The 72,089-nt window shown below is 41.9% G+C and overlaps 2 protein-coding genes across 5 annotated transcripts; one reads left to right on the forward strand and one right to left on the reverse strand.

Moving 5' to 3' along the window:
- The first annotated feature begins 239 nt into the window (after positions 1-239).
- LOC139380717 (OX-2 membrane glycoprotein-like) lies at positions 240-29,835 on the forward strand. Of its 4 annotated transcripts, none has more exons than XM_071123670.1 (8): positions 240-312; positions 2,168-2,222; positions 2,355-2,430; positions 2,623-2,943; positions 4,735-5,064; positions 15,609-15,893; positions 20,079-20,183; positions 28,364-29,835. In XM_071123670.1, the coding sequence occupies exons 3-8, from the start codon at positions 2,358-2,360 to the stop codon at positions 28,372-28,374; spliced, it is 1,125 nt and encodes a 374-aa protein (XP_070979771.1). In that variant the 5' UTR covers positions 240-312; positions 2,168-2,222; positions 2,355-2,357; the 3' UTR covers positions 28,375-29,835. The 4 variants fall into 4 exon arrangements, with proteins under 4 accessions (XP_070979771.1, XP_070979773.1, XP_070979772.1 ...); XM_071123672.1 differs by having other exon boundaries at positions 246-312; positions 2,352-2,430; XM_071123671.1 differs by lacking the exon at positions 240-312 and adding an exon at positions 563-747 and having other exon boundaries at positions 2,352-2,430.
- Positions 29,836-64,518: 34,683 nt separating this feature from the next.
- Positions 64,519-69,086, reverse strand: LOC139380229 (B- and T-lymphocyte attenuator-like). Its single transcript, XM_071122764.1, has 6 exons — positions 68,888-69,086; positions 66,983-67,309; positions 66,839-66,880; positions 66,599-66,730; positions 66,212-66,249; positions 64,519-66,053 (listed from the first exon to the last, which is right to left on the reverse strand). Exons 1-6 carry the CDS (start codon positions 68,964-68,966, stop codon positions 65,736-65,738), a joined length of 936 nt encoding a protein of 311 aa, XP_070978865.1. The 5' UTR covers positions 68,967-69,086; the 3' UTR covers positions 64,519-65,735.
- Between the last annotated feature and the right edge of the window lie 3,003 nt (positions 69,087-72,089).

Raw genomic sequence — 72,089 nt, forward strand, 5'->3', positions numbered from 1 at the left:
CTAGGAGTAAACCGCAGCTACTGTATATGCCTGTGAACTTTCAATACGCAGCACTAAAGGGCAGCCTGGTAAAAGGACATGCAATTATTTGACCCGAAGCATGACCAGTGTTGGCACCATGACATAAACCTACAATTTCATGCATTACGACAAAACCGGTCTTTTCCTCTGTTGCCCAAGGCCCTTTCATATAGATGACTTAGCGGACAACGTCACGAAAACAATGTCTGCGCTTCCATGGGACAGCATGTTTCTGTGATTCTGGATGACCACAGTACAAGCAAGATTGACAAAACTCCCATGTGGGGAATTGTAAGTAGCTCCTTTAATCTTGTTATTGATACTATAGCTTGTTTTGACGGATGTCATGTAATTGTTCAAATGTGTTTGTTTAAAAAAAGATATTGGAGACGAAATATAGTTTACATGTTGTCAACAATTTAAACCAATTTGTTTTGCCCCATAGTTGCGCTAGTAGACAATGGACCTGATCGGACAGCTCAGAGCCTCTGCTCTTTTCTGTCCATAAGAAACATAGTTGCGCTCGCGTCGGTTTAGTTTTGTAACAAATAACCCGTCCATTCACTCGGTCCTGATTTGACTGGACTCTCACAGGTAGGCGGGATTTTACCCGGACCAGCTCTAAATACACCCGTTATAGACACTCAATGGAATACACGGACCATGAGAGTAAAGTGTGCAATCTAGCTATCAAAGTAACGCCCGCAGACTACACCACACGCAGAGGTAAGCTATTAAATGTATTGTATAAGAGAACGTTTCAGGAGAGTGCAGTTAATCCACGAAATGGGCGCGTTTTACATCGCTGTGATATTTTAAGTAGAAATTGACCACCAATATTGAATTTTTAAAGCTTTTATTAAATGAAGTGCACTTTAATATAGACCACAAGGAGAGTCGTTTTTTTAATGTGAATAAGGATTCTGCATTTTGACATGTCCCTTGGTGCACCCTCTGTGACATCTAGGAAGATTTTAACCCCAAAATGTCTCAAGTTTTTACCATCATTGTAAAGCTAGTTATTTTGTTGCTTTGACAAATTAATTTCTGAAGATTATTTAATGTGATTCATTTACTTTTGTTTCTCATTTGAAGGTAAACCCTGTTTTGTGAACTGAACTCATCTTAATATGGTGAAACTATTCCTTTTTTAAATATTTGTTTCAAAAGAAACATTGAAGATATAATAGTCAAATCATAGTGTAAAAGCAGGTGAGCTGGTTCTACTCTTTGTGGTCATTTGCTGGTGTCTCTATGTGGCCATTTGCTGGTGTTTCGTGATGGGGAAACTAATTGATTCTAGCATAACATGTCAATGCTGTTATGCATAGACAGGCTAGACATGATAACCAGACTTTGCATCTGCACTGTTTTTCAAGTTTTTGTCAAGTGTCTGTAAATTGTTAAAAGTCGTCCTTGTGGATAGAGTTGCATGGTTTGTTTAACTTTAATCATTGGTGTTTGTTTGGCATACATTTTAAAGTGAAAAATCTGTCTCAGCATCACTCTGTTACCTTGGAATTGGCCTCGCACTTAATAGGCACATAGTGTTGTTCTTTATTTGACCTCTTGAGATGGGGACTTGTTTTTTTATGAATTAATGGTCAAATCAAGTTTTTTTTTCTCATTTTTTAAAAATCTCCCTGTACCTCTGAACCCCTTCCTGCCGAATCTGATAGTGGGGGTGCAGCCCAAAGTTTTGAAAGCACTGGTCTAAGTGTTCATAGGATAACAGGTTATTTTTCACAATAACTATTTCAAAGCTGGCAAGTGGCCTAATCTTATTCAAGAAAGTGAAGCGATTGCATTTTACAACACACCCCTTTCCATTTTAGGCAAAACTCAAAACAGCCTTTGTTTTTCTTTTGAGGTGGGCTTTATTCAATTGGATATTTCAAAAGCAAATGCTGGGTTCATGATCATTTGTCCTCAATGGACTCAATTGTAGCCTCGGTCTAGAGCATGGCAACCATTGAATCAAAGGAAAGGCTTGTGTGTAATGGGCGTGGCTGATCCCTTGATGATGGAATGATGCCCTGCATTTTGCCTTAAAATGTCTAATTTAGTTAACTGATCCTATATCTGCACTTCAAAGGCAGATTTCAATACTGGCTTAACCCAAATTCATGTGTGTCATCTTTCCTAGGAGACAGAGCGTAAGATGAGACTCCTATAAACCACTCAAGAAGCGTGTTCAGACCGTAAGTTTAATTTTTTGGGATGATGGCACAGACAGAGGTTATTTGGAACTATTTTAGTTAGTGACTTACCCTGGTCTTGGAGCTTTGACCCCAGTCCCTCAGTCCAATGCCTCTCTACTCTGCCCAAAGCAGACTATGATGTGTGAGTCCTCCCTGATGCGATGCCTGCAGCTGTGTGTGTCCCTACTGATGGTGGTCAGACTGCAGTGTGAGTGGACATAGCACACAAAATATTGACACATTTTTTATTTTTATTAGGAAGTTCACATATATTGTGGCAATGCACGTTTCCACCAACCAATATGTTGTATACAGTGCTAGACATTTTACATGCCACAAGTGCATGAGTTGTTTGACTGATCTGTAAACCCTGTTGTCCCCACCCCTATCCGTGTCCCAGGCAAGGTAACGGCTCCTGAGCGTGTGGAGGCCCCAGTGGAGCTCCCCTTCACTCTGTCCTGCATGGTATCCAAGGGGCGTGGGGACACCCTTAAACAGGTGCGCTGGCTGGATGTCCAGAACAAGACTCTGTTGACCTACGAGCCCAGCCAGAAGGACAGCGTGAGCGGCCAGCAGCATGTCGAGCTGGCCCCCTCCCCCAAGGACACCTCAGCCATCACCATCCGCAGGGTGGGCTTCAGAGACGAGGGCTGCTACACATGCATTTTTGACCTGTACCCGGCGGGATCGCAGGAGGGACACACCTGCCTCACTGTCACATGTAAGTAGAGGAGACCATTCAGATTGACTCTGTGCCATTGCGGTGTCACTCTTTGATAGTAGTCTAAGGGTTACACCTGAGTACATGAGCATGTGCCAATCATTGTTTCATCATTTTCCCTTTCCTGTGTGCCTCTTTCCTGCCCTCCTTCCCTCCCTCCTTCTGAATTGGTGATCTTAGAGGAGTTAATATGACTGAGAGGAACAGAAAAGAAGGACTGAATGTTCTGGTCAGCAGCTTGGGCACTCTGATAAAGTTTAAGAGGAGCCTGTTATTGTTTCTGAATAAAATGTAGACTTTATTTTCTGCACATCCTTTTTTTTTTTTTTTGTGCCCTACGTTGTTCTCAGTGAACTCTCAGTGTATGCTACTTATCTGCAGATGACAAAAACAAATCACACGCCTTTCCCTATTCACTCCTCTTTTGATAAACCTCTGTACCAGGGTTCCCAAACTGGCGGGTGATTTTTATTTAATTGTTGGACATAAAAGACTGAAAAAACACCAACATGCAACATTTTCTCCAGCGTGCCAGTGGCCATCGAAGGTGAGCATTTTCCCACTGAAGTCTTTTACAACGCCGAACTGCAGTCAGGTCAAGACCCTTGCGAGGACGACGAGCACGCAGATCAGCTTCCCTGAGCCAGTTTCTGACAGTTTGTGCAGAAATTATTTGGTGTTGCACACCCACCATTTCATCAGCTGTCTGGGTGGCTAGTCTCAGACAATCCCGCAGGTGTAGAAGCTGGATGTGGAGGTCCTGGCCTGTTTACACGTGGTCTGCAGTTGGGAGGCCGGTTGTATGTACTGTTAAATTCTCTAAAACAACGTTGGAGGCAGCTTATGGTAGAGAAATGAACATTCAAAGGCTCTGGTGGACATTCCTGCAGTCAGCATGCCAATTGCACACTCCTTCAAAACTTGAGACATCTGTGGCATTCTGTTGTGTGACAAGTCATTTTAGTGGCCTTTTTAGTGGCCTTTTATTGTCCCTGGCACAAGGTGCACCTGTGTAATGATTGTGCTGTTTAATCAGCATCTTGATATGCCACACCTGTTAGGTGGATGGATTATTTTGACAAAGGAGAAATAAAATTCAATTTGTCACATGCGCCGAGTAAAACAGGTGTAGACTTTACCGTGAAATCCTTAACCAAAAATGCAGTTCAAGAAATAGAGTTAAGAAAATATTTACTAAATAAAAAGTAACCAATAAAATAACAATAATGAGGCTATATAGAGGGGGTACCGGTACAGAGTCAATGTGCGGGTGTACAGGTTAGTCAAGGTCATTTGTACATGTAGGTAGGGGTAAAGTGACTATACATGTATAATAAATGCTCACTAACAGGGGTGTAAAAAAAATAACATTTTGAGCGAAGTAAGCTTTAGATGCGTATGGGAAATTTCTGTAATCTTTTATTTCAGCTCATGAAACATAGGATCAACACTTCAAATGTTGAATTTATATTTTTGTTCAGTGTAGTTTATGATCCCTGTTCTATACTATAGAGATGTCAAGACTCCCATCCCCATGTGTTTTGTTTTATGTTCCCATATCAGCATTTTAAGCAGAAGCTGTGGGAGCATACTCATGTGCTATTGATGGGTCCTGTGTGGTTACTGACCACTGACTGAGGAGGGGAGGGGATGCACATACTGACAATCAGAAACAGCTGTTCCAGACAGAAAGTTAGACGTACAGATAGCATACCATAGTGCGTGTGTGTGTGTACTTGTCTGTCTGCCCTTTAAATCCTGTGTTAGCATGTTCTTTCCCCCCTCCTCCAGCCCGTGTGACTGCGGAGGGTAACAAGACAGCGGTGAGTGGTAAGGCGGCAGCCCTGTCTTGCTCCTATGGCCTGCCAGAGAAGGTACAGCAAGTGCTGTGGAGACATACAGCAAAGCAGCGGGACTCAAGCGGAGTAGCCTCCTATGCCAAATACAGCGACCCCGTGATCGAGCCACCCTACCAGGAGAGGGCCTGGCTGACCCCCTCCCTCTCCCACAGCCAGCTGTCCATCAGACCAGTCATCATCCAGGATGAGGGCTGCTACACCTGCGAGTACCACACCTACCCAGAGGGCACCAAGAGTGCTACCGTCTGCCTCGCTGTCTTTGGTAGGGTTAAATTAAACATCCTCCTCACTGTCTATAGTAATGAGAGTAATCTATAGTAATGATACTAGATTATAATGCCAGCATACCTACCTTCAGGTGCTTGTGTTTTACACTGTGCTGTATGGGTGTAACTCAGTGTGAGCCTGAGTATTGCTTGATGTTTGAATCCCCAGCATGATAGTTAATATGATACAGACCTGACTGTGCTGAACGAACCAGACTGGTGAATGCTCTTTCACTCCATAGAGTACAGACCCTAAGGTGAGGAATAATATGATATGCTGCTATTGTGTTTGGCTGATGGTGGTCAATGTATTCTGAAATATTAGATTACAGCAGTGGGATGTTTTTGTTTGCTTTTGCATAGTTTCACCTAGTGAAGAGGGGGAGAACTTGATGTGGGTGTGAATGTATGTGCTTGTATGGGCTCTGACCTCTGTGTTCACTGACAGCATTCAGTCTTAAATGATGGAAACTATAGTAGTGACAGTGAAAGAGGCAGTATAACAATATGCAGCTCCTCCTAGTTTGATTACTGCTGCTACAGTATGCTATAGCACCGAGGTGCTCCCTGAACAGCCATATATTATATATGTGGGCTGGGACTGGGTAGGTCAGGAGTACTGCACCCGCAGTCAGCTCTGAAGGGATCGAGGTAGAAAGGAGTGTCTCTAGACAAGGCTTTTCCTGACATGGTTATGGTTGAGATGGAGAGGTACAGTCTGTAGGGCTGTGTAATTAATGGATGTTGCTGTTAATGACTCTTCAGTGATGAGGTTCAGATGGGATTACATCCAGGTGGATTATTTCCCTGATTTACTGTAAAAAGCATGAGACCCATAAACATGTACGCGTGCATGCACATACAGTACACACACACACACACACACACACACACACACACACACATATTGTTCATTTCCGTGTCAAATCAGTGTTTGATTATCATTTGTTTTCTGTCTGTTTGAAGTGGTGTTTGTGTGATTAAGTGAAACAGAAACCCAGGCTGGTGGTGTGTCTGCCTGAGGGAGCACTGCCAGAGAGTTTACATTAGCACTGAAGAATGGATCTATTAAAAGGAGAGGGGGGAGTAAATTGTGACACCCAAAGTCATGACTGTATTACTGTTTCACGCAGACAGTGCTCCCTACTGTCTCATCAACCCTCCCTCTTTCGTGGCTTTCACCTTTCTATCTCTCACTCACTCTCCATCTTTCAGCCCAGTCAAACAGCAAGGCTTTTGTCTCAAATGTAACTGCCAACGATTCCAGCAGAAAAGCGTGTGAGATGCCGGAGATAACAATTGTCTTGCACTTTCTTCACCACTGCCATTTCTCTCTCTCTCTCTCTCTCTCTCTCTCTCTCTCTTACACGTCTCTTATACGTTACAGCCTTATTCTAAAATGGATTTTAAAAATTCCTCAAATTCCCTCAGAAATAACCTTGTTTCCATAAGTATTCAGAGCCTTTGCTATGAGACTCGAAATTGAGCCTAGGTGCATCCTGTTTCCATTGATCATCTTTGATGTTTCTACAACTTGATTAGAGTCCACCTGCGGTAAATTCTATTGATTGGAAAGGCACACACCTGTCTGTAAAAGGTCCCACTGTTGACCGTGCTTGTCAGAGCAAAAACCAAGCCATGAGGTTGAAGGAATTGTCCATAGAGCTCCGAGACAGGATTGTGTCGAGGCACAGATCTGGGAAAGCGTACCAAAACATTTCTGCAGCATTTGCATTTATTAGGGATCCCCATTAGCTACTGCTCTTCCTGGGGTCCAAACGCATTAAAGCACTTACATTACATATAAAACAAAAGATACAACAGTACATCATAACATTATTACACCACTACATATCGACAATACAAAATGTTTAATACCACCATACAACAATTTCACAATGTGTCTCCTCACAATCCCCTTTGATCCACAAGGTGTATTTTTACCTGTTTTTTTATGATTCTACTGCTTGCATCACTTACCTGATGTGGAATAGAGTTCATTCAGCTTGTCAGCAGCTCTTACAAAAACAAGTAGTGATGAAGTCAATCTCTCTTCCACTTTGAGCCATGAGAGATTGACATGCATGTCATTAATGTTCACTCTCCGTGTACTTTTAAGGGCCAGCAGTGCTGCCCTGTTCTGAGCCAACTGCATTTTTCCTAAGTCCCACTTTGTGGCACCTGACCAAACTACTGAACGGTAGTCTAGGTGTGACAAAACTAGGGCTTGTAGGATTTTCCTTGTTGATAGTATTATTAAGAAGGCAGGGCAGTGCTTTATTATGGACAGACTTCTCCCCATTTTAGCTACTGTTGTATCAATATGTTATGACCATGATAGTTTACAATCCATGGTTACTCCAAGCAGTTTAGTCACCTCAACTTGCAAAATGTCTACATTATTCATTATGATATGTAGTTGAGGTTTAGGGTTTAGTGAAGGATTTGTCCCAAATACAATGCTTTTAGTTTTGGAAATATTTAGGACTAACTTATTCCTTGCTACCCATTCCCAAACTAACTGCAGCACTTTTAAGTGTTGCAGTCATTTCAGTTGCTGTAGTAGCTGACGTGTATAGTGTTGAGTCATCCTCATACATAGACATGCTGGCTTTATTCAAAGCCAGTGGCATGTCGTTAGTAAAGATATGAAAAATCTAAGGGGCCTGAACAGCTACCCTGAGGAATTCCTGATTCTACCTGGATTATGTTTGAGAGGCTTCAATTAAAGAACACCCTCTGTTCTATTAGACAAGTAACCATTTATCCACATTATAGCAGGGGGTGTAAAGCCATAACACAAGTTTTTCCAGCAGCAGACTATGATCGATAATGTCAAAAGCTGCACTGAAGTCTAACAAGACAGCCCCCCACAATAATTGTATCATCAATTTCTCCCAGGCAATCATCAGTCATTTGTGTTGTGCCTGTTGAGTGTCCTTTCCTATAAGCTTCCTGAAAGTCTGTTGTCAATTTGTTTACTGTGAAATATGATTGTATCTGGTCAAACACATTTTTTTTCCTGAAGTTCACTAAGGGTTAGTAACAGGCTAATTGGTTGGCTATTTGAGCCAGTAAAGGGGGCTTTACTCTTCTTGGGTAGTATAATGACTTTGGCTTCCATCCAGGCCTGAGGGCACACACTTTCTAGTAGGTTTAAATTGAAGATGTGGCAATATCGTCCGATATTATACTCAGCAATTTTCTATCCAGATTGTCAGACCCTGGTGGCTTGTCATTGTTGATAGAAAACAATCATTCTTTCACCTCTTCCACACTGACTTTTCGGAATTCAAAAGTAGAATTCTTGTCTTTCAGAATTTCGTCAGATGTACTTGGATGTCTAGTGTCAGTGTTTGCAGGCATGTCATACCTAAGTTTGCTTACGTTGCCAATGAAAATAATTGAAGTAGCAATATCAGTGGGTTTTGTGATGACTGAGCCATCTGATTCAATGAATGATGGAGTCAAGTTTCCCTTTTTTCCCAAAATGTCATTTTAAGGTACTCCAAAGCTTTTTACTATCATTATTTAAATGATTTATTTATGTTTCATAGTATAGTTTATTTTTATTTAGTTTAGTCACGTGATTTCTTAATTTGCAGTATGTTTGCCAATCAGTTGTTCTGTCAGACTTATTTGCCATACCTTTTGCCTCATCCCTCTCAACAATAACATTTTTCAATTCCTCATCGATCCAAGGGGATTTAACAGTTTTTACAGTAATTTTCTTAATCGGTGCGTGCTTAATAGTAACCTGAATAAGCAATTTCATAAATGTGTCAAGTGCAGTGTCTGGTTGCTCCTCATTACACACCACAGACCAGCAAATATTTTTCACATTATCAACATATGAATCACTACGAAACTTATTGTATGACATCTTATACATTATTTTAGGCCCAGCCTTTGGAACTTTGGTTTTATTAGATATGGCTACTTTATTGGGATCACTACATCCTATCGATGTGGATACTACTTTAAAGCAAATTTTGACAGCATTAGTAAAGATGTGATCAATGCATGTTGATGATTTCATTTCTGTGCTGTTTGTAAATTCCCTCGTAGATTGGTTGACAACCTGAACCAGGTTGCAGGCACTGGTTACTTTTTTATTTTTTTTCTTGAGTGGGCAGCTTGATGAGAGCCAGTCAATATTTAAATCACCCAGAGAATATACTTTTCTGTTGATATCACATACATGATCAAGCATTTCACACACATTATCCAGATACTGACTGTTAGAACTTGGAGGTCTATAGCAGCTTCCCACAAGAATGGGCTTAAGTGAGGCAGATGAACCTGTAGCCATATTACTTCAACAGTATTTAACATGAGATCGTCTCTCAACTTCACAGGAATGTGGTTCTGAATATAGACCGCAACACCGCCCCTGTTGGCATTTCTGTCATTTCGGTAGATGTTATAACCATTTATTGCTACCAGTGTATCATCAAAGGTATTATCTAAGTGAGAGTCAGAATATGAATGTCATCTGTTAAAAGCAAGTTATTGACTTCATGGACCTTGATCTCAGGCTACATATGTTAATATGGGCTATTTTTAGCACTTCTGGGTTGCTTGATTATTTGTAATGCTTTACTGGGAAGCTTATCAGAAGTAGACTTTCTCATGTTATTTATATTGGAGCTGATAGTGCAAGGTGAGCTGCACACAGTGGTCTTCCTACTAGGGCACACTGCCTCAGTGCTTTCAGTGTAACTCTTGTTCATAGGCTCATGATTACTGCATACAATAGCTGTAGGATCAACAGAGGTATCAAATCCAAATCTAATTTTATTGGTCACATACAGATGTTTAGCAGATCTTAATGCGAGTGTAGCGAAATGCTTGTGCTTCTAGTTCCGACTATGCCGTAAAATCTCACAAGTAAACTAACAAATTCACAACAATTACCTTATACACACAAATGTAAAGGAATGAATATGTACATATAAATATATGGATGAGCGATGGTGTGCGGCACAGGCAAGATGCAGTAGATGGTGTAGAATACAGTATATACATATGGGTAATGTAGGATATGTAGACATTATTCAAGTTACGTTATTTATAGTGGCTAGTGATACCTCTATGTAAATATTATTAAAGTGACGTTATTTAAATTGACTAGTGATACCTTTATTAAGTCCATTTATTAATGTGACCAGAGATTTGAGTCAGTATGTTGGCAGCAGCCTCTGTTGATGATGGCTGTTTAACAGTCTGAAGGCCTTGAGATAGAAGCTTTTTTTCAGTCTCTCGGTCCCAGCTTTGATGCACCTGTACTGATTTTGCCTTCTTGATGATAGTGGGGTGAACAGGCAGTGGCTCAGGTGGTTGTTGTCCTTGATGATCGTTTTGGCCTTCCTGTGACATCGGGTGCTGTAGGTGTCCTGGAGGGCAGGTAGTTTATCCCCAGTGATGCGTTGTGCAGACCGCACTACCCTCTGGAGAGCCTTGCGGTTGAGGGCTGTGCAATTGCCATACCAGGCGGTGATACAGCCCGACAGGTTGCTCTCGATTGTGCATCTGTAAAAGTTTTACGTGACAAGCCAAATTTCTTCAGCCTCCTGAGGTTGAAGAGGCGCTATTGCGCCTTCTTCACCACACTGTCTGTGTGGGTGGACCTTTTCAGTTTGTCTGTGATGTACAGTGAGGGAAAAGAGTATTTGATCCCCTGCTGATGTTGTATGTTTGCCCACTGACAAAGAAATGGTCAGTCTATAATTTTAGTGGTAGGTTTATTTGAACAGTGAGAGACAGAATAACTACAACAAAAAATCCAGAAAAACGCATGTCAAAAATGTTATAAATTGATTTGCCTTTTAATGAGGGAAATAAGTATTTGATCCCTCTCAATCAGAAAGATTTCTGGCTCCCAGGTGTCTTTTATACAGGTAACGAGCTGAGATTAGGAGCACACTCTTAAAGGGAGTGCTCCTAATCTCAGTTTGTTACCTGAATAAAAGACACCTGTCCACAGAAGCAATCAATCAATCAGATTCCAAGACCAAAGAGCTCTCCAAGGATGTCAAGGACAAGATTGTAGACCTACAGAAGGCTGGAATGGGCTACAAGACCATCGCCAAGCAGCTTGGTGAGAAGGTGACAACAGTTGGTGCAATTATTCGCAAATGGAAGAAACACAAAAGAACTGTCAATCTCCCTCGGCCTGGGGCTCCATGCAAGGTCTCACCTCGTGGAGTTGCAATGATCATGAGAACAGTCAGGAATCAGCCCAGACCTACACAGGCGGATCTTGTCAATGATCTCAAGGCAGCTGGGACCATAGTCACCAATAAAACAATTGGTAACACACTACACTGTGAATGACTGAAATCCTGCAGCGCCTGCAAGGTCCCCCTGCTCAAGAAAGCACATATACATGCCCGTCTGAAGTTGTCCTCTGAATCATTCAGATGTTCATTGGCAAACTGGGTGAAAGTGTTGTGGTCAGATGAGACCAAAATGGAGCTCTTTGGCATCAACTCAACTCGCCATGTTTGGAAGAGGATGAACGCTGCCTATGACCCCAAGAACAACATCCCCACCGTCAAAAATGGAGGTGGAAACATTATGCTTTGGGGGTGTTTTTCTGCTAAGGGGACAGGACAACTAGACCGCATCAAAGGGACGATGGACGGGGCCATGTATCATCAAATCTTGGGTGAGAACCTCCTTCCCTCAGCCAGGGCATTGAAAATGGGTCGTGGATGGGTATTCCAGCATGACAATGCCCCAAAACACACGGTCAAGGCAACAAAGGAGTGGCTCAAGAAGAAGCACATTAAGGTCCTGGAGTGGCCTAGCCAGTCTCCAGACCTTAATCCCATAGAAAATCTGTGGAGGGAGCTGAAGGTTCGAGTTGCTAAACGTCAGCCTCAAAACCTCAATGACTTGGAGAAGATCTGTAAAGAGGAGTGGGACAAAATCCCTCCTGAGATGTGTGCAAACCTGGTGGCCAACTACAAGAAACGTCTGACCTCTGTGATTGCCAACAAGGGTTTTGCCACCAAGTACTAAGTCATATTTTGCAGAGGGGTCAAATACTTATTTCCCTCATTAACTTCTTGACCATACTTGAGACGCAGACGTCTCAAGTATGCCCCTAGAAATGCAAATGCGCTACGCTAAATGCTAAATGTACTCGTTACAACTCAATCTTTGATCAAAATTCACAAGTAGGGTATTGAATTAAAGCTACACTCGTTGTGAACCTAGCCAGCAAGTCAGATTTTTAAAATGCTTTTCGGCGAAAGCATGAGAAGCTATTATCTGATAGCATGCACCCCCCAAAATGCCAGCACGACACGTAAACAACAGATTTTGCGGTAGCCGGCGCTACCCAAAACGCAGAAATAAAATATAAAACATTCATTACCTTTGACGAGCTTCTTTCTTGGCACTCCTATATGCCCCATAAACATCACTATTGGGTCTTTTTTTCGTTTAAATCGGTCCATATATACCCAAAATAGCTTTGTATGGAAGCTGTGTCATTCAGAAAAAATCATCGTTTTTAAACGCTGCGTAATTTTTTAAAATTAAAAAAGTCGACGATAAACTTTCACAAAACACTTCGAAATCCTTTTGTAATCCAACTTTAGGTATTAGTAAACGTTTATAATCTATCAAAATGATTACAGGGCGATGTCTTTTCAATAGGTCTTCACTTGCAAAAACAATGGCTTCTAATATCTCCCTCAACTGCATCCGGGTGAAGACTGGGAAACTGGAGGTCAGATAGAAGGATTTTCCAACAATTAATTCAATTGAAAATTAGGACAATGGCGCCATCGTGCGGAATTTGTATGAATTTCAGGCAGATCGCCATTAAATTCTGTTCTCTTTTAATAACTGGTGGAAGTGACTTATGGAAATTATTTTTAGCTTTCAGAGAGCAGTTTTTCTTGCGTTTTTCAATGAAACACACGATCTGTTATAGTCACAGCCGTGATTTAACCAGTTTTATAAACTTCAGAGTGTTTTCTATCCACACATACTAATCATATGCATATACTATATTCCTGGCATGAGTAGCAGGACGCTGAAAAGTTGCGCGATTTTTAACAGAATTTTCGAAAAAGGAAGGGGTAGAAGTAAGATTAAAATGCAAATCAATTTAACATTTTTGACGTGTTTTTCTGGATTTCTTTTGTTATTCTGTCTCTCACTGTTCAAGTAAACCTACCATTAAAATTATAAACTGATCATTTCTTTGTCCGTGGGCAAACGTACAAAATCAGCAGGGGATCAATTACTTTTTTCCCTCACTGTATACGCCGAGGAACTTAAAAGTTTCCACCTTCTCCACTACTGTCCCGTTGATGGGGGGGTGCTCCCTCTACTGTTTCCTGAAGTCCACGATCATCTCCTTTGTTTTGTTGACATTGAGCGAGAGGTTATTTTCCTGACACCACACTCCAAGGGCCCTCACCTCTTCCCAGTAGGCTATCTCGTCGTTGTTGGTAATCAGGCCTACCACTAGTGTCGTCTGCAAACTTGATGATGGAGTTGGAAGATTGCGTGACCACACAGTCATGGGTGAACAGGGAGTACAGGAGATGGCTGAGAACGCACCCTTGCAGGTCCCCCAGTATTGCGGATCAGTAGGGTGGAGATGTTGTTTCCTACCTTCACCACCTGGCGGCAGCCCGTCAGGAAGTCCAGGATCCAGTTGCACAGAAGATTATATATTCTTTTTATGAATCACATTTTTATTTGGCATACCCCTGACGGCATTGCTCGTTCCCAAGTTTGGGAATACCTGCTGTAGAGTATCTTCTGTTTCCAGAAGGTGTCAGTTATCTTTTTAAAAGTGATTCCAGCTGAGCTACAGTAATCTTTTAGACAGATGTGTAATGCCAGTAGCCTGCTGAATCTTTCACACCAACGGCCCAATGACGGTGCTGGACCTGAAATTATTGGCCGTTTTTAATCTTTTAATGCAAAAATCAGTTCTTTAAAATTAATTTTCAGATGTTCCATGCTAGCACTCCTGATGTTGTTTGACCCCACATGGACTACGACAGCGTCCGCTCCCAGCATCTGTCGTAGAACAGACGGACTGTGCTCCTGAGTAGCACAGGGTTTTTGCATTGGGAACTGAGATGTTTCTCACCTTAGAGCTGCTGGTGATGTTGAATGGGCCTCACGGTCTGATGAGGGTGGGAGCTCTGAGGATCTGAACCCGAGGTAAAAGCTACAGGAAAGAGAGACAGAACAGAGGACGAAGACGCAGTTACCTACAGATCCGATCTCAAATGGGAATGGAAATCAATAAACCAAGGTCTCTCGTTCAGCTTTCGTTCAGCGTTCAACAGCATAGGTGGCGCTCAGATGACGTTGTATATTAAGCAGCATTGAAGGTCCCAAAGAACACAGTCGCCTCCTTAAATGGAAGACGTTTGGAACCACATAGACTCTTCCTGGAGCTGGCTGCCAAGCTGAGCAATCGGGGGAGAAGGGCCTTGATCAGGGAGGTGACCAAGAACCCAATGGACACTCTGATGGAGCTCCAGAGTTCCTCTGCGGAGATGGTTGTCTTTCTGGAAGGTTCTCCCATCTCTGCAGCACTCCACCAATCAGGCCTTTATGGTAGACTGGCTAGACGGAGGCCACTCCTCTGTAAAAGGCACATGACAACCCACTTGCAGTTTGCCAAAAGGCACCTAAAGGACTCCCAGACCATGAGAAACAAGATTGAACTCTTTGGCCTGAATGCCTAGCTTCGTCTGGAGGACACCTGGCGGATGGTGAAGCATGCTGGTGGTAGCATCATGCTGTTGGGATGTTTTTCACCGGAAGAGACTGGGAGACAGGATCGAGGGAATGCAACATTTTGAGATCCTTCATGAAAGCGCTCAGAACCTCAGCCTGGAGCAAAGGTTCACCTTCCAAATTGCAGAGGAGAATGTGAGAAACTCCCCAAATGCAGGTGTGCCAAGCTTGTAGCGTCATTCCCAAGAAGACTCAAGGCTGTAATCGCTGTCAAAGCTGCTTAAACAAAGTACTGACTAAAGGGTCTGAATACTTATGTAAATGTGATATTTCCATTTATTTTTAATACATTTTCAAAAATGTCTAAACCTGTTTTTGCTTTTGTCATTATGGGTTATTGTGTGTAGATTGAGGGGGGAAACAATTGTATCAATTTTAGAATGAGGCTGTAACGTAACAGAATGTGGAAAAGTCAAGGGGTCTAAATACTTTACGAATGCACTGTATTCACAAGCTTAATGTATTCACACATTGATATCATCTGTGACATTGATTCTCTGCCCAAATGAGTTTGGATATCCTCTATATCTTTCTTAAGTGTACTCCGTTATTGACATCAGAATCACAAAACTAGACGCATCTCAGTGGTTAACTTGCTGTAACCCAACTAAAGCTTTTAGATTTTCTTTTGTGTTCCAGGTAATCAAAAATAGTCTCTATCCAGGACCTAGTCATAATAACAGTAGATCACCCACCTGAAAAACATTGATTCAGTAAACCCAATATTGATTTTTGGTTGCATCTGTGTCTTCCCCAGTACTGCCCAAACCCCAGGTGAGCTACAAGAGCACATCTCCAGGGGTTATTGAGGCCAACTGTACAGCTGTGTCCCGGCCCCCGGCGGAGATAGTGTGGAACGTGGAGAGGGACAACCGAACTATGGGACCCCCTGTGACATCACAGCTCCAGCAGGGGGATGGGACCACCCTGGTCATCAGCACCCTCACTGTCCAATCAGGGCTGCTGAAGGATGTGTCCGTCAAATGTCTCGTCCACCATAAGGGTCTGGAGTCACCCATCGCTGTTTCTATGAACACCAAGAGTGAGTGAGACACGCACACACACTGGAAGGATGCAAATATCTCCATTTTTATTTGCTCCGAGCTTACACTTGTTTTTAAGTTAGCTACTTTTGGAAAATGTAGCCTGACCAAACCAGACCAAAGCCAAGAATACTGATCCCTAAGGGATGGATGAAAATTGTCTGGCAAACAATAATGACTTATCGTAAACAGTGTGTAAGAGTTTAGATCTGTTCTGTTGAAGTCATTGCCAAGCAGGTTTAGTTTACACGCCCAAAGGGTCTCCTCCAAAATGATTGTCTCCCTTGATAAAGATGAGCAAAAAAGACTATGAAATAAATCATACAAATACTGAGCTGTATTGCTATTTCGTTTATGAAGTCATTTTTTCTCTTTCAAAAAGATAAGGGTCAAAATGATTGGCACCCCTGTTTCAGTACTTTATGCAACTTCCCTTGTGAGGATAACGGCACTGAGCCTTTTTCTACAGTTTTATGAGATTGGAGAACACATTGGGAGGGATCTTAGACCATTCCTCCATACAAAATCTTTACAAACCCTTTAAATTCTTTGGTCTGCGCTTGTGGACTGCCCTCTTCAATTCAAACCCCAGGTTTTCAATGGGATTGAAGTCTGGAAACTGATTTGGCCACTGCGAAATTTAGATTTTGTGGTGAAATTACCATTTATTTGGGGATTCTGACTTGTGCTTGGGGTCGTTGTCTTGCAAGTTTCAGCTTCCTTTCAGAGGCATCCAGCCCAATAAGATAAAAAATCATCACCATATTTTATTGTAGATATTAGGTTATTTCCTGCACAGGCATCCTTTTCGATGCCAAACCCACTGCTGGTGTACGTGACCAAAAACTATATTTTCGACTTATCTGACCATTGCACCGAGTTTCCATCCTAGTGCAAGTGCCATTTAGCAAACTCAAAGCGTTTTACATTCTTGGTTGCTCCCAATTAAGCCTTTTTTTCTGACAACCCTTCCAGAAAGCCTATTGGTGTGCAGTTTGCGTCTAATTGTAGATTTGGAGACCCCAATATGCGACACAGTTCTGTAGTTCTCAAAGCTCTCCCTCCATTTGGCAAATCTGACTACAATTCTATCCTCCTGATTCCTGCTTACGATTAAAGCTGGAAGCACCAGTTACTCTGTCTATAAAAAAGTGGTCAGATGAAGATGCTAAACTACAGGACTGTTTTGCTAGCACAGACTGGAATATGTTCCGGGATTCTTCCGATGGCATTGAGGAGTACACCACATCAGTCACTGGCTTTATCAAGAAGTTCATCGATGACGTCGTCCTCACAGTGACTGTAAATACATACCCCAACCAGAAGCCATGGATTACAGGCAACATTCTCACAGAGCTGCCGCTTTCAAGGAGTGGGACTCTAACCCGGAAGCTTATAAGAAATGCTATGCCCTCCGATGAACCGTCAAACAGGCAAGCTTCAATACAGGACTAAGATCGAATCGTACTACACTGGCTCCGACACTCGTCGGATGTGGCAGGGCTTGCAAACTATTACAGACTACAAAGGGAAGCACAGCTGAGAGCTCCCCAGTGACACGAGCCGACCAGACGAGCTAAATAACTTCTTTGCTCGCGTCGAGGCAAGTAACACTGAAACATGCTTGAGAGCATCAGCTGTTCCGCATGACTTTGTGATCACGCTCTCCGCAGCCGATGTGAATAAGACATTCAAACAGGTCAACGTTCACAAGGCCGCTGGGCCTTATGGATTACCAGGACGTGTACCCCGAGCATGCGCTGACCAACTGGAAGGTGTCTTCACTGACATTTTCAGCCTCTCCTCGTCTGTCTGTAATACCAACATGTTTCAAGCAGACCACCATAGTCCCTGTGCCCAAGAACAGTAAGGTAACCTGCCTAAATGTCTACCAACCCGTAGCACTCACGTCTGTAGCCATGAAATGCTTTGAAAGGCAGTTATATGGCTCACATCAACACCATTATCCCAGAAAGCCTAGACCCATTCCAATTTGCATACCGCACCAACAGATCCACAGATGATGCAATCCCTATTGCAATCCCTCAAAGCTCATCACTAAGCTAAGGATCCTGGGACTAAACACTTCCCTCTGCAACTGGATCCTAGACTTCCTGACGGGCCGCCCACAGGTGGTAAGGGTAGGTAACAACCTCCGCCACGCTGATCCTCAAGACGGGGGCCCCTCAGGGGTGCATGCTCAGTCCCCTCCTGTACTCCCTGTTCTCTCATGACTGTCCGTCAAAGCATGACTCCAACACCACCATTAAGTTTGCCGATGACACAACAGTGGTAGGCCTGATCACCGGCAACGACGAGACAGCCTATAGGGAGGAGGTCAGAGACCTGACCGTGTGGTGCAAGGACCACAACCTCTCACTCAATGTGATCAAGTATAAGGATATGATTGTGGACTACAGGAAAAGGAGGACTGAGCACGCCCCCATTCTCATCGACGGGGCTTTTGCGTCCTTGGCGTCCACATCACCAACAAACTAACATGGTCCAAGCACACCAAGACAGTCGTGAAGAGGGCATGACTAAACCTATTCTTCCTAAAGACTGAAAAGATTTGGCATGGGTCCTCAAATCATCAAAGGTTTTACAGCTGCACCATCGAGAGCATCCCTGCCTGGTATGGCAACTGCTCGGCCTCTGACTGCAAGACACTACAGAGGGTAGTGCGTACGGTCCAGTACATAACCGGGGTCAAGCTTCCTGCCATCCAGGGCCTATATATTCCAGGCGGTGTCAGAGGAAGGACCTAACAATTGTCAAGGACTCCAGCCACATTTGTCATAGACTGTTCTCTCTGCTACCGGAGTGCCAAATCTAGGTCCAAGAGGCTTCTAAACAGCTTCTACCCCCAAGCCATAAGACTCCTGAACATCTAATCAAATGGCTACATCGACAATTTGCACCCCCCTACACTGCTGCTACTCTTGTATTATCTATGAATAGCCACTTTAATAATCCTACCTGCATTGTACATAATTACTTCAATTACCTCTCCACCGGTGCCCCCACATTGACTCAGTACCAGTACCCCCTGTATATAGCCCCGCTATTGTTATTTACTGCTGCTCTTTAATTATTCGTTTTTCTTTTTGGTATTTTATTAAAACTGCATTGTTACTTAAGGGCTTGTAAGTAAGCATTTCACTACACCTGTTGTATTCTGCGCATGTGACAAATACAATTAGATTTTATTTGTATCTGTGGCCCTTGAATTTCCTTTGCCTCCTGAACCAACTTCAAAACTGTGTGTGAGGACAAGATACTGTACATATGCTTCCTTTTACAGCAAGTTTACCACGGTTCCAGTGGTTTTCAATTTCTTATTATTACCCTAGTAATGGTAAGTGGTATATTTATTTATATAAAACGTTTTTTTTACCCATTGTTGGATTTATGAAGGCCATGTAATCCTAGCTGTTTAAGAGCGTTGAGCCAGTAATCGAAAGATTGCTGGTTAGAATCCCCAAGCCGACTACGTGAAGAATCTGTCGATATGCCTTTGAGCAGAGCACTTAACCCTAATTGCTCCTGTAAGTTGCTTTGGATAAGAGCGTCTGCAAAATTACTTAAATGTAATGTAAATGTCTAAATGTTTTTGTTCTTTGCCTTTCCTCATGGTAAAGGATGACAAAGGGTTTATACCCCAGTGAAACAGGAAGCCATGGAAGGCCACAATTCTGCTGTTTCTTAAACTGAAATTAATTTAAACTACTATGTTATTACTGATTTTATTTTATTAATATGAATATTTAGGTGTGCTGATAATAATGACACCTATCTGTTTGAGATTAGTTGTATTACTTGTTCAACAAAATCTCTCTCAAAGTAATTGTATTAATATAAAATATTATCATTTCCCATTCTTTTGTTGTTGCATACAATATACCGTAGCTCAGTGTTTGTTTTGTTTATTTTTGTACTTTTTGCTCCATCTTTGTCAATTGTACCAATCATTTGGGAGGAGACTGTACATAATGAAATGAAAACTATGTTAATCTGAAGCTGTTTAAACCAATTAACATTCTTGATACTTTTATGAAGTTTGATTTGTTGCCAGATTTTTTTCCTCTCTCAAATCTCTCTCGCTCACTGAATCTGTCTCTCGATCCTGTCTCTCGATCCTCTGTCTCACCTGTTTCACTCTTTCTCCCTCCCTCCCTGTCTAGTTGGGACAGCTTTGACCATCCTGATCTCGGTGACCACTGTAGCTGCTCTGCTGGTCATAAGTCTCTGCTTCTGCCTCTGGAAGTGTTTCTTGCGGAAAGAAGACGGTGAGTGTGTGTATCCCCCTCCATCGACCGATCTCAATGGACAGCCATAAGAGTCCTTATCCAAGAACAATACTTTTTAACTCTGGCCCAGAGGAAAGCGGGAGAAAGGTCCTCCTCGGTTTCTGTATGAGAAATGTTCTGACCTCATTGACCTTGCTGGCTATTTTTGAGCGCTCAGGCTAATAGTTGTCACCACCATGATTCCATGCAGCTGCGATAAGGTTTTTCTCCAGGAATCAATCAGGGTGTGTTTCTGTGCGTATTGTGGGAATTGTGTAACTACAGTGTGTTTATCCTGTGTGTTTCTCTTGTGTGAGTGCTACAGTATATTGTTCCGGGTCCTTCAGTTTCCTGGTATGTTCTTGCATGTGTTGGAAGTTTTCCTGACTGCCTCACCACCTTGACATTCATTTCAGAGGAAGTTGATCTTGAATGACCTGGTCGCTGCTGTTTGGATGAGAGGTTTATGATACCACGGTGTGTGTGTGGCTGGTGCCACCCTCATAGTACAATACTACTGTTTGGATGAGAGGTTTAGTGTGTGTGTGTGTGTGTGTGTGTGTGTGTGTGTGTGTGTGTGTGTGTGTGTGTGTGTGTGTGTGTGTGTGTGTGTGTGTGTGTGTGTGTGTGTGTGTGTGTGTGTGTGTGTGTGTGTGTGTGTGTGTGTGGAAACGCCCTCATAGTACAATAGAAGATGGATCCGAGGTCATTATCACCTTCATTAATTGTGTGTGTTTGAGCATGTACAGTAGGCATGGAAACACCCTGGGATTTAAGTGAACCAATTGTGTGCCAGAAGGCAAAAGGAAGTGTGATACCGGGGGACAAAAGGGTTATGGAATTATGCATCCTTGAAAATATTGAACCTGTGGTTGGCATTTGTATGATTTATGATGCTATAAAGTAAAGAGGACCATTGTTTGCTAAATATAACCAGAAACGGGGACAAAGGTGTATCCATTCTTGGCTCTTAAAATTGCCAGGCATGACTTGTGAGTTGGAGAAATTGAACTCTGTCCATGTCCCTATGCTGACAGCTGTTTCCAGTCACTAGAGTAAATACAAATATGAAACATTGCAGCTGGCCAGATATAGCTTGTTTTAGATGCTATAGTTGGTACAGAGAACCAATACATGAAGCTACCATCCTAACTCCACATGGGGGGAATTGAGTCTGCTTGCCAGTTACCTACACTCAACCTGAAAAGCTACCGAGGATGGTAGGAGTGTCCATAGAGTCAGCTATGTGCCATACAGTATCTTTAATCTGAGTCTAGAGGAAGGTGTTTGTCCTCAGGCCTTGAGGGAAGCCAAAGTCATTCCGCTACACAAGAGGTGTAAAGCGGCCCTTACTGATTCTAACAGCAGACCTATCAGCTCGTTGCCTGCTCTTAGCAAACTTTTGGAAAAAATGGTGTTTGAGGGCACTCAATATGTACTGCCCTAACACAAATTACTGATGATTGGTTGAAAGAAATTGATAATAAGAAGATTGTGGGAGCTGTACTGATAGATTTCAGTGCAGCCTTTGATATTAATGACCATTACCTGTTTTTGAGAGAACAAGAGGCTTTTCAACCTCTGCTCTGAATCCACGATATGGCAATCTATCTAAGAACTCAGGTTTTCTTTCATGCAAGACTCTCTGTCAAACATGTAAGGTGTGATGTATCGCAGGGCAGCACTCAAGGCCCTTCACTCTTTTTAATATTTTTTTCAATGACATGGCATTAAACAAAGCCTGTGTGTTCATGTATGCTGATGACTCAACCATATACCTGTCAGCAACCACAGCTAATGAAGTCACTGAAACCCTTAACTTCTCTAGGGTAGGGGGCAGCATTCAGAATTTTGGATGAGAAGCATGCCCAAATTAAACGGCCTTCTACTCGGGCCCAGAAGATATGATATGCATATACCTGGTAGATTTGGATAGAAAACACTCTAAAGTTTCCAAAACTGTTAAAATGGTGTCTGAGTATAACAGAACTGATTTGGCAGGCGAAAACCTGAGAAAAATCCATTACAGTATCCATTGACTTAGGACTCAATTTGCAGTTCCTATGCCTTCCACTAGATGTCAACAGTCTTTAGAAATTGTTTCAGGCTTGTATTCTTATAAATGAGGGAGAAAGACCAGTCTGAATGAGTGGACCCTACCGTGTCGCAGAGCTTTTTCATGTGCAAGAGAGTGTATTTCTTGTTTACCTTTTATATTGACAAAGTTATTGTCCGGTTTAAATATTACAGATCATTTAGGCTATAAACAACCTGAGGATTGAATATAAACATTGTTTGACATGTTTCTATGAACTTTACAGATACAATTTAGATGTTTTTGTCTGCCTGTTTTGACTGCGTTTGAGCCTGTGGATTACTGAAGAAAACGCGTGAACAAAACGGAGGTTTTTGGATATAAAGAGACTTTTTATCGAACAAAAGGAACATTTATTGAGTAAATTAATGTCTTCTGATTGCCACCATATGAAGATCATCAAAGGTAAGGGATTAATTTTATCTCTATTTCTGAGTTTTGTAACGCTTTTTATTTGGCTGGTTACTGTTTGTAATAATTTGTCAACTGGACTATGTTCTGGGCTAGGTATGTTCTGGGCTAGGTATGCTTTTGCCGAAAAGCATTTTATAAATCTGACACCGTGGTTGGATTAACAAGAAATTAATCTTTAAACCTATGTAAAATATGTTTTGTTTTCTGCATTTCTGTATTTGAATTTGGCGCTCTCCAATCTCACTGGATGTTGGCCAGATGGGACGCTAGCGTCCCACATACCCTAGAGAGGTTAACGAGGTTCCATTCAATTCTGGAATAGGTGGCCAGTAATAAACTTATCCTGGACATCTCTAAAACTAATAATTATATTTGGTACAAATCATTCCATAAGCTCCTCAGCTGAATCTGGTAATTAATGGTGTGGCTGTTAAACACGTTTTGGAAACTCAATTACTTGGTATTACTTTAGATTATAATCTGTCATGGTCAAAACATAGATTCAATGGTTGTACAAATGGGGACAGGTACAGTGCATTCAGAAAGTATTCAGGCCCCTTCACTTTTTCCACATTTTGTTAGGTTACTGCCTTGTTCTAAAATACCGCATAATGACAAAGCAAAATAGGTTTTTATACATTTTTGCTAATTTATAAAAAATAACAATCTGAAATCACATTTACATAAGAATTCTGACCTTTTACTCAGTACTTTGTTGAAGCACCTTTGGCAGCGATTACGGCTTTGAGTTTCATTGGGTATGATGCTACAAGCTTGGCACACCTGTGTCATGACTCTCCTGTGAGGATCCAAATATCAGGTTGCCATGGATCAACTTCTACCAGATCCCTCACACCCGCAGAGGTGAGGAGTAAGTGATGTGGGGGTTTTGTGACACCTCACACCTGGTCGTAAACTTATGCAGCAGAGGACCCTTTTTAGCTTTTAGTATTGGAACGTTAGTTGGTTAGTTGGTGATTGGAACGTCCTTTTGTTACAAAGACTTTTTGCTGCCCAAAAACTCTAACGTCCAAAAGTGGACACTGGAACAATATTCCTAACATCCGAATGTGGGGAATGATGTGAGGTGGTCTATGGAATACAAATGTCGATTTCGTAATGTCATAAAAAAAATTATAACGAAAATATTGTAACTTGAACAGTATGCACACTGTAAATGTCAGGGTTTCATCCTTTACGCTGTGTCGGAAATTTCAAAGATTATGATAATGTTTTGTTAAGGTAGGAATGTGATTTTAGTTTTCTAATGAAATCAGTTTTTCATGATACTTTGTCCCAGTAAGTAGCCACGCTCGAGGGAGGTCAGAGTGTATCACGGTGACGGAAACGTCCCTTTTTTTTAACCAGAGTGTAGAAAGGATTAGTTGAGAATTAACATATGGGACCAGAAGGACTCAAGCTGCAGGTTAGGTCTCCATTGGTTGTGACCCTGAAAACCAACACGAGGTGAAGATGACAAAGTAGCCTCTCTAACAATCAATGTTACGGCTGAGTACTTAGAACAGCTACTTTCTAAGAAAGTGAATAAGTAGAACCATCCTGTTCCTCTCTTCAAATCATCGTCAACTACACTGCTCTCATCAGTCCACTGGGGATCATCGACATGGCTGATTTAGTTGTCTTCAGAGGGCGCCTCTTCCTGGGAGTGAAAGTGAACACCACCCTGTTAGTCTGCTTCAGACTTCAGGATAAGGACATTGTGACCTCTTGTGGACAATCAGACACTTACACTTAAGGGCTCGGGAGAAGGACAACGGAACCATTTCCACGAAGGCCTGGGTGCAATAGAGATAAACGGCGAAGGAGGACATCCAAACATAAATACATTAATTACTTCTTACCCTAAATGGGCGGCGGTTCGGGCAAAGTATAATGATTACTGTGAGTGTAGTTCCGAGTGTATAAGAAACTAAAAAACATACAAATAACTTCACAGATCTTCATTGTAAAGGGTTTAGACACCGTTTCCCATTATTTTTCAATGAACTATAAACAATTAATGAACATGCACCTGTGGAACGGTCATTAAGACACTAACAGCTTAGAGACGGTAGGCAATTAAGGTCACAGTTATGAAAACTTAGTAGAAAGGCCTCTTTAGTGTCCTGACTCTGAAAAACACCAAAAGAAAGATGCCATGGGTCCCTGCTGATCTGCCTGAATGTGCCTTAGGCATGCTGCAAGGAGGCATGAGGACTGCAGATGTGGCCAGGGCAATAAATTGCAATGTCCGTACTATGAGACTTCTAAGACAGTGCTACAGGAAGACAGGACGGACAGCTGATCGTCTTCACGGTGGCAGACCACGTGTAAAAACACCTGCACAGGATCGGTACATTCGAACATCACACCTGCGGGACAGGTACAGGATGGCAACAGTAATTGCCAGAGTTACACCAGGAACGCACAATCCCTCCGTCAGTGCTCAGACTGTCCACAATAGGCTGAGAGAGGCTGGACTGAGGGCTTGTAGGCCTGTGTAAGGCAGGTCCTCACCAGACATCACCGGTAACAACGTCGCCTATGGGCACAAACCCACTGTCGCTGGACCAGACAGAACTGGCAAAAAGTGCTCTTCACTGTCTCACATGGGGTGATGGTCAGATTTGCGTTTATCGTCGAAGGAATGAGCGTTACACCGAGGCCTGTACTCTGGAGCGGGATCGATTTGGAGGTGGAGGGTCCGTCATGGTCAGGAGCAGTGTGTCACAGCATCATCGGACTGAGCTTGTTGTCATTGCAGGCAATCTCAACGCTGTGCGTTACAGGGAAGACATCCTCCTCCCTTATGTGGTACCCTTCCTGCAGGCTCATCCTGACACGACCCTCCAAGCATGACAATGCCACCAGCCATACTGCTCGTTTGTGTGGGATTTCCTGCAAGACCGGAATGTCAGTGTTCTGCCATGGCCAGCGAAGAGCCCGGATCTCAATCCCATTGAGCACGTCTGGGACCTGTTGGATTGGAGGGGGAGGGCTAAGGCCATTCCCCCCCAGAAATGTCCGGGAACTTGCAGGTGCCTTGTTGGAAGAGGGGGGTAACATCTCACAGCAAGAACTGGCAAATCTGGTGCAGTACATGAGGAGGAGATGCACTCCAGTACTTAGTATCTGGTGTGGCCACCAGCTGCATTAGCTGTTGCTTTTTGATTTTGACCCAACTTTGTTCATGGACACATTATTCCATTTCTGTTCGTCACATGACTATGGAACTTGTTCAGTTTGTCTGTTGTTTAAGCTTATTTTCATACAAATATTTACACAGTTGACAGTGAGAGGATGTTTTTTTGTTTGCTGAGTTTAGATTGTTGATTCGATACATAAAAGTCATCAGATTAATGTCTAGTCACGTCACAACACCTGTATTTGGAGTATTTCCCATTCTTCTCAGCAGAGCCTTTCAAGCTCTGTCAGGTTGGATTGGGAGCATTGCTGCACAGCTATTTTCAGGTCACTCCAGAGATGTTCGATCGGTTTCAAATCCGGCCTCTGGCTGGGCCACTCAAGGACATTTAGAGACTTATCCCATAGCCACTCCTGTGTTGTCTTGGCTGTGTGATTAGGGTCGTTCTACTGTTGGAAGGTGATCCTTCGCCCCAGTCTGTGTTCCTGAGCGCTCTGGAGCAGGTTTTCATCAAGGATCTCTCTCTGTACTTTGCTTTGTTTATCTTTCCCTCAATCCTGACTAGTCTCCCAGTCCCTGCCATTGAAAAACATCCCCACAGCATGATGCTGCCTCCACCATGCTTCACCGTAGGGATGGTGCTTAGTTTGGCTGGGCGGCCAGCTCTAGGAAGAGTCTTGGTGGTTCCAAGCTTCTTCCATTTAAGAGTGATGGAGACGACTGTTATTGGGGACCTTCAGTGCTGCAGAAATGTTTCGGTACTCTTCCCAAGATCATTTCCCCGGCACAATCCTGTCTCGGAGCTCTACGCACAATTCCTTCGATCTCATGGCTTGGTTTTGGCTCTTACATGCACTGTCAACTGTGGGACCTTTATATAGACAGGTGTGTTACTATCCAAATCAATTGAATTCACCATAGGTGCACTCTAATCAAGTTGTAGAAACATCTCAAAGATGATTCATGGAAACCTGATGCACCTGAGCTCAATTTTGAGTCTCATAGTAAGGTTCTGAATACTTATAAGGTATTTCTGTTTTAGATTTTTAATACATTTCTAAACATCTGTTTTTGCTTTGTCATTATGGGTTATTGTGTGTGTAGATTTGATGAGGGGGAAAAATTCAATACATTTTAGAGTAATGCTGTAATGTAAGACATTTTGGAAAATGTCAAGGGGTCTGAATACTTAACAAATGCACATGTCCATAATAGAAATACTCTACCTTTTTGACACAACACTTCAAAAAGAAAGTCCTACATGCTCTAGTTTTGACTTACCTTGATTATTGTCCCGCCGTGTGGTCAAGTGCTGCAAAGAAAGACCTAATTAAGCTGTAGTTGGCCCAGAACAGAGTGAGATGTCTTGCTCGTCATTGTAATCAGAGGGCTAATATATATTCTATGCATGCCAGTCTCTCTTGACTAAGAGTTGAGGAGAGACTGACTGCACCACCTATTTTTATAAGAAACATTCATGTGTTGAAAATTCAAAACTTACACACATTTCTGACACACACACTTACCCCACCATGGGTCTTTTCACAGTCCCCAAATCCAGAATAAATTCAAGAAAGTGTTCAGTGTTATGTACAGGCGTTATCTCATGGAACTCCCATCTCATATTGCTCAAATGAACAGCAGACCTGGTTAAAAAAAAGATGAACCAACATCTCACGGCACAACGTCTCTCCCCTATTTGACCTTGATAGTTTGTCTCTGTTATGTAGGCTGTGCTGTTTTTTAAAAAATTGTATTCATGTAGGTCTGTCCTTGAGCTGTTCTTCTTAAACAATGTTCTGTGTTATGTCATGTTTTTTGTGGACCCCAGGAGGAGCAGCTGCTGCTTTCGCAAAATAAAGTAATAAAGTACCTGTAGTGTACTTGCTGCCCTACCTTTGGCCTCTTTCTGTGGGGTAAACTAAATGAACCTCTGTTTCATCGCTGGTTTTAGCATTGCCACTTTATGGCTCTATGGAGAATGGAGATATTATACACAAAGGATCATATGGGGACAATAACAAATAACAGTGGGTACAAGTATGACAGACATTTGTGGTGGAGAACCATGGTCAGACTGCCAGCCAGGTTTAGATGGGTTTAACACTGTATAACACGTTTAATTGAGCACAATATTCTGATCTTAAAATGAGACAGAATAAGTCTCCGAAATCTTCCCAGAGTCCTCACACAGTGCCAGTAAATTAGAGGGGAGAATTTGAGTTACAGTATGTGTTGATTGTCTGTGTGTTTCTTGTCTGTGTGTTTCCTTGATACTGGTTAACACACTTTCAGAGGCAGTTATAGGCCTGAAGTGGAAACTTGATTTAAATGCCTGGTTGGTCTCACTGCGTTATGGAGCCTCTATCACACATTGACCATCTGAACCCAATGACCCAGCACTGACTTCTATCTGACCTTGTTCATTTCATTTACAGTTATTATATAATGTAATTTTGGTCTACTTGCTTTAGTGTATCGTATCTCTCTCTTTCCTCTCTCACCCTCGCTCTCTCCTCTGCACAGATGGAGTCTAAAAGGAGGAAGTGAAACTCAGCCACTCAGCGACTGTTCCTCAACATTCTACTGCACTTTCAGAAGTGAAGCAAGTCCCACCTCAAGACGGCACAGAATACAATCTGTCGTGACCAACATCACAGGGTCACTGAGAAACTGAATCCATCAACACAACATCTTTTGTTTAGTCACAATGGTTCGTATACACGAGTTTGAAGTGTTTCAGAATAGAAGTGCTGATATGCATTCAGATTTCCCTTTTAGATCGTAATGAATTAGATAATTTTGACTGAGGAGACCTGATTCTAGATCTGCACACCCACTCAGACTATTTTGTGAATACTGGACAGTATGATCACCACAGATCCTAACAGATCAGATCTGAACCTAACCTTGTCCTCCGGCAACCCTAATTGTTATCCATATCTATCATGAAGTATTTTGTTCTTGTAACTGCCTTGGTTTCATTGTGCCATTTTAAAGTATGTTCTCAAGATGAATGTGATTTTCACGACCTAATGGACCGAGGTTGTGGGAAAACTCTGAATGAAGTGAAAATACATTTTAGTATTCAGTGATCCTATTGTCTTACGATACACTGAATGCAGATGAGTAAAGTTATTGTGTTGGATTTTACACTTGAATGTCCCACTTTAGACCACTGCAACGCAGCTCCTGTGGATGACCTACCCTGTTTGAATCCCCCAGAATACATTATTTTGATTCTACTCTTAATGTACTCTTAATTTATCATAGCCTCATAGGCTATCTGTAAGCTTTCAACCCCAGGGCCCAGATTCACAAAACACTTCAAACGCAAAGCTTAAGAAGCTTCTTAAGAAAAAAAACAGGTTTGTTAGTACAAATCCTTAAGATTCATGCTTTTCTTACGAACGTCTCATATCTTTTACAAACGTTCTTTTTAAGATGATTGTCACTAAGCAACTGAACTAGCTCGCTATCTTGCCGGCAAGGGCAATTTTATTAGCATACTTTTTACTGCGATAACTGGAGAGAAAATTGGGGGTGGGGGATTTAAAAACAATCAATACTGGAACTTTCAGATGAAGTTGGAGTCAAGTAAACATGTTCAATTGCTTTCATTATCTTATTTTCTCACTTCCACCCATTTAAGAGCAGGCTTTAGCTATCTCGGAATTAAGAACATTTCCAAGAAGAAATACACTGACTTTATTTTCAAGAATCACATTTCTTAACAATTTTCTTAGGAAGAAACTTAAGAACATTTTCAATAACTTTATTGAAGAATAGCAACTTTTTGTAATTTTTTTCAGTATAAAGTGAAGAAAAAATTGCACTTAAGAATACATTTCCTTTTAAAGATTGTTTTGTGAATCTGGGCCCAAATCTGTAGACTTCTTACACAGAACTGTAGCAGGGTTGGAGTGTGTGTGGTAGACTATGGTCAGATAAAATTATTTTATAGCCATTTGAGGATGAATAAATGTGGTTATAAGTAAGAATGTCAGCGTGTGTGTGTTTTCAGATCAATCAATCAAATGTATTTATAAAGCCCTTTTCACATCAGCCGATGTGTCACAAAGTGCTATACAGAAACCCAGCCTAAAACCCGAAACCGCAAGCAATGTTGATGTAGAAGTACTGTAGCTTGGAAAAACTCCCTAGAAAGGCAGGAATCTACAGTTGAAGTCAGAAGTTTACATACACCTTAGCCAAATACATTTAAACTCAGTTTTTCACAATTCCTGACATTTAATCCTAGTAAAATGCCCTGTTTTAGGTCAGTTAGGATCACCACTTTATTTTAAGAATGTGAAATGTCAGAATAATTGTAAAGAGATTTATTTCAGCTTTTTATTTCTTTCATCACATTCCCAGTGGATCAGAAGTTTACATTCAATTAGTATTTGGTAGCATTGCCTTTAAATTGTTTAACTTGGGTCAAACATTTAGGGTAGCCTTCCACAAGCTTCCCACAATAAGTAGGGAGCATTTTGACCCATTCCTCATGACCAAGCTGGTGTAACTGAGTCAGGTTTGTAAGGCCTCCTTGCTCGCACATGCTTTTTCAGTTCTGCCCATGTAGCCGATATGAAATTGCTAGCTAGTTAGCGGTGGTGCGCGCTAGTGGCGTTTCAATCGGTGACGTCACTTGCTCTGAGACCTTGAAGTAGTGGTTCCCCTTGCTCTGCAAGGGCCGCGGCTTTTGTGGAGCGATGGGCAACGATGCTTCGACGGTGACTGTTGACGTGTGCAGAGTGTCCCTGGTTCGTGCCCAGGTCAGGGCGAGGGGACGGGCGTAAAGTCTATACTGTTGCACCCACACATTTTTTATAGGATTGAGGTCAGGGCTTTGTGATGGCCACTCCAATACCTTTACTTTGTTGTCCTTAAGTAATTTTGCCACAACTTGGCAGTATGCTTGGGATCACTGTCCATTTTGAAGACCCATTTGCGACCAAGCTTTAACTTCCTGACTGATTTCTTGAGATGTTGCTTCAATATATCCACATCATTTTCTTTCCTCGTGATGGCATCTATTTTGTGAAGTACACCAGACCCTCCTGCAGCAAAGCACCCCAACAACATGATGCTGCCCCCCCCCCCCCCCCCTTGACTCAAATGATGTCAATTAGCCTATCAGAAGCTTCTAAAGCCATGACATAGTTTTCTGGAATTTTCCAAGCTGTTTTAAGGCACAGTCAACTTAGTGTATGTACACTTCTGAACCACTGGAATTGTGATACAGTGAATTGTAAGTGAAATAATCTGTAAACAATTGTTGGAAAAATTACTTGTCATTCACAAAGTAGATATCCTAACCGACTTGCCAGAATTATAGTTTGTTAACAAGAAATTTGTGGACTGGTTGAAAAATGAGTTTTAATGACTCCAACCTAAGTGTATGTAAACTTTCGACTTCAACTGTAGGAAGAATCCAAGAGAGGAACCAGGCTCTGAGGGGTGGCCAGTCCTTTTCTGGCTGCGTCGGGTGGAGATTATAACAGTACATGGCCAAGATGTTCAAACGTTCATAGATGACCAGCAGGGTCAAATAATAATAATCACAGCGGTTGTAGAATGTGCAACAGGTCAGCACCTCCAGGAGTAAATGTCAGTTGGCATTTCATAGCCGATCATTCAGAGTTAGAGAGAAAGTCGGAAACAGAAGGTCCGGGACAAGGTAGCACGTCTGGTGAACAGGTCAGGGTTCCATAGCCGCAGGCAAAACAGTTGACCTGGGGACAGCCACGGCCAGGTGGCCTGGGGACAGCAATCTGTTTTCAGATTCAATGGTCAGATGTTTTGATGTGATTTTTAGTAGAATACGTGATGGTGAGATTCTGTGGGTGCCTTCAGAGGAATTCATTATGGCTGGTTATGGCTGCCAGTACTGCTAGGGGGTGTTTAAAAATAAAATGTGTGTGTGGAGGGGGGGGCTTTCCTTCTGAATCCCAGCCACCAACACATTTTAAAGTGGCCAGGTCATCAGTATTATTAGGTCTCTGCAGATTCAAGCTTCATGAAATACTGACCTTATTTTATTAACTTGTATAAGCGTAGGACATGAAGCAGTCAAGGTTGATTTGCTTTTTAGGAGAAAACTGTCATGGTTTGCTATCATATTGCATCGTCTGGTATTTCTCTGAATCGTCATACACATCACTACTAGTTCGGATGTTTATTTCTACTCCATACATTGACTGCTGTGATCTGGGATGTAAGCATTGAATATGTGTGTGGAGTGCTGTCCTACCAGGTAACATGCTTTTCATAATGTCAGTCATTTCACATGCAGAAATGCAACTAACCACATTAAAGGTTAACACAGCTCCCCCCGTATGAAGGAAGATGCTGTTGCTTGGAAATGTATGATGTCATGAAATGTAAAATAAAGAAATTAGAAATAGGCGTAGTGTGTTATTCAATAAGCAATATATTTGCAATTTACACGGAAAATGTCAAGTTGAAATATTTTCTGGAGGTTTTTGATTATGTGCCTCGAATGGAATTCTGGGTGCAGTCTCTGTACACCTGTATTAACCTTAGAGAAATAGAAAAAGGTGGAGGTATTCTCTTGGCTGCAGTTTGGACAGATCTGGCTTCCATATGCACTTTGTTCCAAGTCTGTTTTATCCTGAGCCAGGGTTTCGAGAGGGGTACGGAGCTTTGGAGAACACAGTCACAGCTGCAAATAGTCCAGCATCAATCTGTTAGGCCAGTTCTACAGTGAAGGTGGGTGGGAGTGTTTTAGTTCGTGCCCTTTTTTTCCAATGTTTGTAATAGAGCCTCTAGCATGGCTGGGGATATGATTGTGTGTCTTCAGAACTAAATCAAACAATAATAATAATCAAACTAGTAATAATCAGTTGTAACAGTTTTCACAGGCTCATTGTAGACACAAGAAGATTGGATACTTGCTCCACCAGTATAAGGTTTGGAATCTGCCAAGATTCTCATGTTTTCCTCCCATTATGCTGCACTGGCCTCCAGAGACGCAAACAGCTTCCCTTATACTAAGAGATTTATTCTAATGTGCTGCTTGGATTGATTATGTACCAAACCCACAGTAATACGCCTCCCACACACCTTTTCTGCTCTGTCATAAAGAATGACTTCAGTCCGGTTCCAGTCTGCCATGTCTCTCCAGCTGTCCCCATCTACCACCACTCCCTCGATTGTGCATTCTCTCCATCCTTCTGGTGGCTGAAAGAGGGCTTTGTCCACTAAATAAAACACACACAGCCACTAGTGTGTCCAGGCCTGCAGATAAGACCAACAGGCAGATATTAGAGCATGGGCCAATTTTATGTATGTGTTCGTTACAAGGGAGAAGGTCAAAGGCAGTGACTGACATACGCTCATATTAGGAGGATGAATTCCATTCAGCCCAATATAAAGGGAGATTCATTAACGCTTTGATGATAGCCTTTTTAATTACACTATAATATAAACCCCCTTAATTTATAATCTGTCTCAGCAGGTCCTAATGTCCTTGTTTTTATCTAAATAAGTTATGATTGTGGAGCCTTATGCTGTAATAACCAATACGTCCACATGGCGCAGGCAATGGCTTAGTCAGTGACACCGAATGAGAAGGCTGTCGTTTTACGATCCCGTAACCTATTATGTATGTTTTTTCGTGTTATTTGTAAGTTATTTTGTACATAATGTTTCTGCCACCGTGTCTTATGACCGAAAATACCTTCTAGATTCCAGGACAGCGATTACTCACCCCACACTGGAGGAATACTTTTCCATCAATGAGTCGGACGGTAAGGATTTACTTGAGACGCCCGACAAGGCCCTCATCCCCGTCATTCGCAGGAGAAAGAGAAGGTGGTATTTTGGACGAAGATCTGGGTGTCTTGTTAGGATCCGGTAATCTACCTTTACCATCGGTCCTATTAACCAAAGTACAATCAATGGATAATAAAATAGACGAACTATGATCACGTATGTCCTACCAACAGGACAATAAAAACTGTAATATCTTATGTTTCACCGAGTTGTGGCTGATCAACAACATGAATAAATCAAATCAAAGTTTATTTGTCACGCGTGCCGAATACAACAGGTGTAGGTAGACCTTACAGTGAAATGCTTACTTACAGGCCCTAACCAAAAGTGCAATTTTTAAGTAAAAAATTGGTATTAGGTTTACAATAGATAAGTAAAGAAATAAAAACAACAGTAAAAAGACAGTGAAAAATAACAGTAGCGAGGCTATATACACTAGCGAGGCTACAACAGTAGCGAGGCTATATACAGGCATCGTTTAGTCGGGCTAATTGAGGTAGTATGTACATGTAGGTATGGTTAAAGTGACTATGCATATATGATAAACAGAGAGTAGCAGTAGCGTAAAAGAGGGGTTGGCGGGTGGTGGGTGGCGTGAAACAATGCAGATAGTCTGGGTAGCCAATGTGCGGGGGCACCGGTTAACTGAGTGACACGAGCACTGAAGCTCATTGTCAGTTAAAGCACCTATAGCTATAATATACTGTAACCCACTGGACCTCATCATGAGTCTCACATAATAGAGGACATATGGATGTGAACTATTAATAAATCAATTGGACGAAAGCAGAGACACAGAGCTACAAAATGATATATTATACACTGCATTTGAGGAACAATGGGAAAGTCATTCTGATTTAAAAGGTTGATAAACTTGTAACCTCACTTTTGAGAAAATGGCCATTGAATGTTTTGGTACCTACTGGAGAGCCCAATAATTTTGCACGCCCAATTTTTCAGTTTTTGATTTGTTAAAAAAGTTTGAAATATCCAATAAATGTCGTTCCACTTCATGATTGTGTCCCACTTGTTGTTGATTCTTCACAAAAAAATACAGTTTTATATCTTTATGTTTGAAGCCGGAAATGTGGCAAAAGGTCGCAAAGTTTAAGGGGGCCGAATACTTTCGCAAGGCACTGTACATGAAGGTAGAGTTATTAAAGTGACTATGCGTAGATAATAACAGAGAGTAGCAGCAGCTTAGAAGGGGAGAGGGCAATGAAAATAGTCTGGGAAGCCATTTGATTAGATGTTCAGGAGTCTTATGGCTTGGGGGTAGAAGCTGTTTAGAATCCTCTTGGACCTAGACTTGGCGCTCCAGTATTGCTTGCCACGCAGGTAGCAGAGAGAACAGTCTATGACTGGAGTCTTTGAGGGGGGCAAAGCAAATAGCAGAGAGTACAGTCTATGACTAGGGTGGCTGAAGTTTTTGACCATTTTTAGGGCCTTCCTCTGACACCCCTGGTATAGAGGTCCTGGATGGCAGGAAGCTTGGCCCCGGTGATGTACTGGGCCGTACGCACTACCCTCTGTAGTGCCTTGCAGTCGGAGGCTGAGCAGTTGCCATACCAGGCAGTGATGCAACAAGTCAGTATGGTCTCGATGGTGAGCTGTAGAACCTTTTGAGGATCTGGGAACCCATGACAAATCTTTTCAACCCTGAGGAGGAATAGGTTTTGTCATGCCCTCTTCACAACTGTCTTGGTGTGCTTGGACCATATTAGTTTGTTGGTGATGTGGACGCCAAGGAACTTGAAGCTCTCAACCTGCTCCACTACAGCCCCGTCGATGAGAATGGGGGCATGCTCAGTCTTCCTTTTCCTGTAGTCAACAATCATCTCCTTTGTCTTGATCAAGTTGAGGGAGAGGTTGTTGTCCTTGCACCACATGGTCACCTCTCTGACCTCCTCCCTATAGGCTGTCTCATCGTTGTCGGTGATCAGCCTATCACTGTTGTGTCATCGGCCAACTTAATGATGGTCTTGGAATCGTGCCTGGTCGGGCAGCCATAAGTGAACAGGGAGTACAGGAGGAGACTGAGCATGCACCCCTGAGGGGCCCATGTGTTGAGGATAAGCGTGGCGGATGTGTTCTTACCTGCCCTTGGGGCACCACCTGGGGGCGGCCCTTCGGGAAATCCAGGATCCAGTTGCAAAGGGAGGTGTTTAGTCCCAGGGTCCTTTGCTTAGTGATGAGCTTTGACGGCACTATGGTGTTGAACGCTGAGCTAATGAACAGCATTCTCACATAGGTGTTCCTTTTGTCCAGGTGTGAAAGGGCAGTGTAAAGTGCAATAGAGATTGCATCATCTGTGGATCTGTTGGGGCGGTATGCTAATTGGAGTGGGTCTAGGGTTTCTGGGAGGATGCTGTTGATGTAAGCCATGACTAGCCTTTCAAAGCACTTCATGGCTACAGATGTGAGTGCTACGGGGCGGTAGTCATTTAGGCAGGTTACCTTAGTGTTAATGGGCACAGGGACTATGGTTGTCTGCTTGAAACATGCTGGTATTTCAGACTCAGACAGGGAAAGGTTGAAAATGTCAGTGAAGACACTTGCCAGTTGTTCAGCACATGCTCGGAGTACACGTTCTGGTAATCCGACTGGCCCTGCGGCCTTGTGAATGTTGACCTGTTGAAAGGTCTTACTCACATCGGCTGCGGAGAGCGTGATCACACAGTCCTCCTGAATGTTTCAGTGTTACTTGCCTCGAAGTGAGCATAGAAGATATTTAGCTTGTCTGGTAGGTTTGTGTCGATGGGCAGCTCTCGGCTGTGCTTCCCTTAGTAGTCTGTAATAGTTTGCAAGCCCTGCCACATCCAACGAGTGTCGGAGCCGGTGTAGTATGATTTGGTTGTAGTCCTATATTGTGGCTTTGCCTGTTAGATGGTTTATCGGAGGGCATAGCGAGATTTCTTATAAGCTTCCTTGAAAGCTGCAGCTCTATCCATGGCTTTTGATTGGGGTATGTACATTCAGTCACTGTGGGGGGACGTCATTGATGCACTTATTGATGAAGCCAGTGACTGATGTGGTGTACTCCTCAATGCCATTGGAAGAATCCTGGAACATATTCCAGTCTGTGCTAGCAAAACAGTCCCGTAGTTTAGCATCTGCTTTATCTGACCACTTTTTATTGAATGATTCACTGGTGCTTCCTGATTTAATTTTTGCTTGTAAGCAGGAATCAGTAAGATAGAATTGTTGTCAGATTTGCCAAATGGAGGGAGAGGGAGAGCTTTATACACGTCTCTGTGTGTGGAGTAAATGTGGTCTAGAGTTGTTTCCCTCTGGTTGCACATTTAACATTGATAGAAATGAGGTAAAACTGATTTAAGTTTCCCTGCATTGAAGTCCCCGGCCACTAGGAGCGCCGTCTCTGGATGAACATTTTCCTGTTTGCTTATGGCGGTATACAGCTATTTGAGTGCGGTCTTAGTGCCAGCATCGGTCTGTGGTGGTATGTAGACAGCTACGAAAGATACAGATGAAAACTCTCTAGGTAGATTTTGTTGTCTACAGTTTATCATGAGATACTCTACCTCAGAGGAGCAAAAATCTCAAGACTTCCATAGATATTGTCCACCAGCTGTTTTTTTTACAAATATATATAGACCGCCACCCCTTGTCTTACCAGAGGCTGCTGTTCTATCCTGCCAATAGAGTGTATAACCCACCAGCTGTATGTTATTCATGTTGTCATTCAGGTACGACCCGGTGAAACATAAGATATTACATTTTTTAATGTCCTGTTTGTAGGATATACATGCTTTTTGTTCGTCCCATTTAATTTCTAGCGATTGTGCGTTGGCTAGTAGTACGGATGACAAATGCAGATTATCCACTCGTTGCCTGATCCTCATAAGGCACCCGATCTCCTTCCGTGAAATCTCTGTCTCTTTCTCCTGCGAATGACGGGAACGAGGGCCTGTTCGGGTGTCTGGAGAAAATCCCTCTCGTTCGACTAATTAAAGAAAAATCATATGTCCAATTAAAGGTGAGTAATCTTTGTTCTGATGTCCAGAAGCTGTTTTCGGTCATAAGAGACTGTAGCAGCAACATTATGTACAAACTACGTTACAAAAAACGCAACAACAACAAACAAAATAGCAGGGTTGGTTAACTTCTTGGTGACAGGGGGGCAGTATTGAGTAGCTTGGATGAATAAAGTGCCCAGAGTAAACTGCCTGCTACTCTGTCCCAGATGCGAATGTATACATATTATTATTAGTATTGGATAGAAAACACTCTGACGTTTCTAAAACTGTTTGAATAATGTCTGTGAGTATAACAGAACTCATATGGCAGGCGAAAACCTGAGAAAAATCCAACCAGGAAGTGGGAAATCTGAGGTTTGTAGTTTTTCAACTCTTTGCCATTAAAATATACAGTGTAAATGGGGTCATGTTGCACTTCCTACGGCTTCCACTAGATGTCAACAGTCTTTAGAACGTTGTTTGAGGCTTCTACTGTGAAATGGCGGCGAATGAGAGGATTGAGCCAGGTGTCTGGCAGAGTGCCATAGGCTCTGACGCGCGGTCACGAGAGAGTTAGCTCTCGTTCCATTGCTTTTCTATAGACATAGGAATTCTCCGGTTGGAACATTATTGAAGATTTATTTTAAAAACATCCTAAAGATTGATTCTATACTTAGTTTGACAAGTTTCTACAGGCTGTAACGGAACTTTTTTAACTTTTCGTCCATCGTTCGGCTGGACCTGAACGTGCGTTTGAATTTGTATACCAAGCGCCCTAACAAAATAAGCTATTTGGACATAAATTATGAACTTTATCGAACAAATCAAACATTTATTGTGGAACTGGGATTCCTGGGAGTGCATTCTGATGAAGATCATCAAAGGTAAGTGAATATTTATAATGCTATTTCTGACTAATGTTACCCAATATGGCGGATATCTTTTTGGCTGCTTTGTTGTCTGAACGCTGTACTCAGATTATTGCATGGTTTGCTTTTTCCGTAAAGTTTTTTAACAATCTGACACAGCGGTTGCATTAAGGAGAAGCATATCTCTAATTCCATGTGTAACACTTGTATTTTCATCAACATTTATGATGAGTGTTTCTGTAAATTGATGTGGCTCTGCAAAATCACTGGATGTTTTAGAACTACTGAACGTAACGCGCCACTGTAAAATGAGATTTTTTGATATAAATATGCATTTTAGCGAACAAAACATACATGTATTGTGTAACATGAAGTCCTATGAGTGTCATCTGATGAAGATCATCAAAGATTAGTGATTAATTTTTATCTCTATTTGTGCTTTTTGTGACTCCTCTCTTTGTCTGGAAAAATGGCTGGGTTTTTCTGTGACTTGGTGGTGACCTAACATAATTGTTTGTAGCGCTCTTGCTGTAAATAATTTTTTTAATCAGACACTGTGGCTGGTTTAACAATAATGTTATCTTTAGAATGGTGTAAAATACTTGTATGCTTGAGGAATTTTAATTATGAGATTTTTGTTGTTTTGAATTTGGCGCCCTGCACTTTCACTGGCTGTTTATTCAGTGGGACGCTACCGTCCCAGCCAATGAAAAGGCAGCAATCCTCTCCGGCGTCATCATACAGAGCGGAGGGTAAAGTGTGACACCCAAAGTCATGACTGTATTACTGTATTGCAGACAGTGCTCCCTACTGTCTCACCAACTCTCCCTCTCTCTCTCTTTCCCTTTTTCTCTCATTCTCACTCTCCCTCGCTCTCTCCGTCTTTTCCCTATCAGCCCAGTCAAACAGCAAGGCTTTTGTCTCAAATGGAACTGCCAACGATTCCAGCAGAAAAGCGTGAGATCCCAGAGATACAAATGTTATTGCACTTTCTTCACCACTGCCATCTTACTCTCTCACTTTCAATCTCACACTCTCTCTACTTCTGTCGCTATCGCTGTCTCTAGTTCTATTGCTCTCTGTCTGTCTCTCTCTCTCTCACTCTCTCATTAACCTCTTGGAACTCCCCATACCGGATTCGGTATCAGGAATACAGACTCAAGCTCATTACCATAACGCAACGTTAACTATTCATGAAAATCGCAAATGAAATGAAATAAATATGCCATCTCGCAAGCTTAGCCTTTTGTAAACAAAACTGTCATCTCAGATTTTCAAAATATGCTTCTCAACCATAGGAAAACAATAATTTGTGTAACAGTAGCTAGCAAACAAAGGATTTAGCGTTAGCATTAGCGTTAGCATCCAGCACGCAACATTTCAACAAAAACATAAAAGCCTTCAAATAAAATCATTTACCTTTGAAGAACTTCTGATGTTTTCAATGAGGATACTCTCAGTTGGATAGCAGATGCTCAGTTTTTCCAAAAAGATTCTTTGTGTATTAGAAATAGCTCCGTTTTATACATCACATTTGGCTACCAAAAAAAAACCGAAAATTCAGTCCTCAAAACGCGAACTTTTTTCCAAATTAACTCCATAATATCGACTGAAAACATGGCAAACGCTGTTTAGAATCAATCATCAAGGTGTTTTTCACATATCTCTTCATTGATACATCGTTCTTGGACACATGCTTTCTCCCCTGAATCAAATGGTAAAGTGGAAGCAGCTGGCAATTACGCACCGAATTCGACGCAGGACACCAGGCGGACACTTGGAAAATGTAGTCTCTTATGGTCAATCTTCCAATGATATGCCTACAAATACGTCACAATGCTGCTAAGACCTTGGGCGAACGACAGAAAGTGTAGGCTCATTCCTTGCGCAATCACAGCCATATAAGGAGACAATGGAAAACAGAGCTTCAGAAATTCTGCTAATTCCTGGGTGATGCATCATCTTGGTTTCGCCTGTAGAATGAGTTCTGGGGTACTTACAGACAAAATCTTTGCAGATTCTGAAACTTCAGAGTGTTTTCTTTCCAAAACGGTCAAGAATATGCATAGTCGAGCATCTTTTCGTGACAAAATATCGCGCTTAAAACGGGAACGTTTTTTATCCAAAAATGAAATAGCGCCCCCAGAGATCCAACAGGTTAATGTACTGTATGATATCAAAGTGCAATGTTCTGTTGTCTAAATTCCTCCGGGTCTGCCCCACTTCTACCACAAATCTTCTACAGATTGGTAGTTCATAAATGCCTGTGAAGACACTCTGCTGCTGTCAGGGCCAAATATCTGTGGCCAATTCCACTGGATTGCAATCTGTCTCAATTCCAATGAATAACATTCTTTCCACAGCTCTGAGAACAGAACATTTTAAACAGAGGCGATAAGTAGGTTATGGAACTCAAGAACACAAGTATAGTGCATTTGGAAAGTATTTTAACACTTTTTCCAAATGTTGTTACCTCACAGCCTTATTCGAAGATGTATTACATTTTTTTTTAATCCCTCAAAAATTCCATTAGAAATAACTTTGTTTCCATAAGTATTCAGAGCCTTTGCTATGAGACTTAAAATTGAGCTCAGGTGCATCCAGTTTGCATTGATCATCCTTGAGAGGTTTCTACAACTTGATTGGAGTCCACCTGTGGTAAATTCAATTGATTGGACATGACTTGGAAAGACACACACCTGTTGCATAATGTCCCACAGTTAACAGAGCTTGTTAGAGCAAAAACCAAGCAGAAGGAATTGTCCGTAGACGTCCGAGACACTATTGTGTTGAGGCACAGATCTGGGGAAGGGTACCAAAACATTTCTGCAGCATTGAAGGTCCCCAAGAACACAGTGGCCTCCATCATTCTTAAATGGAAGAAGTTGGGAACCACCAAGACTCTTCCTAGAGCTGGCTGCCCTGCCAAACTGAGCAATCGAGGGAGAAGGGCCTTGGTCAGGGAGGTGACGAAGAACCCGATGGTCACTCTGACAGAGCTTGAGAGTTCCTCTGTAGAGATGGGAGAACCTTCCAGTAGGAAAACCCCCTCTGCAGCACTCCACTAATCAGGCCTTTATGACAGAGTGGCCAGATGGAAACCACTCCTCAGTAAAAGGCACATGACAGCCTGCTTGCAGTTTGCCAAAAGGCACCTAAAAGACTCTCATACCATGAGAAACAAGATTCTCTGGTCTGATGAAACCAAGATTGAACTCTTTGACGTGAATGCCAAGCGTCACATCTGGAGGAAACCTGCATGCTTTTGGCAGCATCATGCTGTGGGGATGTTTTTTCAGCGGCAGGGACTGGTAGACTAGTCAGGATCGAGGGAAAGATGAACAGAGTAAAGTTCAGAGAGATCCTTGATGAAAACCTGCTCAGGACCTCAGACTGGGGCGAAGGTTAACCTTCCAACAGGACAACAACCCTAAGCACAAAGCCAAGACAAAGCAGGAGTGGCTTCGGGACAAGCCTCTGAATGTCATTGAGTGGCCCAGAAGAAGCCCGGACTTGAACCCGATCAAACATTTCTAGAGAGACCTGAAAAGAGATGTGCAGTGATGCTCCCCATCCACCCTGACAGAGCTTGAGAGGGTCTGCAGAGGCCAATGGGAGAAACTCCCCAAAAACATGTGTGCCAAGCTTGTAACATCATACCCAAGAAGACTCAAGGCTGTAATCGCTGCCAAAGATGCTTCAACAAAGTTCTGAGTAAAGGGTCTGAATACTTAAATAAATGTGATATTTCAGTTTTTTATTTTGAAATCTGTTTTTGCTTTGTCATTATGGGGTATTGTGTGTAGATTGATAAGGGGGAAAAGAATGTAATCCATTTTAGAATGAGGCTGTACCGTAACAGAATGTGGAAAAAATCAAGGGGTCTGAATACTTTCCAAATGCACTGTATTCACATGTTTAGTGTATTCACACATTGATGTTACCTGTGACATTGATTCTCTGCCCAAATAAGTTTGGATATCTTGTACTCCCTCTGTTCATCTTTCTTAAAACCTCTTACTTCTACCCCTTCCTTTTTCGAAAATTCTGTTAAAAATCGCGCAACTTTTCAGCGTCCTGCTACTCATGCCAGGAATATAGTATATGCATATGATTAGTATGTGTGGATAGAAAACACTCTGAAGTTTATAAAACTGGTTAAATCACGGCTGTGACTATAACAGATCGTGTGTTTCATTGAAAAACGCAAGAAAAACTGCTCTCTGAAAGCTAAAAATAATTTCCATAAGTCACTTCCACCAGTTATTAAAAGAGAACAGAATTTAATGGCGATCTGCCTGCAATTCATAGAAATTCCGCACGATGGCGCCATTGTCCTAATTTTCAATTGAATTAATTGTTGGAAAATCCTTCTATCTGACCTCCATTTTCCCAGTCTTCACCCGGATGCAGTTGAGGGAGATATCAGATGGCATTGTTTTTGCAAGTGAAGACCTATTGAATATACATCGCCCTGTAATCATTTTGATAGATTATAAACGTTTACTAATACCTAAAGTTGGATTACAAAAGGATTTCGAAGTGTTTTGTGAAAGTTTATCGTCGACTTTTTTAATTTAAAAAAATTACGCAGCGTTTAAAAACGATGATTTTTTCTGAATGACACAGATCCCATACAAAGCTATTTTGGGTATATATGGACCGATTTAAACGAAAAAAAGACCCAATAGTGATGTTTATGGGGCATATAGGAGTGCCAAGAAAGAAGCTCGTCAAAGGTAATGAATGTTTTATATTTTATTTCTGCGTTTTGGGTAGCGCCGGCTACCGCAAAATCTGTTGTTTACGTGTCGAGCTGGCATTTTGGGGGGTGCATGCTATCAGATAATAGCTTCTCATGCTTTCGCCGAAAAGCATTTTAAAAATCTTGCTGGCTAGGTTCACAACGAGTGTAGCTTTAATTCAATACCCTGCTTGTGAATTTTGATCAAAGATTGAGTTGTAACGAGTACATTTAGCATTTAGCGTAGCGCATTTGCATTTCCAGGGGCATACTTGGGACGTCTGCGTGTCAAGTATTCTCAAGAAGTTAACTACACTGAGTTATCGACGTCAGAATCACAAAACTAGACACATCTCAGTGGTTAACTAATCAAAAAGAGTCTCTAGCCAGGATCTAGTCATAATAACAGTAGATCACCCACCTGAAAAACATTGATTCAGTAAACCCAATATTGATTTTTGGTTGCATCTGTGTCTTCCCCAGTACTGCCTAAACCCCAGGTGAGCTACAAGAACACGTCTCCAGTGGTCATCGACGCCAACTGCACAGCCGTGTCCCGGCCCCCGGCGGAGATAGTGTGGAACAGGGAGAGGGACAACCGAACTATGGAACCCCTGTGACATCATAGTTACAGCAGGGGGATGGGACCACCCTGGTCATCAGCACCCTCACTGTCCAATCGGGGCTGCTGAAGGACGTGTCCGTCAAATACCTGGTCCACCATAAGGGTCTGGAGTCACCCATCGCTGTTTCTATGAACACCAAGAGTGAGTGAGACACACACACACATTGAGAGGATGCAAATATCAAATTTTTCTTGGCTCAGAGCTTACACTTGTTTTTAAATTAGCTGCTTTTGGAAAAGCGGCCTGACCAAACCAATCCAAAGCTAAGAATATTGATCCCTGAGGGATGGATGAACGTTGTCGGCCAAACAATAATGACTTATCGTAAATAGTGTGTAGAGTTTAGATCTGTTTTTGTTGAAGCCATTGCCAAGCATTTTTAGTTTACACGCCCAAACGGTCACCTTTGATTGTCTCCCTTGATAAAGATGAGCAAAAAAGACTATGAAATAAATCATACAAATACTGAGCTATATTGCTATTTCGTTTAACTTCTTGATGCACCCATCCCGTAAGCGGGATAATTTTCATCAACATCCGCTGAATTGCAGAGCGCCAAATTAAAATAAAATTACTAAAAATATAACATTTTCATGAAATCACAAGTGCAATATAGCAAAACACAGTTTAGCTTGTTGTTAATCCACCTGGCGTGTCAGATTTGAAAAAAGCTTTTCGGCGAAAGCATACCAAGCATTTATGTCAGGACATCTCTCTCAGCAGACAAAACATTACAAACAGCTAGAAGCCAAGTAGATTGGTCACGAAAGTCAGAAAAGCAATAATATCGCTTACCTTTGATGATCTTCGGATGTTTGCACTCACGAGAATCCCAGTTACACAATAAATGTTCCTTTTGTTCCATAAAGATTATTTTAATAACGCGCCAACCAAATGGAGGTATTTTGGATGTGTTCAGAAATCCACAGGCTCGAGCGGTCACTGCCGGGCAGACAAAAATTCCAAATAGTATCCGCAAAGTTCATAGAAACATGTCAAACGTTTTTTTACAATCCATCCTCAGGTTGTTTTTACAATATATAATCAATAATATTTCAACCGGACTGTTCCTTCTTCAATAGGAGAGAGAGAGAAAATGTCTGCTCCAAACTGTTGCGCATGAAAAACGCTGCTGGCACCCAGCCATACATCGACGCAATGTGATCTTTTTGCTCATTTTTCAAAATAAAAGCTTGAAACTATGTATAAAGACTGTTTGTTCACAACATGTGGAAGCCATAGGAAAAGGATTCTGGTTGATATCCCTTTAAATGGAGCGAAGGCAGGCAATGGAACAGAGAACTTTCAGGAAAAACAGTACTTCCGGGTTGGATTTTCCCCAGGTTTTCGCCTGCAATATCAGTTCTGTTATACTCACAGACAATATTTTGACAGTTTTGGAAACTTTAGAGTATTTTCTATCCTAATCTGAGAATTATCTGCATATTCTAGATTCTGGGCCTGAGAAATAGGCAGTTTCATTTGGGTACGTTTTTCATCCAAACATCAAAATACTGCCCCCTACACTCAACAGGTTTTAACAAATGTTTTTTTTTCTTCGAAAAAGATAAGGGTCAAAATGATTGGCACCCCTGTTTCAATAGTTTGTGCATCTTCCTTTGTGATTATAACTGCGCTGAGCCTTTTTATATGTTTTATGAGATTGGAGAACACATTGGGAGGGATCTTAGACCATTCCTCCATACAAAATCTTTCCAAACCCTTGAAATCCTTTGGTCTGCTCTTATGAACTGCCCTCCTCAATTCAAAACCCAGATTTTCAATGGGTTTGAAGTCTGGAAACTGAGATGGCTATTGTCAAAATCTTGATTTTGTAGCCAAATAACTTTTTTTTTTGTTGTTTTTTTGACGTGTGCTTGGAGTTATCGTCTTGCTGGAAGATCCACTTGCAGTCCAATGCAGCCCAATAAGAGAAAAAATCATCACCGTATTTCACAGGAGATATGAGGTTTTTTCTGCGTAGGCATCCTTTTCGATGCCAAACCCACTGCTGGGGTACATGGCCCAAAAACTATATTTTTTACTAATCTGACCATAGCGCCTGGTTCCCATCCTAGTGCCAGTGCCGTTTAGCAAACTCAAGGCGTTTACATTCTTGGTTGCTCTCAATTAAGCCTTTTTTCTGGCAACACTTCCAAAAAGCCTATTGGTATGGAGGTCGTGTCTAATTGTAGATTTGGAGACCCCCTCAATCTGTGGCCTTTGGATTTCCTTTGCCTCCTGAACCATCTTCCTTAGTGTGTGGGGACAAGATACTGTATATACACTACCGCTCAAACGTTTGGGCTCACATAAAAATGTTCTTGTTTTTGTACCCACAAAACACCAGTCTCAACGTCAACAGTGAAGAGGCGACTCCGGGATGCTGGCCTTCTAGGCAGAGTTGTGAAGATAAAGCCATATCTCTGACTGGCCAACAAAAAGTAAAGATTAAGATGGGCAAAAGAACACAGACACTGGACCTCTGCCTAGAAGGCCAGGATCCCGGAGTCGCCTCTTCACTGTTGACGTTGAGACTGTTGTTTTGAGGGTACTATTTAATGAAGCTAACAGTTGAGGACTTGTGAGGCATCTTTCTCAAACTAGACACTCCAATGTACTTGTCCTCTTGCTTACTTGTGCACCGGGGCCTCCCACCCTTCTTTCAATTCTGGTTAAAGCCAGTTTGTGCTGTTCTGTGAAGGGAGTAGCACACAGCATTGTCCATTGTTTCTTGGCATTTTCTCGATGGGAATAGCCTTAATTTCTCAGAACAAGAATAGACTGACGAGTTTCAGAAGCAAGTCCTTTGTTTCGGGCCATTTTGAGCCTGCAATCAAACCCACAGATGCTGATGCTCCAGATACTCAACTAGTTTAAAGAAGGCAAGTTTTACTGCTTCTTTCAGCAGAACAGCAGTTTCCAGCTGTGCTAACATAATTGCAAAAGGGTTTTCTAATGATCAATGAACCTTTTAAAATTATAAACTTGGATTAGCTAACACAACGTGCCATTCAAACAAAGGAGTGATGGTTGCTAATAATGGAGCGCTGTACGCCTATGTAGATATTGCATTAAAAATCAGCTATTTCCAGCTACAATAGTAATTTACAACATTAACAATGTCTACACTGTATTTTTGATCTATTTGATGTTACTTTACTGGACAAAAAATAGGCTTTTCTTTCAAAAACAAGGACATTTCTAAGTGACCCCAAACTTTTGAACAGTGGTGTGTGTCCTTTTCCAACACATTTACCAAATCAAATCAAATCAAATGTATTTATATAGCCCTTCGTACATCAGCTGATATCTCAAAGTGCTGTACAGAAACCCAGCCTAAAACCCCAAACAGCAAGCAATGCAGGTGTAGAAGCACGGTGGCTAGGAAAAACTCCCTAGAAAGGCCAAAACCTAGGAAGAAACCTAGAGAGGAACCAGGCTATGTGGGGTGGCCAGTCCTCTTCTGGCTGTGCCGGGTGGAGATTATAACAGAACATGGCCAAGATGTTCAAATGTTCATAAATGACCAGCATGGTCGAATAATAATAAGGCAGAACAGTTGAAACTGGAGCAGCAGCACAGCCAGGTGGACTGGGGACAGCAAGGAGTCATCATGTCAGGTAGTCCTGGGGCATGGTCCTAGGGCTCAGGTCCTCCGAGAGAGAGAAAGAGAGAAGGAGAGAATTAGAGAACGCACACTTAGATTCACACAGGACACCGAATAGGACAGGAGAAGTACTCCAGATATAACAAACTGACCCTAGCCCCCCGACACATAAACTACTGCAGCATAAATACTGGAGGCTGAGACAGGAGGGGTCAGGAGACACTGTGGCCCACTCCGAGGACACCCCCGGACAGGGCCAAACAGGAAGGATATAACCCCACCCACTTTGCCAAAGCACAGCACCCACACCACTAGAGGGATATCTTCAACCACCAACTTACCATCCTGAGACAAGGCTGAGTATAGCCCACAAAGACCTCCGCCACGGCACAACCCAAGGGGGGGGGGGGCCAACCCAGACAGGATGACCACATCAGTGACTCAACCCACTCAGGTGACGCACCCCCTCCAGGGACGGCATGAGAGAGCCCCAGTAAAGCCAGTGACTCAGCCCCTGTAATAGGGTTAGAGGCAGAGAATCCCAGTGGAAAGAGGGGAACCGGCCAGGCAGAGACAGCAAGGGCGGTTCGTTGCTCCAGAGCCTTTCCTTTCACCCTCCCACTCCTGGGCCAGACTACACTCAATCATATGACCCACTGAAGAGATGAGTCTTCAGTAGAGACTTAAAGGTTGAGACCGAGTTTGCGTCTCTGACATGGGTAGGCAGACCGTTCCATAAAAATGGAGCTCTATAGGAGAAAGCCCTGCCTCCAGCTGTTTGCTTAAAAATTCTAGGGACAATTAGGAGGCCTGCGTCTTGTGACCGTAGCGTACGTGTAGGTATGTACGGCAGGACCAAATCAGAGAGATAGGTAGGAGCAAGCCCATGTAATGCTTTGTAGGTTAGCAGTAAAACCTTGAAATCAGCCCTTGCTTTGACAGGAAGCCAGTGTAGAGAGGCTAGCACTGGAGTAATATGATCAAACTTTTTGGTTCTAGTCAGGATTCTAGCAGCCGTATTTAGCACTAACTGAAGTTTATTTAGTGCTTTATCCGGGTAGCCGGAAAGTAGAGCATTGCAGTAGTCTAACCTGGAAGTGACAAAAGCATGGATTAATTTTTCTGCATCATTTTTGGACAGAAAGTTTCGGATTTTTGCAATGTTACGTAGATGGAAAAAAGCTGTCCTTGAAATGGTCTTGATATGTTCTTCAAAAGAGAGATCAGGGTCCAGAGTAACGCCGAGGTCCTTCACAGTTTTATTTGAGACGACTGTACAACCATTAAGATTAATTGTCAGATTCAACAGAAGATCTCTTTGTTTCTTGGGACCTAGAACAAGCATCTCTGTTTTGTCCGAGTTTAAAAGTAGAAAGTTTGCAGCCATCCACTTCCTTATGTCTGAAACACATTCTTCTAGCAAGGGAAATTTTGGGGCTTCACCATGTTTAATTGAAATGTACAGCTGTGTGTCATCCGCATAGCAGTGAAAGTTAACATTATGTTTTCGAATAACATCCCCAAGAGGTAAAATATATAGTGAAAACAATAGTGGTCCTAAAACGGAACCTTGAGGAACACCGAAATTTACAGTTGATTTGTCAGAGGACAAACCATTCACAGAGACAAACTGATATCTTTCCGACAGATAAGATCTAAACCAGGCCAGAACTTGTCCGTGTAGACCAATTTGGGTTTCCAATCTCTCCAAAAGAATGTGGTGATCGATGGTATCAAAAGCAGCACTAAGGTCTAGGAGCACGAGGACAGATGCAGAGCCTCGGTCCGATGCCATTAAAATGTCATTTACCACCTTCACAAGTGCCGTCTCAGTGCTATGATGGGGTCTAAAACCAGACTGAAGCATTTCGTATACATTGTTTGTCTTCAGGAAGGCAGTGAGTTGTTGCGCAACAGCCTTTTCTAAAATTTTTGAGAGGAATGGAAGATTCGATATAGGCCGATAGTTTTTTATATTTTCTGGGTCAAGGTTTGGCTTTTTCAAGAGAGGCTTTATTACTGCCACTTTTAGTGAGTTTGGTACACATCCGGTGGATAGAGAGCCGTTTATTATGTTCAACATAGGAGGGCCAAGCACAGGAAGCAGCTCTGTTCCACTGTTCAAGTGGTTTTAAACTTCTTAATTATTGCCCTAATAAGTTGTATATTTATTTCTAACAAAAAAAAATGTCCCTCTCCATCGACCGATCTCAATGGAGGTGTCCACTTTCCCCATACGAGTCCTTATCCAATAACAATAATTTTTAACTTTGGCCCAGAGGAAAGCAGGACAAATTTCCTCTTTGGTTTCTGTATGAGAAATGTTCTGAACTCATTGACCTTGCTGGCTATTTTTGAGCTCTCAGGCTAATAGTTGTCACCACCATGATTCCATGCAGCTGGGATGGGTTTTTTCTCCAGGAATCATTCAGGATGTGTTTCTGTGTGTGCCATGGGAATTGTGTAACTACAGTGTGTTTGTCCTGTGTATGTCTCTTGTGTGAGTGCTACAGTATATTGTTCCGGTTCCTTCTTTTTCCTGGAATGTTCTGGCATGTGTTGAAGTTTTCCTGACTGCCTCACCACTTTGAAATTAATTTCAATGGAAGTTAATCGTGTGTGTGTGTGTGTGTGTGTGTGTGTGTGTGTGTGTGTGTGTGTGTGTGTGTGTGTGTGTGTGTGTGTGTGTGTGTGTGTGTGTGTGTGTGTGTGTGTGTGTGTGTGTGGAACCACCCTCATAGTACAATACTACTGTTTGGATGAGCGGTTTATGGTGCCACAGTGTTTGTGTGTGTGGATACACCCTCATAGTACAATAGTGGGTGGATCTGAGGTCATTATCACCCTCATTAATTGTGTGTGTTTGAGCATGTACAGTAGGCATGGAAACACACTGGGATTTACTAGTGACAATTTTGTGTGGGCGCCTTGGTCTCAGTGATGCCAGAAGGCAGAAGGAAGTGTGATACCAGGAGACAAATGGGTTATGGAATTATGCATCCTTGGAAATATTGAACCTGTGGTTGGCATTTGTATGATGTATGATGCTCGAAAGACAAAAGAACCATTGTTTTCTAAATATAACCAGAAACCCTCCGAGACCTATTCCTGGCCCTTAAAATTCACAGCCAGGATTTATGTTCATTGAAGGAATTGAACTCTCTGTCCATGTCCCTCTGCTGACAGCTGTCTCCAGTCACTACAGAGGAATTACTAACATGAAACATTGCAGCTGGCCAGAGAGAACTGTTTTAACTCATCTGTTTTAGATGCTATAGTTCTTCTAAATGGTACAGAGAACCAATTCAAGAAGCTACCATCCCAACTCCACAAGGGGGAATTGAGTCTGCTTGCCCATTACCTGCACTCGACCTGGAAAGCTACTGAGGATGGGAGCTGAATCTATGGCCACTCCTACAGTATCTGTCATACTGTATCTTTAATCTGAGTCTAGAGGAAGGTATTTCTCCTCAGGCCTGGAGGGAAGCCAAAGTCATTCCACTACCCAGAGGGGTAAAGCAGCCTTTACTGATTCTAACAGCAGACCTATCAGCTTGCTGCCTGCTCTTAGCAAACTGTTGATTGGAAAAAATGGTGTTTGACCAAATACAATGACATTTCTCTGTAAACAAATTGACAACAGACATTCGGCATGCTTATAGAGAACGGCACTCAATATGTACTGCCCTAACACAAACAAACTGATGATTGGTTGAAAGAAATGTATAATAAGAAGATTGTGGAAGCTGTACTGTTAGATTTCAGAGCAGGCTTTGATATTATTAACCATAGCCTGTTGAGAACATTTTATGGCTTTTCAACCGCTACCATGTCATGGATTCAGAGCTATCTATATAATAGAACTCAGAGAGTTTCCGTTCATGCAAGCCTCTCTGTCAAACATGTAGGGTGTGGTGTACCGCAGGGCAGCACTCAAAGCCCTCCACTCTTTTTACCAATGACCTGCCACTGGCATTAAACAAAGCCTGTGTGTTCATGTATGCTGATGACTCAACCATATCACTACCGTTCAAAAGTTGGGGGTCACTTAGAAATGAAAACATGAAAACATACATGAAATTAGTTGCAAAATGAATAGGAAATATAGTCAAGACGTTGACAAGATTATAAATAATGATTTTTAATTTAAACAAGTGTCCTTCAAACTTTGCTTTCGTCAAATAATCCAATTGCGACAATTACAGCCTTGCAGACATTTGTGCATTCTAGTTGTCAATTTGTTGAGGTAATCTGAAGAGATTTCACCCCATGCTTCCTGAAGCACCTCCCACAAATTGGATTGGCTTGATGGGCACCAATTGGCTTGATTGGCTCCAATTAAGCTCCGTCCACAGGGTATGGCATGGTGTTACAAAATGGAGTGATAGCCTTCCTTCAAGATCCCTTTTACCCTGTACAAATCTCTCACTTTACCACCACCAAAGCACCCCTAGACCATCACATTGCCTCCACCATGCTTTACAGATGGCGTCAAGCACTCCTACAGCATCTTTGAACTTTTTATGCATCTCACAAATGTTTTTCTTTGTGATCCGAACACCTCAAACTTAGATTTTCCAATCTTCCTGTGTCCAGTGTCTGTTCTTTTGCCCATCTTTTATTTTTATTGACCAGTCTGAGATATTGCTTTTTTTTGCAACTGTGCCTAGAAGCATCCCGGAGTCGCCTCTTCACTGTTGACGTTGAGACTGGTGTTTTGCGGGTACTATTTAATGAAGCTGACAGTTGAGGACTTGTGAGGCGTCTGTTTCTCAAACTAGACACTGTCCTTTTGCTCAGTTGTGAACTCCCGCAAAATAAATTATTAAATACATTTGTGTGGTACGGAATGATCAGTAAAGCTGGGGTTTGTGGAGGAACAAGGAGTATGCGACGTTTAGAATTATGAGACTGATATGAGGTAATGATTAGTAAATTACTTATTGACATATCTGATATATCATCTAGAGTTTAATTTGGGAGATGGTAACTCATTAAAAAAACATTTCCATGGTGCCCCAAATCCTAATGAGTTAATTGTTACATGATTAATTTAATTGAGTAACAATTAAACCTAGTTATTTGATTCGGTACATAAATCCTCAGATTAATGTTTAGTCACGACACCTGTATTTGCAGAGTTTTTCCCATTCTTCTCTGCAGATCTTCTCAAGCTCTGTCAGGTTGGATGGGGAGCGTCGCTGCACAGCTAATTTCAGGTCTCTCCAGAGTTGTTCGATCGGGTTCAAATCCGGCCTCTGGCTGGGTCACTAAAGGACATTTAGAGACTTGTCCCAAAGCCACTTCTGCGTCTTGGCTGTGTACGTAGGGTCGTTGTCCTGTTGGAAGGTGAACCTTCGCCCCAGTCTGAATTCCTGAGCGCTCTGGAGCAGGTTTTCATCAAGGATCTCTCTGTACTTTGCTCCATTCATCTTCCCCTCAATCCTGACTAGTCTCCCAGTCCCTGCCGCTGACAAACATCCCCACAGCATGATGCTGCCTTCCATACTTGGTGATGGTGCTCAGTTTGGCTGGGCGGCCAGCTCTAGGAAGAGTCTTGGTGGTTCCAAACTTCTTCCATTTAAGAATGATGGAGGCCACTTTGTTCTTGGGGACCTTCAGTTCTGCAGAAATGTTTTGGTACCTGTCTCCAGATCTGTGCCTCGACACAATCCTGTCTCAGAGCTCTATGCACAATTCCTTCGACCTCGTGGCTTGGTTTTGGCTCTGACATGTACTGTCAACTTTGGGACCTTTATATAGACAGGTATGTGACTTTCCAAATCATGTCCAATCAATTGAATTTACCACAGGTGCACTCTAATCAAGTTGTAGAAACATCTAACGGGTGATTAATGGAAACAGGATGCACCTGAGCTGAATTAAGGGTAAGGGTCTGAAATGTTATGGAAATAAGGTATTTCTGTTTTTGATTTTTAATACATTAGCAACCATTCCAAAAAACCTGTTTTTGCTTTGTCATTATGGTGTATTATGTGTAGAGTGATGATGGGCAAAAAATTATTCAATACATTTTAGAATAAGGCTGTAACGTAACAAAATGTGGAAAAAGTCAAGGGTCTGAATACTTTCCGAATGCACTGTATGTCCATCAAAAAAAATACGCTCTACTTTTTTGATACAACACTCCAAAAAGCAAGTCCTGCAGGCTTGCCTTACCTTGATTATTCTCCAGCCATGTGGTCAAGTGCTGCAAAGAAATAGCTAGTTAAGCTGCAGCTGGCCCAGAACAGAGCAGCATGTCTTGCTCTTCATTGTAATCAGAGGGCTAATATAAATACTATGCATGCCAGTCTCTCTTGGCAAAGAGTTGAGGAGAGACTGAAGGCATCACATATTTTTATAAGAAACATTTATGTGTTGAAAATTCCAAACTTACACACAGCTCTGACACACACAATAACCCCACTATAGGTCTTTTCACAGTCCCCAAATCCAGAACAAATTCAAGAAAGTGTACAGTTTTATATATAGGCATTATTGCATTGAACTCCTTTCCATCCCATCTCATGTAGGTCTGTCCTTGAGCTGTTCTTGTTAATCAATGTTCTGTATTATGTCATGTTTTTTGTGGACCCCAGGAGGAGCAGCTGCTGCTTTCACAACAGCTAATGGGGATCCTAATAAAATACCTGTAGTGTACTTGCTGCCCTACCTTTGGCCTCTTTCTGTGGGGTAAACTAAATTAACCTGTTTCATCGCTGGTTTTAGCATTGCCACTTTATGGCTCTATGGAGAATGGAGGTATTATACACAAAGGATCGTATGGGACAATAACAAATAACAGTGGGTACAAGTATAAGACAGACATTTGTGGTGGAGAACCATGGTCAGACTGCCAGCCAGGTTTAGATGGGTTTAACACTGTATAACACGTTTAATTGAGCACAATATTCTGATCCTAAAATGAGACAGATTTAAAACTCCGAAATCTTCCTGGAGTCCTCACACAGTGACACGAAATTGGAGGGGAGAATTCGAGTTATGTCTTGATCGTCTGTGTGTTTCCTAGAAGCTGGTTAACACACTTTCAGAGGCAGTTCTAGGCCTGAAGTGAAAATTTGATTACATGCCTGGTTGGTCTCACTGCATTCTGGAGCCTCGATCACACGCTAACCATCTGAACCCAATGACCCAGCATTGACTTCTATCTGACCTTGTTCCTTTCAGTAACAGTTATTATGAAATTAAAAAGGCACTTGCACATCTGAGCAAAAGTTTTTGCAGTTGCATGGTAACAGTTGAATAAAATGAGAAAAAAGAAAAACCCGCTCTTGATATTAAAGAGCAGTGATACTAAACTTTACGTATCGGCCTCACGGCCTTCGTCAGAGCTTTTGTGAGTTTCTTAAATTAGCACCCTTATGTAGACAGCCCCACCCACATCCTTTCCACGCATCGCCTCGACTCCAACCCCATTCGATGTGTGTGTAACGGATATGGGTGGGGCAATGTCTACAAACTCACAAAAGCTCTGACGAAGGCCGCGAGGCCGATATGTAAAGCTTATCAAAGAGAAGATAGAGTTAATATATAATGTAATTTTGCTCTACTTGCTTTAGTGTATCCTCTCTCTTTCACCCTCTTTACTCTGCACAGATGGAGTCTAAAAGGAGGAAGTGAAACTCGGCCACTCAACGACTGTTCCTGAAGATTCTACTGCACTTTCAGAAGTGAAGCAAGGCCCACATCAAGAGGGCACAGAATACATTTCTGTCATGATCAACATCACAGGGTCACTGAGAAACTGAATCCATCAACACAACACCTCTTGTTTAATCACAATGGCTTTCAGAGTAGAGGTTCTGATATGCATTCAGATGTCCCTTTTACATCATAATGAATAAGATAGTATTGACTGAGGAGACCTGATCCTAGATCTGCAAACCCACTCAGACTTTTTGTGAATACTGGCCAGTATGATCACAACACATCCTAACAGAACAGATCTGAACCTAACCGTGTCCTCTGGTAACCCCAATTGGCATCCATATCTATCATGAAGTGTGATGCTGACTGAGTATTTTGTTCTTGTAACTGCTTTGGTTTCTTTGTGCCATTCTAAAGTATGTTACCAAGATGAATGTGGTTCTCACAACCTAATGGACCTAGGTTGTAGGAAAACTCTGAATGAAGTGAAAATACATTTTAGTATTCAGTGATCCTAGTGTATTGTGAATGCAGATGAGTAGTTATTGTTTGGGATTTCTTACTGAGATTACTGGTCAATTGTTTTGCGGGGGGATTTAAAATAAATCAGTACTGAAACTTTCAGATTAAAGTTTCGGGACAAGTGTCATCAACAACTGTTGAATAGCATAACGCTACATTCAATAAATATTACTACAAATATTTATATTCATGAAATCAGTGCAATATAGGAAAACACAGCTTAGCCTTTTGTTAATCCACCTGTTCTGTCAGATTTTGAAATTATGCTTTACAGCGAAGGCAATCCAAGCGTTTGTGCAAGTTTATTGATCGCACGACAAAACATTAAGTACACCTAGCATCAGGAAGCTTGGTCACGAAAATCAAAAAAGCAATCAAATTAATAGTTTACCTTTGATGATCTTCGGATGTTTTCACTCAAGAGACTCCCAGTTACACAACAAATGTTCATTTTGTTCCATAAAGATTATTTTTATATCCAAAATACCTCAGTTTGTTTGTCGCGTTATGTTCAGAAATCCACAGGAAAGAGCGGTCACGACAACGCAGACGAAACTTCCAAAATGTCCATAGAAACATGTCAAACGTTTTTTATAATCAATCCTCAGGTTGTTTTTAAAATATATAATCGATAATATATCTACCGCAAATGTCTTTCACAGTAGGAGAGGGAAAAGCAATACCTATCCAAACTCTGTTGCGCGAGCAAAACTCATGTGACCACTTGACGCGATGTTATCGTTCTGGCTCATTTTTCAAAATAAAAGCCTGAAACTATGTCTGAAGACTGTTGACACCTTGAGGAAGCGATAAGAAAGGGAATCTGGTTCATATCTCTTTAAATCCATCAAAGGGAGGCTATCGAACATGGAGTTTTCAAAACAGAAGCCATTTCCTGATTTGAATTTCCTCAGGGTTTCGCCTGCAATATCAGTTCTGTTATACCCACAGACAATATTTTGACCGTTTTGGAAACTTTAGAGTGTTTTCTATCCAATACTAATAATAATATGCATATATTAGCAACTGAGACTGAGGAGCTGGCCATTTACAATGGGCACCTTTTCATCCAAGCTACTCAATACTGCCCCTGCAGCCATAAAAAGTTTAAAATGTTCAATTGCTTTCATTAGCTTATTTTCTCACTTCCATGTGTTTAAGACAAGGGTTTTTGAAATTAAGAACTTTTCCAAGACGAAATCCAGTAACTTTATTTTCAAGAATCACATTTCTTCTTAACAATTTTCTGAGGAAAAACTCAACTTAAGAACATTTTCAAGAACTTTATTGAGGAATAGCAACTTTTTGTATGTTTCTTCAGTAAATAATAAAAATAATTGCACTTAAGAATACATTTCTTTTTAAGATGGTTTTGTGAATCCGGGCCCAGGTCTCAGACATACTGTAGACCTCTTACTCAGAACTGTAGCAGGGTTTGAGAGATTGTTAGACTCTATGGTCAGATACAATTATTTTATAAAGCATTATGATGATCAATGGTCTCATTGATTCCATTTGAGGAATAATAAATGTGGTTAGGAGTAAGAAAGTCAGCGTGTGTGTGTTTTTTCAGATTCCATGGTCAGATGGTTTGATGTGATTCCCAGTAGAATACGCCATGGTGAGATTCTGTGGGTGCCTTCAGAGGAATTCATTATGAAGAGAGTTCGGCTGCTTGGGTATGTGTGTGTGTATTTTATGTTTGTGTGTGTGCGTCTGCGTGTTTGTGTGTGCGTGCGTGCGTGCGTGCGTGCGTGTGTGTGGAGGGGAGGGGGAGGCTTTCCTTCTGGATCCCAGCCACCAACACATTTTAAAGTGGCCAGGTCATCAGTATTATTAGATCTCTGCAGATTCAAGCTTAATGAAATGCAGACCTTATTTTATTAACTTGTATAAGCGTAGGACATAAAGCAGTCAAGGTTGATTTGCTTTTTAGGAGAAAACTGTCATGGTTTGCGATCATATTGCATCGTCTGGTATTTCTCTGAATCGTCATACACATCACTACTTGTTCGGATGTTTATTTCTACATTGATTGCTGTGATCTGGGGTTTAAGTATTGAATATGTGTGTGGAGTGCTGTCTCTACCAGATAACATGCTTTTCATAATGTCAGTCACTTCACATGCAGAAATGCAACTAACCACATTAAAGGTTAACACAGCTCCCCCCGTATGAAGGAAGATGCTGTTGCTTGGAAATGTATGATGTCATGAAATGTAAAATAAATAAATTAGAAATAGGCGTAGTGTGTTATTGCTTATTGAATACATTTGCAATTTACACGGAAAATGTCAAGTTGACACATTTTCTTGAGGGTTTCGAGTTTGTGGCTTAGGAATGGAATTCTGGGTGCAGTCTCTGTACACCTGTATTAACCTTAGAGAAAGAGAAAAAGGTGTAGGTATTCTCCACTTGGCTGTTGTTTGGACAGATCTGGCTTCCATATGCACTTTGTTCCAAGTCTGTTTTATCCTGAGCCATGGGGTTTGAGAGGGGCACAGAGTTTTGGAGAACACACTCACAGCTGCAAATAGTCCAGCATCAATCTGTAAGGCCAGTTCTACAGAGAAGGTGGGTTGGAGTGTTTATTAGTTCTGAGCCCTCTGTGTGTTCTCTGGGCTTGGGATGAGGTAGAACAGATTTGTCAGAAAATGTATTATTAGAGATCAGATCCCAATTTTTTTTATAGTTTCTAATAGAGCCTTCTAGCGTTGCTGGGGGTGTGATTGTGTGTCTTCAGACCTAAATCAAACTAAAAAGTAATAATAAACTGTTACATTTTTCACAGGCTCATTGTAGACACAAGAAGATTGGATACTTGCTCCACCAGTATAAGGTTTGGAATCTGCCAAGATTCTCATGTTTTCCTCCCATTATGCTGCACTGGCCTCCAGTGACGCTAACAGCTTCCCTTAAACTAAGAGATGTATTCTAATGTGCTGCTTGGGTTGATTTTGTACCAAACCCACAGTAATACGCTTCCCACACACCTTTTCTGCTCTGTCATAAAGAATGCCTTCAGTCCGGTTCCAGTCTGCCTTGTCTCTCCATCCGCCCCCATCTACCACTCCTCCCTCCTTCCCTCCCTCCAACAGTGCGTTCTCTCCATCCTTCTGGTGGCTGAACGAGGGCTTTGTCCACCAAATAAAACACACACAGCCACTACTGTGTGTGTAAGCAGAAATGAGAGCATGAGCCAATTTTATGTATGTGTGTGTTACAAGGACAAAGGTCAGAGGGCAGTGACCTTTGTGATGGCATCAAAGAACATGGCTAACATTATACATTCTCCCAACCAATTGTGCTATTTTCTTTGTTTTAAATGGAGTTTTGTGTAACTTGTTTTTTTACTTATTGTGTACATAATTTTGCTACTACCGTCTCTTATAATCAAAAATAACTTCTAGACATCAGAAAAGCGATTACTCACCGAGGACTGGAAAAAACTTTTTCCTTTAACTTCTTATCCATTATCCGTTAACGGGATAATTGTCATCAACAACCGCTGAATTGCATAACGCCACATTCAAATAATATTACTAAAAATATTAATATTCATGAAATCACAAGTGCAATATAGGAAAACACAGCTTAGCCTTTTGTTAATCCACCTGTCGTGTCAGATTTTTAAAATATGCTTTACAGTGAAAGCAATCCAAGTGTTTGTGTAAGTTTATCGATCGCTCGACAAAACATTATGTACACCTAGCATCAAGTAGCTTGGTCACGAATATCAGAAAAGCAATCAAATTAATCATTTACTTTTGATGATCTTCGGTTGTTTTCACTCTAGAGACAACCAGTTACACAATAAATATTCATTTTGTTCCATAAAGATTATTTTTATATCCAAAATACCTCCGTTTGTTTGTTGCGTTATGTTCAGAAATCCACAGGAAAGAGCGGTCACGACAACGCAGAAAAATTCCAAATAGTATCCGTAATGTCCATAGAAACATGTCAAATGTTTTTTATAATCAATCCTCCGGTTGTTTTTAAAATATATAATCGATAATATATCGACCGCAACTGTCTTTTTCAGTCGGAGAGGGAAAGGCAATGGCTGCCCAAACTTTGTTAAGCATACAAAACGCTGCTGTCACCTGTCCATACAATGACGCGATGTTATCTTTCTCGCTCATTTTTCAAAATAAAAGCATGAAACTATGTCTAAAGACTGTTGACACCTTGAGGAAACGATAGGAAAAGTAATCTGGTTGATATCTCTTTAAATGGAGCAAAGGCAAGCTATGGAACATGGAGTTTTCAAAATAGAAGCCATTTCCTGGTTTGATTTTCCTCAGGCTTTTGCCTGCAATATCAGTTCTGTTATACTCACAGACAATATTTTGACAGTTTTTGAAACTTTAGAGTGTTTTCTATCCAATACTAATAATAATATGTATTTATTAGCAACTGAGACTGAGGAGCAGGCCGTTTAGTTTGGGCAACTTATTCATCCAAGCTACTCAATACTGCCCCCGGGCCATAAGAAGTTAACGAGTCCGACGAGAAGGATATCCTGCTTTCACTGAAACAGGCCCAGATCCACGCCTTTTGCGTGAAGAAAAGATGCCGGAAAAGAGGCTGCATATCGGGCACCCTTCTGAGAACTTGGAGGCGAGCAAGTAAACTCCTATTGCCTTCCATTCTTCTTGCTAACATGCAATCATTGGAAAATAAAATTGATGACCTACAATTATGATTATCCTACCAACGGGACATTAAAAACTGTAACATCTTGTGTTTCAACGAGACGTGGCTGAACAAAGATGCGGACAATATAGAGCTAGCAAGATTTTCCATGCACCGGCAGAACAGAGACACTACCTCTGGTAAGACGAGGGGTGGGGGTGTGTGTCTTTTTGTCTATAACAGGTGGTGAGCGATGTCTAATATTAAAGAAGTTTCGAGGTGTTGCCTGCCTTAGGTAGAGCATCTTATGATAAGCTGCAGACCACACTATCTACCAAGAGAGTTCTCATCTGTATTATTTGTAGCTGTCTATTTACGACCACAAAGCAAAGCTGGCACTAAGACCGCTCTCAAACAACTCTATAAGGCCATTAGCAAAGAAGAAAATGCTCACCCAGAAGCGGCACTCCTATTGGCCGGGGACTTTAATGCAGGCAAATCTGACCATAATTCTATCCTCCTGATTCCTGCTTACAAGAAAAAACTAAAGCAGGAAGTACCAGTTTCCCTCAATACGTAAGTTGTCAGATGACGCGGATGCTACACTACAAGACTGTTTTGCTAGCACAGACTGGAATATGTTCCGGGATTCATCCAATGGCATTGAGGAACACCACCAGTCATCGGCTTCATCAATAAGTGCAGCGATGATGTTGTCCCCACAGTGACTGTACGTACATATCCCAACCAGAAGCCAAGGATAACAGGCAACATCCACATCGAGCTAAAGGCTAGAGCTGTCGCTTTCAATGAGCAGGAGACTAATCCGGATGTTTATAAGAAATCCCGCTATGCCCTCAGACGAACCATCAAACAAGTAAAGCGTCAATACAGGATTAAGATTGAATCCTACTACACCAGCTCTGATGCTCGTTGGACGTGGCATGGCTTGAAAACTATTACGGACTACAAAGGGAAACCCAGAAGCGAGCTGCCCAGTGACACGAGCCTACCAGACGAGATAAATGCCTTTTATCTTCGCTTCGAGGCAAGCAACACTGAAGCATACACAAGAGCACCAGCTGTTCTGGATGACTGTGTGATAACACTCTCGGTAGCTGATGTGAATAAACCCTTTAAACAGGTCAACATTCATAAAGCCGCTGGGTCAGACGGATTACCAGGACGTGTACTCAAAGCATGCGCGGACCAACTGTCAAGTGTCTTCACTGACATTTTCAACCTCTCCCTGACCGAGTCTGTAATACCAACATGTTTCAAGCAGAACACCATAGTCCCTGTGCCCAAGGAAGTGAAAGTAACCTGCCTAAATGATTACCACTCTGTGGCACTTACGTCGGTAGCCATGAAGTGCTTTGAAAGGCTGGTCATGGCTCACATCAACAGCATCTTCCCGGACACCCTAGACCCACTCCAATTAGCATACCTCCCACAGATCCCACAGATGACGCAATCTTAATCGCACTCCACACTGCCCTTTTTCACTTGGACAAAAGGAAAACCTATGTGAGAATGCTGTTCCTTGACTACAACTCAGCATTCAACACCATAGTGCCCACGAAGATCATCACTAAGCTAATGACTCTGGGACTAAACACCTCCCTCTGCAACTGGATCCTGGACTTCCTGACGGGCCGCCCCCAGGTGGTAAGAGTGGGCAACAACATGTCTGCCACGCTGATCCTTAACACTGGGGCCCCTCGGGGGTGTGTACTTAGTCCCCTCCTGTATTCCCTGTTCACCCACGACTGCGTGGCCAAACACGACTCCAACACCATCATTAAGTTTGCTGATGACACAAGAATGGTAGGCCTGATCACCGACAACGATGAGACGGCCTATAGGGAGGAGATCAGAGAACTGGCAGTGTGGTGCCAGGACAACAACCTCTCCCTCAATCTGAGCAAGACTAAGGAGCTGATCGTGGACTACAGGAAAAGGCGGGCCGAACAGGCCCCCATTAACATCGATGGGGCTGTAGTGGAGCGGGTCGAGAGTTTCAAGTTCCTTGGTGTCCACATCACCAACGAACTATCAAGGTCCAAACATACCAAGACAGTCGTGAAGAGGGAGCTTCTTTCTTGCTTAGTGGCCTTTCAGGTTATGTCGATAATAGAACTCGTTTTACTGTGGATATAGATACTTTTGTACCTGTTTCCTCCAGCATCTTCACAAGGTCCTTTGATGTTGTTCTGGGACTGATTTGCACTTTTCGCACCAAAGTACGTTCATCTCTAGGAGACAGAACGTGTCTCATTCCTGAGCGGTATGACGGCTGCGTGGTCCCATGGTGTTTATACTTGTGTACTATTGTTTGTACAGATGAACGTGGTACCTTCAGGCATTTGGAATTTGCTCCCAAGGATGAACCAGACTTGTGGAGTTCTACAGTTTTTTTCTGAGGTCTTGGTTGATTTCTTTTGATTTTCCCATGATGTCAAGCAAAGAGACACTGAGTTTGAAGGTAGGCCTTGAAATACATTCACAGGTACACCTCCAATTGACTCAAATTATGTAAATTAGCCTATCAGAAGCCATGACATCATTTCTGGAATTTTCCAAGCTGTTTAAAGGCACAGTCAACTTAGTGTGTGTAAACTTCTGACCCACTGGAATTGGGATACAGTGAATTAGAAATTAAATATTCTGTATGTAAACAATTGTTGGAAAAATTACTTGTGCCATGCACAAAGTAGATGTCCTAACCGACTTGCCAAAGCTATAGTTTGTTAACAAGAAAATTGTGGAGTTGTTGAATAACAAGTTTTAATGACCCAAACCTAAGTGTATGTAAACTTCCGACTTAAACTGTAGCCTCGTTAATGTTATTCTTATTGTGTTGCTTTTTATTCTTACGTTTTACTTTAGTCTACTTGGTGAATATTTCCTTCTTCTTGAATTGCACTGTTGGTTAAGGGCTTGTAAGGAAGCATTTCATTTTTTTGTATTCGGCGCATGTGACATATAAAGTTTGATTTGATTTGACGTTTGCCCATAGTAGGAGGATAAATTCCAAACAGCCCAATCTAAAGGGAGATTCATTAGCCCTTTGATCATGGCCTTTTTTTACACTATAAAATAAACCCCCTTAATGTATAATGTATGTCCTCATGTCTCAGCATGTTCTAATGCCCTTGTTTTTATCTAACTAAATGATGGTTGTGGAGCCTTCTGTTTTAATAACCAATACATCCACATGGGTGCAGGCAATGGCTTACAGTAAAACCACATGGGTGCAGGCAATGGCTTACAGTAAAACCACATGGGAGCAGGCAATGGCATACAATAAAACCACATGGGTGCAGGCAATGGCTTACAGTAAAACCACATGGGAGCAGGCAATGGCTTACAGTAAAACCACATGGGTGCAGGCAATGGCTTACAATAAAACCACATGGGTGCAGGCAATGGCTTACAGTAAAACCACATGGGTGCAGGCAATGGCTTACAATAAAACCAAATGGGTGCAGGCAATGGCTTACAGTAAAACCACATGGGTGCAGGCAATGGCTTACAATAAAACCACATGGGTGCAGGCAATGGCTTACAGTAAAACCACATGGGTGCAGGCAATGGCATAAAATAAAACCACATGGGTGCAGGAAATGGCTTACAGTAAAACCAAATGGGTGCAGGCAATGGCATACAGTAAAACCACATGGGTGCAGGCAATGGCTTACAGTAAAACCACATGGGTGCAGGCAATGGCTTACAGTAAAACCACATGGGTGCAGGCAATGGCATACAGTAAAACCACATGGGTGCAGGCAATGGCTTACAGTAAAACCACATGGGTGCAGGCAATGGCTTACAGTAAAACCAAATGGGTGCAGGCAATGGCTTACAGTAAAACCAGTCAGTGCTCTACTCTCAAAAAAATGATTACATCATGGATGAATAAACTGTTTAGCTGTTACACTGATAAGTATTGTATTGGACCTATTCTGAGATTAGGCTAATAGATGTGGCAGCTCCATGAAAGTAAGCTACACCCTTTCTCTGAGTAGTGAGTTACTTTGAGTACAAATTAACATCTTGGTGTGGTGGTGGTCTGTTCCCAGCACTTCCTGTGCGCTGTGTTTTTAAACTACAAACAACCAGTCCTGTGCAGGTTAGGGTCTGTATCTGGGACAGAAAAAAACACCCCAGTACTTTACAGTAACCTCTCGCTCAGGGTTTTACCAGAACACAACAGGCAGAAGCAGTGTTGGACCAAAGATATTAGACCCAAGCTTTATTTTGTATTCTCAAAAACTAGCCACTCTTGCTTCAAGTGGTAACAATGGTCTTTGTCGCAATTTCTTTATAAAATGAGGGACATTTCTCTGGCACTATTCTCTGGTGAAGGATACTGTATTGTAATTGAGTAGTTGCATAGTAAACATGTAGCCTTCAAACGAACATGTTTCAAATGAATTGACAATAACTGAGATTGGAATTTGTTACTATATGTGTCACTATTACAATCTTGCCACGCCCACATCATTTTACAGTTATGCAAACTATTACCTCTGTCTTCCTATGACCATAGAGAAAGTCATATGCACTTTCATATTACATTCATATAACATTTGAATGGAATTTCCATACACTCTCAAGAGGGAGAACATCTATTTACAGCAACTCACTGTTTCGGCTATGTGGTGGGCTCAACATTTTACATAAACCATGGAAAGCCCCCAACCTGTAGCCAGCACATGCGTACAAACACGCGGATCTGTGCAAAAATATACACCAACACTCACTTGCTCGCTCGCTCACTCACTCACTCACTCACTCACTCACTCACTCACTCATACTGAATGAGTCATATGCAGACATATAGACACAGGCACACACACTTAGTCACACACAGGGACATAAAATGTTCGGTATGAGTTATTTTTCCCTGTTATATCCCCAAATCATCACTAATAATCACCAAAGTGTCTCAGTGGTTTCTTCATTAAAATATATATTTTGATAGTCAATAACAAATGATGGTTTATCATCATCATGTGTGAGATAACCTTTGTGATACACACTGCTAACAGGTGTTATTTTGCTCCTCTAACTCTGAGGTGTGACGTGAAGGAAGGTTCACACTCAGAAGCACATATTCTCTAGCTCTAACCCTTGCCCACCTGTCTCACCACGATCCCCCCCATCTTTAAATCACATTTTATTCTCTGAAATACTGCTGCACTGCGGTTAACACACTGCTCAACATTTCCATGACACCAGGAAGAGTGTGTGTTAGTTTTATATATGTATAAAAAAACATGAATACCCCAAGGAGTGACATTTTCACCCACAAAATATGTTCAGCTTTCCTCTTTTTCAGTAAGAAGATCCAACAAAGAAGACAACTTAAACAGTAAAACAGTCAGCAGCACTCTGCCGTTATGGTCTGGATGAGGTCTCTTTCAGAGCCTATGGGCTCAGTGGACTCGGATGGCTGCATACTCTGAGCATTCATCATGGGGGGTTGGAATATGGGGGGGTTTCGGGGACCCTCTAGGGGTCTGGTGGTTCAGGCTAGCGTACACAAGGTGGTTTGACCCTTGACCTTCAGCTGTGATGTCAGAGGAAGGCAGAGCTCCGTTTGTCATCAGGAGGCTGTGTGCCGATGCCCTGTTGATGTGTTTGGCATAGGGACCATTGTTGTATAGATTGTCAGAGTGGGCAGGGTTTGGTGTGAATGGTGATAATGCAAAGGTTCCCTTAGAGGAGGAGGAGAGGTCTGGACATGGTGCTGCCTGTGTGGACATTTCCATTAAACACAGAGAAAAACAATTAGACAAAGTCAGGACAGCAAGGCTTCCATTTTGTACAAATGTAGTATATTGAGGACCAGTTTTGTCATGATAGTAAATGACCCAGTGGTTAATAGTAAGATGCTATAAGATTTCCTTACCTGCTCCTTTATGCCGTTATTTGTTGACCTTGTTGGTCCTGAATAATGTGTATATTTTAGAAAGTTAAAGTGACATGTTTGCTCTATTTCAACCTTGTACACAATAAAAGTTTTCAGTATTAAATGGGTCTAATAGAAAACCTGAGCTGGCGCACACCAAGAGAATATGATTTAGTGTAGAGTTGCTGACTAACGGTGAATAAAGTTATAAAACAAAGAGAGTCACACACTCCACATGTATAACCTTCCAGTAATGTATTGGGTAAGAAAACACCAATGTTTCGGCATCACTGTGCCTTCTTCACCCTGATTACTGGGAGGTTATACATATGGAGTCTGCGGCTCTCTTTTTTTTTATAGTAATAAATGGGTAACAGCATTACTCACCTTTACATCCATAAAGATAGAAGAAGGAGATTGCTGTCACCACGACCACCAGCAGTACTATTCCCACACAGATGTAAGCATACGGCAGCCAGCTCAGATATTTCTCATCATGCTTTGCATTTGGTGAGTTGTCTGTTAGAGTAGAAACAGAGGTCTTAACACCAGACACAGTTGTCACATAGGCCTACTAGCTGATGTGACGTGATTGAATGTCTGCCATTTCATAAAACATTGTCCTACTTGTGTTGTGGTCTGCTGTGCTAGTCATTGTCAGGTTGATATCTGTAGAAATAAGTGTATTAAACAACAAGGACTCAACTGAGTATGTATTTTATTCATTTTAAAACAATTGATTGAGGAAAAAACTAAGCTTTTGTTGGTTACCTGAGACAGAGACATTGATAGCATGGCTAACAATTGATGATTTATTCCCAGCCATTCCACATCTGTACGAACCATCGTCATTCCTAGATATCTTCTTAAAATCCAAAAATGCAATACGATTTATTGACCCTCTATCAAATGGTTTCCATCCAATTTTGACTTGCTCTGTCTCATTGATTTGTTTGCAGTTGGCGTCCTCAAATTTACACCAGGTGACACGTAAGGTTTCCCCACAATGTTTTACAGGGCAGTTGATTGTCAGCCGTTTCTGAGGGACAGCATTCCAAACAGTGTTTCTTTTGATTGGCACCTCAATTTCACATGGGCCTTGGTGTGAGAAAAGATGATGGAAACAATTGACATAATTACTACTGATAGGGATCATACTGGTCACTGGTAAAACACAAATGAACATGAAGACCTGTCATATTCAAACTGCGGTTGAGAAGTTACGCTTTGACATGTCCATCACCCATCTCTGACTGACTTTGGTTGATCAATAAGTACATTCAGAAAGTATTCAGACCCCTTTACTTTTTCCACATTCTGTTACGTTACAGCCTTATTCTAAAATTGATTAAATTGTTATTTTCCCTCATCAATCTACACACAATACCCCATAATTACAAATCAAACATTTTTTTTTAGAAATGTTTGCAAATGTATCAAATATAAAAAACTGAAATATCACATTTACATAAGTTTTAAGACCCATTACTCAGTACTTTGTTGAATCACCTTTGGCAGCCTGAGTTCCTGAGTGCTTTGGAGCAGGTTTTAATCAAATATCTCTCTGTACTTTGCTACGTTCATCTTTCCCTCAATCCTGACTAGTCTCCCAGTCCCTGCCACTGAAAAACATTCCCACAGCATGATGCTGCCACCAAACTTAACCGTAGGGATGGTGCCAGGTTCCTCCAGATGTGACGCTTGGCATTAAGGCCAAAGAGTTCAATCTTGGTTTCATCAGACCAGAGAATCTTGTTTCTTATGGTCTGAGAGTCCTTTAGGTGCCTTTTGGCTAACCCATATTGGGTTCTTGGTCACCTCCCTGACCAAGACCCTTCTCCCCCAATTGCTCAGTTTGGTCGGGCAGCCAGCTCTAGGAAGAGTCTTGTTCGTTCCAAACTTCTTCCATTTAAGAATGATGGAGGTGACTGTGTTCTTGGGGACCTTCATTGTTGCAGACATGTTTTGGTACCCTTCCCCAAATCTATGCCTCGACACAATCCTGTCTCGGAGCTCTACGGACAATTCCTTCGACCTCATGGCTTGGTTTTTGTTCTGACATGCACTGTCAACTGTGTGACGTTATATAGACAGGTGTGTGCCTTTCCAAATCATGTCCAATCAAATTAATGTACCACAGATGGACTTCAATCAAGTTGTAGAAAAATCTCAAGGATGATCAATGGGATGTACCTGAGCTGAATTTTTGAGTCTGATGGCAAAAGGTCTGAATACTTATGTAAATAAGCTATTTCTGTTTAGTTTTTTTGACATTTGCAAACATTTCTAAAAACCTATTTTAGTTTTTTTATTATGGGGTATTGTGTGCAGATTGATGAGGAACATTTTTTATTCAATGTTGCAAACATGTTTTGGTACCCTTCCTCCAGATCTGTGCCTGTGTGCCTCGACACATTATTATGTAAATAATAATAATAATTTTATTTTTATTTTTTATGTGTAAATTGATGAGAAACATTTTTTTTAAATACATTTTATAATAATGCTGCAATGTAATAAAATGTGGAAAAAGTCAAATGGGCTGAATTCTTCCGAATGCACTGTACGTAGCATACTGTTGAAGGAAATTTTAAGTAAATTGCCAAAATTAGCAAATATCAATCCCTTTCAAATGTAACACAAAAAGTAGAAGTGACAAGATGTGAAACATCTTACCTTGAGCATTGCCATGGATGCAGACCAGGAAGAGGAGACAGAGGACCAGCAGGATGTGGTCAGACCACGGTGGGTCCATCAGGGCAAAGATGCAATGTCTTATGAGATCTCAAGACAGGTCATGCCCGTGTTACTCAGTTAGAGCAAACCGCCTGTGATTACACACGTGAGTTGAGTGGTGACACTGACGATATGTTCTGAATATTTCTCTCTCTCTCTCTCTCTCTCTCTCTCTCTCTCTCTCTCTCTCTCTCTCTCCTTCTGCATCTACAGGGTTTTTCCACTTCCTGTCCTCCTACATATGAGCCTACCTACCATAGCTCTCTTGTCTATTGCTTCTACTTTAGAGGTCTGTTTCCTCTCCCTCACACATCGTAGGCCAACACGTATATGTCTTTTTAGTGGGTTACAGTATATTATTGTAGGTAATTTAATGGGGAATGATCTTTAAACTTGTGCTCAGTTAAAAATATAGCTTTTCACACTTTTAGTAGACACTCTCAGACACTCTCAGTCCATATATTTTCAAACTTGTCTCCCCGTGGGAATTAGACCCACAACCCTGGCGTTGCAAGCGACATGCTCTACCAACTGAGCTACACTTAACAATTGTATTGTAATCCATTTAGAGGTGTGTGTGTGTGTGGGGGGGGGGGGTCCTCTTTGGTTCTCTATTGCTCCTCTATTGTGCGTCAAGCAAGAGGGAACCTGACCATCAGAACAGCTCCTTGAATCCCTACTTCTTGAAGTTTGCAGATGTGTCTAAAAAAACACTTTTTTACCCTTTGGTATGTGTACTTTACTATATTTATACTTGGAATGTTGCTTTTCAACAGCAAAATATATATATTTTTTAACTTTGTAGGATGTCTTTAAAAAAACTTAGTACAGCAAACTTGCTATAGCACCTACACCACCTGTGGTAAGAAACATTCACCTGATGACTAATGCTTTCCATTCAGTCACTATCAGAGTTCATTAACAGTTGCAACTTATGTCTTCAGCTACTTACAGAGCGTTACAGTATCGCCATCTTCTGGTGAATAAATTACTGAGGCAGTTCTCCGTCCTTGACTGTATTTATTAACACAAGTAACCTAGTTGTATTCAACAGCTACAGTTGAAATGCATTTCACATTAAACGTTCTGCCTCAATAGATATTATTCAAGGGCAGACAAAGAGATGTTACACAGCTGATATGATTTTGTCAATTTGATCACATCATCAGGCCATAGAGTCACAAATACTGCTTTGTTGATCTACATCAGCTTCCTGTATTCTCAGCTCACTCAGTTCCACTAATGTATCCTGGGATGTTTCTGCAAACAGAAGCAGCCATAACTATAAACATCCTGCAGATGACGCAACACATCACAGCCGTGGGAAGTAGGTGTGCGGAGGGTGTTGCAGCACCCCCTGAAAAATCATAATATCAAAAAATGAAAAATAATAACACATTTTTAATTTGTATTTTTTTTTAACAAAAGTAGTGCACTGGGCCTTTACTAGTCCTTTATTAGCAGCCCGATATACCCATCTGTAGAAAAAATTAAAAAAGGTATGCGCTGGGCCTCCCGAGTGGCTCAGCAGTCTAAAGCACTGGAATCGCAGAGTTGCGGCATCACTACAGCCTGGGGTTCGATCGGCTGTGTCACAACCGGCCGTGACCGGGTGTCCCATAGAGCGGCGCACAATTGGGTTAGTGGGGGATTGCCCTTGCCCAGTGGGTCTTTACTTGGCTCATTGCACTCTAGTGATTCCTTGTGGTGGGCCGGGCACCTACTGGCTGAATTCGGTCATCAGTTGGACAGTGTTTCCTCTGACACATTGGTGCAGCAGGCTTCCGGGTTAAGCGAGCGGTGTTCTCGGATCATGTTTCGGAGGACGCATGACTCGACCCTCGCCTCTCCTGAGCCCGTTGGGGAGTTGAGACAAGATCTTAATTGGACGTCACGAAATTCAGGAGAAAAAGGGGGTAGAATTACAGTTATTATAATTGTTTATTAAACAAAGGTCTGCGCTATGTGTGTGTGTGTGTGTGTGTGTGTGTGTGTGTGTGTGTGTGTGTGTGTGTGTGTGTGTGTGTGTGTGTGTGTGTGTGTGTGTGTGTGTGTGTGTGTGTGCATGCGTGCGTATTACTGTCACTCACCTTGTATTTGTATTTGCTAAGGATCGCCGTTAGCTGCTACCTTTCTTTGTGGGGTCCAGCAACATTAAGGCAGTTATAAACAATAAAAGCACTTTTCACAACACATTAAGTGTGTGCCCTCAGGACACTACTCTACTACCATATCAACTATTCAAAATATATGTGTGTGTGTGTGTGTCTCTTTACAGTCCCAACTGTTCCATAAAGTTGATTTTTATCTGTTTCTTAAATCTGATTCTACTGCTTGTATCAGTTACCTGATTTTGAATAGAGTTCCATGTAGCCATGACTCTATGTAGTGCTATGCACCTCCCATTGTCTGTTCTGGACGTGGGGATTGTGAAGAGACCTCTGGTGGCATGTCTTTGTGGGTATGCATGGCTGTCTGAGCTAGTTTAAACAGACAACTCGGTGTATTCAGCATGTCAATACTTCTAACAAAAACAAGTAGTGATGAAGTCAACCTCTCCGCTATTTTGAGCCATGAGAGATTGACATGCATATTATTAATGTTAGCTCTCTGTGTACATTTAGGGGCCAGGTGTGCTGACTGTTCTGAGCAAATTTTAATTTTCCTAAGTCCCTCTTTGTGGCACCTGACCACACAATTGGACTGTAGTCCAGGTGTGACAAAACTAGGGCCTCTAGGACCTGCTTTGTTGAAAGTGTTGTTAAGAAGGCATAGCAGCACTTTATTATGGGCAGACTTCTTCCCATCTTAGTTACTGTTGCATTAACATGTTTTGACCATGACAGTATACAATCCAGGGTTACACCAAGCAGTTTAGTCATCTCAACGTGCTCAATTTCTACATTATTCATCAATCAATCAATCAAATGTATTTATAAAGCCCTTCTTACATCAGCTGATGTCCCAAAGAGCTGTACAGAAACCCAGCCTAAAACCCCAAACAGCAAGCAATGCAGGTGTAGAAGCACGGTTGCTAGGAAAAACTCCCTAGAAAGGCCAGACCTAGGAAGAAACCTAGAGAGGAACCAGGCTATGAGGGGTGGCCAGTCCTCTTCTGGCTGTGCCGGGTGGAGACCAAAGA

This window comes from Oncorhynchus clarkii, chromosome 22 (assembly GCF_045791955.1).
Source record: "Oncorhynchus clarkii lewisi isolate Uvic-CL-2024 chromosome 22, UVic_Ocla_1.0, whole genome shotgun sequence".
NCBI classification, from domain to species: domain Eukaryota; kingdom Metazoa; phylum Chordata; class Actinopteri; order Salmoniformes; family Salmonidae; genus Oncorhynchus; species Oncorhynchus clarkii.

Excerpts from the sequence above, each read along its gene's own strand:
- LOC139380229 (XM_071122764.1), bottom strand. The coding sequence starts at position 68,966 with ATGGACCCACCGTGGTCTGACCACATCCTGCTGGTCCTCTGTCTCCTC. Across the intron at positions 67,310-68,887 it reads CATCCATGGCAATGCTCAAG|GCCCATGTGAAATTGAGGTG; the intron begins GTAAGATGTTTC and ends TCTCACACCAAG. Across the intron at positions 66,731-66,838 it reads CACAGCAGACCACAACACAA|ACAACTCACCAAATGCAAAG; the intron begins GTAGGACAATGT and ends CTACTCTAACAG.
- LOC139380717 (XM_071123670.1), top strand. The coding sequence starts at position 2,358 with ATGATGTGTGAGTCCTCCCTGATGCGATGCCTGCAGCTGTGTGTGTCC. Across the intron at positions 2,431-2,622 it reads GATGGTGGTCAGACTGCAGT|GCAAGGTAACGGCTCCTGAG; the intron begins GTGAGTGGACAT and ends TCCGTGTCCCAG. Across the intron at positions 5,065-15,608 it reads CGTCTGCCTCGCTGTCTTTG|TACTGCCCAAACCCCAGGTG; the intron begins GTAGGGTTAAAT and ends TGTCTTCCCCAG.